Below are 69,813 nucleotides of genomic sequence, written 5' to 3'. Positions count from 1 at the left end.
GAATGGAGGCATTTGGGGTCTCAGGGCTGAGGCTGAGACAGACAGCCAGGCAGAGCAGCTCCTCCTGGCTGATGCAAACATTAGCCCTGTGCTGGCCAGGCCAGTGATCCATAGCTATGGGTCCACAGTGATGGTGGTGCTGGGTATTCACTGGGAGAAGAGGAGGTGTAAAATGAAGCTTCTGAAGCTGCTTGGGATCCTGGAAGCTGCTCAGACCCCACTTGACCACAGTGGTTGTTTGGCCAGCTGAAGTGATGGAATTTATTGGGCTGTGCAGGGACAGTTTTCTGTGCAAACATGAAGGACTTTCAGGGGGGATGTAATATGGCCTCATAGTAGAAACAGCTGGGCTGAACACTCTTTATTCCAGCTATGAATCTTTGCTCTTAAGAGCAACAGATTCCACCTTTCATTAAACCAGAACTTCTTGTTCTTGTTGTTGTTGTTGTTGTTATTTTGAGGAATAAAAATGACCTTTCTTGTTTATTTTATTAGCATTTTAAAATCTTTCTAGTTTATTTCATTAGCATTTTAAATCATCTGGTCACCCACTGGATGCATGAAACATGAGATGTTACCAAAGTGTAGCTCACTTCAGACAGGGAGTGCTGATAGTTGGCAGATCTGTACAGGTGTCCTCATCCTGGGTGCATTGGATGTTATCCCATCCAAGCAGGCAGTTTAACACAAGCAGCTATTTCACTGAGCTTAATTAACAACAGAAATAAAAACTATATCTTTAGAACAAAGTTGCTTTGACATCTACCATCACTCAGCGAGAGGTTTATTGTTATGGACACATAATATTGGCTTTTTGCAGAGATTAAAATGGATTTTCTATCTGTGGTGTTAAAGTAACTTTGTTATTGTCTTGGTTTGAAAAGCCAGGTGTCTGCTAAGGAAGGCAGGAGCCTCCCCTGGAATGGAAAATGTAAACCCCCTCCCTCTGAATTGTTATAATTTTGAAATTAAGGAGCTTTCAGGCTAAGATATGGGAATAGGAATAACAGTTCTTTTTTAGGAAAAATTAAAAATATAAATGCAGTAGTACAAATGAAAAAAACCCCACTGACAGAATCAGAACAGGACCTGACACCCTGTGGGTCAGGGTGCTGGCAGCAGTCCCATTCAGTGGTGGCTGCAGCCCTCCTGCAGTGCCAGGTGTGGCTCTGTTGGAGCAGGGATCCTGGAGAAGGGTGGAGTTTTCCTCTGAAGGTCCAGGGCTGTTGTAGATGGGCCTGGGAATCTTCCTTCCTCTGGGAATCCAGTTGGAAAAGGCTGATCCTCTGGGAATGCAGTGGAGAAGAAAGACAGCTGCTCCTCTGGGAATCCAGGAGGAAAAGGCTGATCCTCTGGGAATCCAGGAGGAAAAGGCTGATCCTCTGGGAATCCCGTGGAGAAGAAAGACAGCTGCTCCTCTGGGAATCCAGGAGGAAAAGGCTGCCTACAGTGTTCCAAATCTCAGATTCTGTCCAGGTAGGAATGCTTGGCTCCTCCCCCTGGGCGGAGCATCTCCCAATGGGATGATGTCATTTAATCAGCCATGCAGTGACACTCAGTGGCACATTACCAGAAGATTAATAATTAATAATTAATGGCCTACTAATGGAACACACCTCCCCACAGGGAGGATTGGTTGTGGAAGAGAGAAACTGCCCAATGAACAGAAGATAACTGCCCCACCACTGACAGATGGCAAACAGAACACACACTTATCTTGCAGTCCAGGACCCGTCCCCACTGGCTGCCCCCATTCTCCAGAGTTCATGGTGTCCAGGGAGGCTGCAGCTGCCGGTGCCGGGAACAAATGAGACGGGTCTGGGTTTCAGAAAGCTCCAGAATCCATTTCTGACCCCCGAAAGACAGTGCAAAGGGAGGGCCATGGGGCTTTTATAGGGTATCCCAGGGCTGGAGTTTGGGTTTGTGTTGGATCGGCGGGAGAAATGTGGCATGCAATATGACTGATCAGCAAGTCTCGAACTTTACTGAGAGTCACACATATTTATATTGGTGTTAATAAAGCTCATACATATTGCAAAGAAGAGCTCATTATTGGTTAGTTACTTATCGGCCAACTACGCCTCCTTCTGCATTCTTGTGGTTATTCTGTTGAAACTATTCTTCATATTTTTGGCAAAAGAGCCTCTCCCCTGTCCTGTTGTTGCATCAAGGGCACAATGTCCTTGCCTTATATGGACACTGACTGCTGACTCCTAGACTTCTCTCCTTCTTGCTTAACCAGGGGTATTATGTCGACGTGACCTTTCTCAGCCAGCCAACTGTCTACAAAGCTCAGCGGGACAAGGCTCCTGTCCATGCTCTCCCACATTCCACAGTGCCCAGGCCACACCAGGAGTGCTCAGAGCTGCAGCCAAAAGCTTCCTATCGATCCTCTCTTGCAGAGGACACCAGCACAGAGGCACAGGTGCCACCTCCTCCAGCTAAGCCCAGGAGATCCACCTCCTCACCAGCTGCAAGAGCAGGACGCTTATGTGCCAGCCGCCCCTCCCAACCCCGTTCTTCCCCTCGTGCCTTGAAGGCGCATCCCCACCTTGAGACACCCGGGGCAGGAAAAAGAGCTGGCCCCGGACAATGTCCTCGTTGCTGTGGAAAGGAAGGTGCCCACAGAGCAGCTCATAGAGCAGGATGCCCAGGGACCAGATGGTGGCTGGCTGGCCATGGTAGCAGCCAAAGAGGATCCACTCCGGTGGGCTGTACTCCAGCGTTCCTATGGGACACGGGCGCAGCTCATCAGGCCCATGCTGCTCCCTCCCTCCCAGCCAGCTCCCGTTCCACAACAGCCAGGCCCTGCCCTGCCACAAAGCAACTTGGCTGCAGCTGGCTGAAGGATTCCCCCTCCTTCCTTGCCTCCTTCCTTCCCTCCCTCTTCCCCCTCTGCCAGCCAAGGGGGGAACTCCACTGCCCGGCTGGGCCCCAGTTTTGGGCTCACCTGACATCCAGGTGTAGAACGTGTCCTGGAGGATCGTGCCGCAGCCGAAGTCGATGAGCTTCGCCTCACCCGTGGCCAGGTCGACGAGGAGGTTCTCGGCCTTGATGTGGCGGTGCAGGACGCCGCGGCTGCTGCAGTGCCCCATGGCCTCCAGCACCTGGCGGAACAGCCCCCGCGCCACGGGCTCCGTCAGGAACCGCCGCTCGTGCAGGAAGTACCAGAGGTGCTGACAGCGCTGCGGACGCTCCATGAGCAGCGCGAAGCCCTCGGGCACCTCGAACCAGTCCAGGAGCCGCACGAAGCCAGGCCGCGACACCATCCACAGCAGCGCCAGCTCCAGGGGCACAAGGGCGCCCTTGCGCTGCGGGGGGACCGCGATGCCGTCAGCGGGGCTGATGCTGCGCCGCGCCTCGGGCAGCCCCTGCCCGGCCCCGCCGCGGCTCGCCATGGCCCGGCCCGGGGCGCTGCGCGGCCCCCGCTCACTCCACGCTCGCTGCCCTCGCAGCGTTCCTGCTGCCGCCCTGCCGGGCCTCACCTCAGCCCCGCCCGGCACGCCCCGCTGGCTCCTCCCGCTGGCCCCTCTCACTCCCCAGCTGCCCCCACTCCGAGATGCGCTCCCGGGACACTCGCTTGATGGCCGCCTGCGAGCCAAGGCCAGCGGCGGGCTGAGCTCATCGCCCGCCGCCGCCCTCCGAGCCAGCCCCGTCTCTTCCCGGGGCGCCGTCGGCGCGGCAGGGACCGGAGTAAACGCTGCCGCAGCTGCCGCTGCCCAGCAGCGGGCCCTGCCGCTAGAGCTGCTCCAGGGGAGGCCTCTCCGCCCGTGCAGGCGGCACCGCGCTGCCGCTCTTCTGCCCGGAGCACCCGCCCGCCCGGCGCGCTGCTGCTTGCCGAGCCGCCCCGGGCTGCGGTGGCTCGGGGCCGGCAGCCGAGCTGGCGAGCGGCGGAGCTCGGAGCGGGGCAGCTGCCGGCCACGCTGTCGGCCACGGGGCGAGAGCCGGGCGGCAGCGGGGCGGCTGCGGGCGGAACCGCGGCAGGGGCTTCGTTCGGGGCCGGGGCCTCGGCCGGGGCTGGGCCAGAGCCCGCGCCAGGCGCAGCCAAAAGCCCGCACTGCTCCGCCAGCACCAGAGCGAGCGGCTCTTCCAGCGGCGCCACAGCCAGGACGGAGAGAGCCCGGCCGAGGCGGAACCACGGCGGGCCGGGCAGGGGCGGGCACGGGGCGGCCCCGCCGAGGGGCGCCTTGCGGGACGCAGCATCAGCCGGGCTGGGAGAGGTGGAACACGGACGGCACAGCAAGGGACCGGAATAGAGTGAGTGTGAGAGGTAGAAGGGGATGTCGAGCGAGTGGGAAGTCGAGTGTAAAACCAATCAAGAGAAGCGCTGCTGCTGGTGCTGCTGCTGCTGCGGAGCCGCCGGAGCTCGCGGCCGTTCCTCCGTTGCCCCCGCGAACCCAACGGAGGAGCCGCCGCACGCCCCAAGGAACGAAAGAGAGAAACAAACAAATCACACCCCAAAGTCATTCCTATTAGAGAAGTAACCAAAGAAAACAATGTAGCAATAACGAAGACTGTTGGCTTCTGGCTTCTTTCTTCTTTGCATGAGACCAAGCATTTCATGGGGAACAATTGCCTCTTCTGACAATTTTGCCAGAGTGGACTGGAGCAGAGCATTTACTTTTCAAGTAGAAAAGGGAAATCATGTCAGTAATGTCATCTCTTTTCATCCTCTGTTGACACAGTTGCAGGCTGTCAAAAGACATGGTCTGCAGTGTGGAACTTGGGGCCAAGTTTCTTTTTCTGCCAGAGGATGAGGAGGGGAAGTATCCCAGAATCATGGAGTCGTGGCATGGTTTGGCTTGGAAGGGATCTGGAAAATCCCATGGCTGCAACTCTCCTGCTGTGGCTGGGGATCCCTTGCACTGGACCGGCTTGTCTAGAGCTCCATGCAGCCTGGCCTTGAACACTGTCAGGGACGGGACATGCCCACCTTCTCTGGGCAACCTGTTCCAGGAGAGTCTTTTTTCTGAATCCCTTACCTAAACCTAATCTCTCTCCATTTGAATCCATGCTCCCTTGTCCTGTCCTTGCCTGCCCTCGTACAAAGTCCCTGTCCAGCTTTCTTGTGTGTTGCCCTCAGGTACTGGAAGGCCACAGCTGGATCAAGGCTGGGTCTCTTTGCCAGGCTGAAGAAGCCGAGCTGTGTCAGCCTTTCCTTGCAGGAGAGGAGCTGCAGCCCTGGCACCATCTGGGTGTCCCTGCTGGGCCCCTGCTGCAGCGTGTCCACGTCCTTGCCGTCCGTGCCGGGGAGCCCGGCAGAGGCGGAGGCAGCGCTGCAGGTGCAGGGTCAGCGGCGGGGAGGAGACCCGGCCCTGGCAGCGGCTCCGGGAGCAGCGATGGGCGCTGGGCCGCCCGCACTGCAGAGAGCCGGGGCCCTTGTGCCTGCCCTTGTGCCCAGGGCGCCTTTCCCCGCCGCCCGCCCACCCGCCCGCTCGGGGGAAATGCCCCCTGTGCCGCCCCTCAGGGCCGCCCCTCGCCGCTGCCCCGGGCGCTCCCGGCGCCGCCTGGAGGGGCCCAGGCCTCGGCCTCACCCTGCTCAGCCCGAGGCCTGGAAAAGCAGATTCAAACACCCACCCAGAAAGTGCCCCAGGATGCCAAGGTCAATCTTTTGTCACCAGCACGGCTTTGCTATCAGAGTCTGGACGGGAGTAGAAAATCACCAGGGGAAAAGAGCATGGACAAGTTCTGCCTTGGCACTACCTCAAGCTGTGGGGTACCAGTTGTTGGTTTCACTGGCTCTGGATTGAAGGCACTTGAGACAGTAATTCATGTTCAGACTCAAGTGTTTATTATTTCTTATCAGTAAAACAGCCTCATTACTGGGAGTTCAGCAGCTTTTCATTAGAAGGCACAAAATGGCCAACAATCTCTTGTTCCAAGGTCTTTTAAGACTAAACTATCCAACTAAGAACTGACACCTAGATTATTTTCCCTTTTAACCCAATACCTGATCTCAAAGAGCCTGCAATGTGGAATTTCTGCCCAATTACAAAAAGCCACCCAAACCCATGAAGAAGAAGGAAGAAGCATGAAGAAGAAACCCAGGACGAAACACTGTGCCCTCCATTTTGCTTCCATCCACAACATACTAAAAATCCCACAACCTCAATTTCTCAGAGTCAGAGTGGAGCAAAGCCCAAAAACTGGAGGTGATAAGAATGGACTAAAGCCACAACCAAGGAATCTGCATCGCCCTGAAATACCTTTCCCCTTACATCAGCCTGGTGCATATTCATAGAGCCTCATGCATATCCATCAACTACTTTACATATTCCAGGAATGATTTTACATGGCCCCTCCCTGGGTCTGCCTTTTCAGAGCATGTGTGTTTCTTGGCTGTGGTTTTAGTCCATTCTCTTTATCGCCTCCAGTTTTTGGGCCTTGGTGCACTCTGCCTTCAGACGGGGAGTGCTGATAGTTGGCAGATCTGTACAGGTGTCCTCATCCTGGGTGCATTGGATGTTATCCCACCCAAGCAGGCAGTTTAACAGAAGCAGCCTTTTCACTGAGCTTAATTAACAACAGAAATAAAAACTATAGAACAAAGTTCCTTTAAAAAACAGTCCCAGCCCATATTTGATCCCAGTCCAGTTGATCCCAGTCTGTGTGGTCGTGATCCATATGGTCCCAGCCTGTGCAGCCCCAATCCAAAGGATCCCAGCCCATATTTGATCCCAGTCAATATTTGATCCCAGCCCATATTTGATCCCAGCCCATATTTGATCCCAGTCTGTGGGGTCCTGCACACACTCCCAGGGTCTGGAATTCCAGTTCCCAGCCAGGAAAAAATGTTCCTGCCCTTGAACTTCCTTCCTATCCCCTCAACAAATTGCAATAAAATTATAAACAAAGAAATAATAATTGAAATTAAATAAATTATAATAAAAAAAATCAACTCTTCTTTACAATACTCCAGCAGTGATTTAACTCAAACCAACAATAACTATTACTATAATATTACCAATGCATATAAATAAACAAATTATATATCAAGAAATACCTTTTGAAAATTTTAACTCGATGACTAATTTTTTTAGATAAAAAAATCTAAAGAAACTACCATGAAATCTAACACCTCTTAGTTAAACAATTCATATTACAAATATACTAAACACAAAACCAAACACCACTATAATTTCTCAGACATTTCAACTAAACAATTAAACTTTAATAACATCCTTAAGTACTCTTGAAAAATTAAAATTATTATTAAAAAATTAATTGCGTGGGGGTGGTTTTATTTCAATATTGGTTTTTGGATTGTTTGGGTTAGATGATTTAAAAAATGGGACTTTTATAGGAATTGAATCAGCTGAAAAGGTGGCACTCTGCAAACAGAACTGACTGAAAATGAACGAGGCAGAAATCAGTAACTCGGAAAGTTTTATTTGCTATCAAATACATCCCACACACCCAGGCACACACAATCCCCATCCCACTGCTCCACATTGGGATCCCACTTCTCCAAGTCCCCTTCCAACCCCATCTCACCCTGGTGGCTGTGGAATGGATTGAGTTTGGCATGGGATTGAGTTTTTTTGAGGAGGGAACAAGGAATTTAAGGTAGGATTGAGCCTTTTTGGGTTAAAGTTCAGCTATTTTCAGTGGAATTTGAGTGGTTTTGAGGTGACAGATAGATCCCTCTTGGCTTTTGGAGTAGAGAGAGATGGAGAAGAGAAAAAAATTCAGGCCAAACCAAAGGACAAGCAGCTAGGAGTGTTCCCAACATGGATCACAGGGAATGTGAGTGACCAGGGCTGTGCCCAAAGTGCCTCCTCCAGTGGGGGATGGAGCTGCAGCAGCGCACGAAGCTCTTCCCGCACTCGGGGCACTCACAGGGCTTCCCTTACCGGTGCCTCTGTTGGTGTCGGGTCAAGTGAGAGCTCCTGGAGAAGCTCTTCCCACACTGGGGACACTCGTAGGGCCTCTCCCCTGTGTGGATGCGCCGATGGGTGACGAGGGTGCAGTTGCGCTGGAATCCCTTCCCGCAGTCGGGGCATTGGAAGGGCCTCTCCTCTGTGTGAATCCAATAGTGCTGGAGGAGATTGGTGCTGGTCTGAAACCTCTTCCTGCATTTATCACACTTGTAGGGCCTCTCCCCTGTGTGGATGCGCCGATGGGAGACGAGGGTGGAGTTGCGCTGGAATCCCTTCCCGCAGTCGGGGCATTGGAAGGGCCTCTCCTCTGTGTGAATCCAATAGTGCTGGAGGAGATTGGTGCTGGTCTGAAACCTCTTCCTGCATTTATCACACTTGTAGGGCCTCTCCCCACTGTGGATGCGCCGATGGGTGATGAGGGTGGAGTTGCGCTTGAATCCCTTCCCGCAGTCGGGGCATTGGAAGGGCCTCTCCTCTGTGTGACTCTGATAGTGCCGGAAGAGACTGGAGCTGGTCTGAAACCTCTTCGCACACTTGGAGCACTCACAGGGTCTCTCCCCAGTGTGGGTCCTCTGGTGCCTGATCAGGCTGGAGCTGCAGCTGAAGCTCTTCCCACACTCCCGACACTCGTAGGGCTTCTCCCCAGTGTGGGTCCTCTGGTGCCTGATCAGGTGGCAGTTCCTCCTGAAGCTCTTCCCACACTCCACGCACAGGTGGGGCTTCTCCCCATCATGGAGCTGCTCATGGAGCACCAGCTCCGAGCTCTGCCTCCATCTCCGGCCGCCTTCCCGGCCCAGGCTGGCTCTTTCCCCCTCGCATCCCCGCCATCTGCGTTTGCAGCCCCTCCTCGTGCGGCATCTCCGGGCCTTTTCCTCCCCGTTGGCTTCCTGCGCCGTGGAGCCGCTCAGAACGGCCTCTGCCACCAGGTTCTGCCGCGGGCATTTGTCCTCCCTGCTCTCCATGCTCAGCTCCTGCTCTGGGTGAGGAAGGACAAGGACAGCATGGGATTTGCCTCCGTGCCACAGGCAAGGGCAACGAGATCCCCCCAGGCCGTCTCTGGGGACGCACTGCCCCCTCTTGGCTCTCCCCATTTCGGGATGCCGGGGCTCTTTGGGCTCCCGGGCTCCCTTCTCCCCTCATTCTCTGCTCTGGGCTGCAGCGGCTCCAAGGAGTCCCCCCTGCCCCTCTCCAGGCTCTTGAGGCTCCCGCCAATGGCGGCGCTCCCCCCTCTCTGGCCTCCCCAATTTTGCCTCCTGGGGGACACAGGGCTCTGCTCCTCCAGGCTGCCTCTGCCCGCAGCCGCCACCGCCACCCCCCGATGTCCCCCCGAGGGGCCTTTTCCGCTCAGCCGTGGACTTCTTCATTCTCCAAACATCCCCCCAAAAACCCAACCCAGGGACCCCCCGGGACATCCAGGCCTGGCTCCCCCTCCCCGCTCACCTGCGCCATGGGGGGGGCGATGATCCCACAGGTGGGGGCTGCGAATTCAGGCAGGGATCGAGACCGCGTGGTTCCCTCAGCTCAGCCTTGATCCGCCTTTGTCCCTCCTCTTCCTCTTCCTCCCGCTCCTCCTCTGTCCTATCTCCACCTCCCTCTCCTCCTCCCCCCTAACCCCGCCTCCTTCCCTGCTCTTTCTCCTCCCGCTCCTCCTCTTCCATCCCCCCTCCTCCTCCTCCCCTGTCTTATCCCCACCTCCTGCTCCTCTTCCATCCCGCCCCTTCCATTCCTTCTCCCCCTCCTCCCCCCTTACCCCGCCTCCTCCTCCCCCTCCATCCCTGCCCTTCCCTCCCTCCTCCTCCTCCCCCAGCAGCAGCCACACCCTCGGTGCCCCGTTCCCGCAGCCCTCGCAGCCCGCGGCAGCAGCGGCCATGGAGCCGGGCCAGGTCGGCATGGGCAGCGCGGGGCTCTCGGCTGCTCCCAGCCGCTGCGGGCGGGGGGAACCCGGCCCGGGCCAAAGGAGAGGCAAACTGGGCAAACTGGGGGCAGATCACAAAGCTAAGGATGCAGCAGAAAATGGAGCTGAAAGAGTTAGTTTAATATTAACTCCAAACGAGGAAAAACTGGAAATTCCAAAGTTTAGGGAAGCCGAGAAAAAAGAATTAAACAAGATAGGAAATGAACAAGATAAATCAGGGAAATAGAAACTTCTACATGGAAGACAATTACTTAATAAAATGTGCTTACTAGGAAAAGATTAGAAGACGTGCATCAGAAACCCCACTGGCGTACTCAAGCTTTGTGTGATCATTTTTTAAGGAATTTTGGGTGCACTGGGATTTTTGGTGTAGCAAAGCAAGTCACTGAAAGATGCTTAATTTGCCAAAGGATAAATAAAAAGGTGATGAGAAAAACAACATTAGGAGGTCATGAGTTAGCTCGTCGACCATTTCAAAATATCCAAGCAGAAGTTTAGATTTGTTAGGTTCTGGATTTATTTGGAAAAAAACCCATTTAATCTAGAAGAAAGAGAATATGCCATATGTTAGACAGGAGGTTTTAGGAGAATAAAAATCTTTGAAGTATCAGAAACACCCGAGGAAAAAAACAAGAAAATAAAAAGGGGAATGAAAGGGAGGGGAACAAGAGGAAAAGTCAGAAAGAGAGTGGGATCCTCTGCAGCTCTTGCCCCCTCCGTTGGCGGCCGAGGCGCCTGTCCCGGGTCCCGGCTCGCTGCCCGCCTCAGCTCCGCCTGCCCCGGTTTCCATCCCAGGTGCGGGCTCACTGCCCAGGGCAGCTCCACCTGCCCCGGCGCTGGCGGTGAATTTGTGTGCCCTGGCCCCACTGCCCGGCCCGCGGCCGCTCTGCCGGCCATGCTGGGCAAGATGGGGTTGCTCTGTCCTGCCGCGTGGGCCGAGGTCACCGCGCCGACCGCACCGAGGGCGGGTCCCAGCCATCCCATCCCCGGCTGCCCTGCCCGTGCCAGCTGCGCTGGGCAGCGCCGCTGCTGCTGCCGGGGTCTCCCACCTGCCTTTTCTCTGCCGGGAGCTGCCGGATCAGCCGCCAGAAGCCATGTGGGGGCTGCCCACGCTCCGGCTCGGCCTCCACGGGAAGATCCCCCTCTGGCGATTCCGGCAGCAGACCCTGCCCACACTCCGACCGAGCCTCGGCGGGATATCCTCCCCTGACCCCTCCTGCTCTGAGTTACGTCCCCTTGGTAACCACAGCTCCGGCTGTTCAGGGAAAATCCCTCTCTCTACAGGAAGCACCTTATCGAAACACTAGGAACTCAGTTAAACGGCAGCCCTCTCCAAATTCTTTCCCAAAACACGGGAGAAAGGCTACAGAAGGTAAATAGTGAAAGAGTTAGATGAAGGGATTGCTCTATTGCCGTTAAGAGAGGTTCCCATGGCAGGGATGCGCTGCCCCGCCCCGCGGGAGCCACCGGCGCCCCTGCCGGCCGTGCCCGGAACTGCACCCAAGGGGAAAGCGCCGCAGCCGAAAGGCCGGGACCGGCTCCGGGCTCTGTTTGTTGGCACTGCCGGAGCTGTTGATACACACTACTATTATTATATTATACACACTAGTAAAGAACCGTTATTCCTAATCCCATATCTTTGCCTGAGAGCCCCTTGATTTCACTATCCTAAAAATTAAGAGGGAGGGGGTTTGCATTCTCCATTCCAAGAGAGGCTTTTTCTGCCTTCCCAAGCAGACACCTGTCTTGTAAAGCAAGACAAGCACCCACAGGCACTGAGGGGGGCTGCAGGAGGGGCAGAAGAAGGCCCTGCAGCACTTGGGCACAAAGGCCCAGCAGGTGAATGCAAGAAGGGAGCAGCAAAAGGCCAAGCTGAAGGCAAAGGCCAGGGCAGAGCTCCTACAGCCCCTGAGGGATCAGCCCCAGGGCCCAAGGGGGCCCCAGCACCCAGGGCACGGCTCGGCCACAAGCACCCGGCAGAGGCATTGCCCTCCTCGGCAGGGCACAGCCCACCCAAACAGCCCCTGGCAAGGAATCAGGGCTCCGGCTGCAGGGCACAAGGACACTGCAAGCAGAGACAGCAGCACCCTCAGGACCAGCAAGTCCAGCCCGTGATGGACATGGATTGGCAGGGCTGTCACAGCTCCCATCACACCAGGGACCCTCCACACTGGAGCCCTTGAGAACATTCAGGTGGGTCTGCATTGAGAGGAGGCATTTCCTGATGGACACAGGGGCCTCTCAATCTGCTCTGAATCTTAGACCTAAAGGGGAAAATAGTACAGGAATATTTTAATTTTTAAGGGAATGAGTGGGAAAGATGAGCAGGTATGATTTGTTCAACCACTATTAGAAGCTGTGGGGGATAGGTTTGAAATAAATTTCTTTTTCTTCCTCCTGTGATTGTAATTAACTAGGAAGGAGTTTGAGAGCTGGATTTTAATACTGTAAAAAGGGATACAGAGGCTAGTTCTGTTGTACCTCTGTGTCAAAAGTCTGACAAGGCCTATGCTGAAGTGAACCCAGAAGTGTGGGCAGCCCCAGGGAAATACAGAAAATTAGATATGGAGCCTCTACAAATTAAAGCAACCAGGACAGGCAATACCCTGTTCCAAGAGAGGGAAGGAAGGGCTCACAGCCTGGTATTGAGTCCCTGTTAAAGGCAGGGCTTTTGAAGCCAAGGGTGTCTCCCTACAACACTCCTATCTTGCCAGTCAACAAACTGGATGGATGGACACAAGGGGGAAGCACAGAATTTTCAAGTGTTAAAATTAAGATTAACTGAGGCGAGTGGCCTGGGCCTTCCAGACAGGGAAAAAGAATTTGAATTATAGGTGGACGTTAAACAGGGTCTTGCCAAAGGAATTCTTGTGCTAAAATGTTTAACCCAGTGGCCAGAGAGCAGCCTCATTGTCTGCAGAATTGTGCAGCCACAGCTTCCGTGGGAGCAGAGGCTGAAAACTGATGACAACAGGAGGATCTCCTAGAGTTCAAGTCTGGCATCAAGTTAAAGCTTTGACAACCAAAAGAGCCTCTAAATGGATGAGCAGGGCTCGGTTATTACAGTATGAAACTTGTTCAATGGCACAGGAGGATTCAGAACTGAGGACAGGGCAAGGGTTTAACCCAGCCTCCTGTTTGAACAGCCTGGAGAGGGGCTGGCAAGGAACCCAGGACTGCACTCAAGGGACAGAGCTCCCGAGCCAGGCTGGGAGAGATTGATGGGACATTCCCTGGCCTGAGGGAGACAATGTGTTTGTGGATGGCTCTGCAAGGGCAGCAGAAGGGAAAAGAGCTACAAGACAGGCTGTTATTAAGGAAGGGGAATCAGACAAAGCGCAGGTCACCGGCCCATGCTCAGCTCAACCCGCGGAGCTGTGGGTGCTTGTAAGAGCCTGGCACTGAAATGCCCTGAGCAGGAAGGCTTCAAAATCTTCTGCTGACACCATGGCACCTAACAGGGGGGCAAAAGCAATTCTGACTGCTTCAGCAAGCACTGGATCACTTATTAACCTATTGCTAAAAGAAATAATTCAAAGATAATGGATTGTGGAAGCCACAGATTCAGATGGGGAACTCATTTTACAGGAAAGACCCTTCAGGGGGTTATGGCAGCTTTAGGAATACAATGGGACTTCCATAACCCCTGGCAAGCCCAGAGCTCGGGTTGGGTAGAAAGAAAGAATGGGGAAATAAAGAAACACCTTTGGAAGCCGGAGATAGAAACCAAGATGCCATGGGTACAGCTTTTGCCATTGGCTTTGGCAAGAAAAAGAGCCAGACCCAAGGCAGATATTCAATTATCTCCCTTGGAATTCATGTCTGGAATTCCTTACCTGGGCAATTCTCCACCTAGTGCAGGGTGGAAATAAGGGATGTAAATTTAAGGCAGGCTGTAGCCAGGATCCTGTCTCCTGTGGAATCTCTCCCCCAGGAAGCTGGGCTGGCACAGAGCCTGCCCTGGGACTTTGTTGTTGCCAACACCCAGCCAGGCCATCGGCTCCTGCCTAAGGAGTGCAAAGCAGCACCACTGGTGGCCAAGGGGCCCATGCCAAGTGTCCCTGAGGCCAGAAACAGCCGCCAGCACAGCTGAGCACGGGGGGACCCCTCAGCCTGGCCTCAGGGGCTCTGAATTGGTTTGGGTTCCCAGGGGCTGGTCCATGGTGTTGTAGGATTTGTTCTGCTGGCCGTTCATCTTCTCCCCATTTTTGGCCGCTCTCTCCAGCCAGGGCTGCATCAATTGACCATTTGTCTCTAATTAAATCATCAAATACTTGGATTCCCAACTGATTTCCCGGAACTTGTGGTAGCAAGAACATCTCAGTGCTCTAATCCACCCCATATAACATAGACAGTGACAGCACACGTTGGAGTGGGCAGAGGGATGATCCCCCCCCATTTATTTATAGTGAAGTTTTCCCAACATTCTCCACTTGCTGTTTCCCTGTGCAGCCTCACCCGTTTCTGTCGCAGGGTCAGATATCCTCACCCCGGGCTCTGCCTTGAGCTGTGCAAATTCCATCAGGGCAAGCAGGCAGAGCTCGGGGTGAGGGGCAGGGGGAATCAGCCCAATTCCTGCCCCAGGCAAGAGACCCAGGTACATTGGCCAGGCTTTGCCCAGCAGGGTTCATTTGCATTCCTAAAGCTCCTCTCCTGGCTGACTAGAACCAAAGCTTCTCTTCCAGGGCTGCCATCTGGTGAGTCACATGTGGCCCCCCGGAATCTGCTTTTTTAAAAAAAAGTATTAACTATTTAAGAGTTAAAAGTATCACGGTTAAAGCTCTTCAATTTTGCAAAATGCAACATAAAGGCGAACATGGAAAAACCCAGACCAAAAATTGATTCTCACCCTTCTGTCCCAAACCTACCTGACAATATAAAGTAGGATTATTATAAAAAATGTTTCTCATGTTGTAATCTTATCACTGAAACTGTAGGGAAAACAAAAACTCTCCAAGAATCTCTTTCGTGTGAGAGAGTCAAGGCATTGCTTGGTTCTGGCCAGGATGTGCAACAGAAATACTTTCATCCACACATAGCCCGGCTGTGCAGAAAACATCATTCCATGACATGTCAGTTTTACCCGATTTTTCCTAAACTTTACGTAGTCTGAACCAATCTAAATCCACTGCTTTAATGTTCATTGCTTCCAAGTCGTGTAAGTTTTTAGTATTTGGTTTCCTATTAGACTCGGATTTCTTCCCCTCTGCTGTGAATTCGGTCCACACTCCTGGATTTCCTTCTCAGCCTTTTCCAGACCAGGTGTCTCCAGCTGTGCGGGGGCAGTGTCTGGGGTAGCTGTTGGTTGCTGTTTGCTGCGGGGCGTTGATGTTTTGTTGCTGGTCGTTATCTCTGTGGGTGTCTTTTGGGCTATTCCCAGTCTGTTCGGATGTTAAACTCGTCTCCATTGAGTGGTGGAGATGAGTTTAACATCGGAACAGACTGGGAACCCCTTAAATAAAACCTTTAAAATTTCTTTCCCAAAGGCAAACCTTTGAGTAGAGAAACCTTTCTGAGCAGAGAAAGAAGATTTAAAAGAACCAGGATGGGTACATTTTGCAGCAATGCAGTCGCAGGCAGCCCAGAGTGTGGGTGTGAGTGAGCCCCAGGGTGGAATTGTGCCGCGGTGCTCCCCAGCAGCTGTGGCAGTGCAGGCCCAGCCAGCGCTGGAGCTGCAGCAGCGGCAGCGAGGCTTGGCCGCAGTGGCTGGAGGTGCCAGGGGAGGGTGGCCAGGATTCCCGAGGGTTTGAGCAGAGGATCTGTGGGCAGGCCCAGGGGCTTGGCCCGCTCTGGAGCCCTGGCTGCTGCTGCGTTGCCTTCAGGGCAGGCTCAGGGCGGCTCCCATGGTCCTGCTGCAGGCGGGAAGTGGAAATCTCCGGGGCTTCAGAGCCCCTGAGGCCAGGCTGAGGGGTCCCCCCGTGCTCAGCTGTGCTGGCGGCTGTTTCTGGCCTCAGGGACACTTGGCGTGGGCCCCTTGGCCACCAGTGGTGCTGCTTTGCACTCCTTAGGCAGGAGCCGATGGCCTGGCTGGGTGTTGGCAACAGCAAAGTGCCAGGGCAGGCTCTGTGCCAGCCCAGCTTCCTGGGGGAGAGATTCCACAGGAGACAGGATCCTGGCTACAGCCTGCCTTAAATTTACATCCCTTATTTCCACCCTGCACTAGGTGGAGAATTGCCCAGGTAAGGAATTCCAGACATGAATTCCAAGGGAGATAATTGAATATCTGCCTTGGGTCTGGCTCTTTTTCTTGCCAAGGCCAATGGCAAAAGCTGTACCCATGGCATCTTGGTTTCTATCTCCGGCTTCCAAAGGTGTTTCTTTATTTCCCCATTCATTCTTTCTACCCAACCCAAGCTCTGGGCTTGCCAGGGGTTATGGAGGTCCCATTGTATTCCTAAAGCTGCCATAACCCCCTGAAGGGTCTTTCCTGTAAAATGAGTTCCCCATCTGAATCTATTGCTTCCACAATCCATTATCTTTGAATTATTTGTTTTAGCAACAGGTTAATAAGTGATCCAGTGCTTGCTGAAGCAGTCAGAATTGCTTTTGCCCCCCTGTTAGGTGCCATGGTGTCACCAGAAGATATTGAAGCCTTCCTGCTCAGGGCATTTCAGTGCCAGGCTCTTACAAGCACCCACAGCTCCGCGGGTTGAGCTGAGCATGGGGCGGTGACCTGCGCTTTGTCTGATTCCCCTTCCTTAATAACAGCCTGTCTTGTAGCTCTTTTCCCTTCTGCTGCCCTTGCAGAGCCATCCACAAACACATTGTCTCCCTCAGGCCAGGGAATGTCCCATCAATCTCTCCCAGCCTGGCTCGGGAGCTCTGTCCCTTGAGTGTAGTCCTGGGTTCCTTGCCAGCCCCTCTCCAGGCTGTTCAAACAGGAGGCTGGGTTAAACCCTTGCCCTGTCCTCAGTTCTGAATCCTCCTGTGCCACTGAACAAGTTTCATACTGTAATAACCGAGCCCTGCTCATCCATTTAGAGGCTCTTTTGGTTGTCAAAGCTTTAACTTGATGCCAGACTTGAACTCTAGGAGATCCTCCTGTTGTCATCAGTTTTCAGGCCTCTGCTCCCACGGAAGCTGTGGCTGCACAATTCTGCAGACAATGAGGCTGCTCTCTGGCCACTGGGTTAAACATTTTAGCACAAGAATTCCTTTGGCAAGACCCTGTTTAATGTCCACCTATAATTCAAATTCTTTTTCCCTGTCTGGAAGGCCCAGGCCACTCGCCTCAGTTAATCTTAATTTTAACACTTGAAAATTCTGTGTTTCCTCCTTGTGTCCATCCATCCAGTTTGTTGACTGGCAAGATAGGAGTGTTGTAGGGAGACACCCTTGGCTTCAAAAGCCCTGCCTTCTACAGGGACTCAATACCAGGCTGTAAGCCCTTCCTTCCCTCTCTTGGAACAGGGTAGTGCTTGTCCTGGTTGCTTTAATTTGTAGAGGCTCCATATCTAATTTTCTGTATTTCCCTGGGGCTGCCCACACTTCTGGGTTCACTTCAGCATAGGCCTTGTCAGACTTTTGACACAGAGGTACAACAGAACTAGCCTCTGTATCTCTTTTTACAGTATTAAAATCCAGCTCTCAAACTCCTTCCTAGTTAATTACAATCACAGGAGGAAGAAAAAGAAATTCATTTATTTCAAACCTATCCCCCACAGCTTCTAATAGTGGTTGAACAAATCATACCTGCTCATCTTTCCCACTCATTCCCTTAAAAATTAAAATATTCCTTTACTATTTTCCCCTTTAGGTCTAAGATTCAGAGCAGATTGAGAGGCCCCTGTGTCCATCAGAAAATGCCTCCTCTCAATGCAGACCCACCTGAATGTTCTCAAGGGCTCCAGTGTGGAGGGTCCCTGGTGTGATGGGAGCTGTGACAGCCCTGCCAATCCATGTCCATCACGGGCTGGACTTGCTGGTCCTGAGGGTGCTGCTGTCTCTGCTTGCAGTGTCCTTGTGCCCTGCAGCCGGAGCCCTGATTCCTTGCCAGGGGCTGTTTGGGTGGGCTGTGCCCTGCCGAGGAGGGCAATGCCTCTGCCGGGTGCTTGTGGCCGAGCCGTGCCCTGGGTGCTGGAGCCCCCTTGGGCCCTGGGGCTGATCCCTCAGGGGCTGTAGGAGCTCTGCCCTGGCCTTTGCCTTCAGCTTGGCCTTTTGCTGCTCCCTTCTTGCATTCACCTGCTGGGCCTTTGTGCCCAAGTGCTGCAGGGCCTTCTTCTGCCCCTCCTGCAGCCCCCCTCAGTGCCTGTGGGTGCTTGTCTTGCTTTACAAGACAGGTGTCTGCTTGGGAAGGCAGAAAAAGCCCCTCTTGGAATGGAGAATGCAAACCCCCTCCCTCTTAATTTTTAGGATAGTGAAATCAAGGGGCTCTCAGGCAAAGATATGGGATTAGGAATAACAGTTCTTTACTAGTGTGTATAATATAATAATAGTAGTGTGTATCAACAGCTCCGGCAGTGCCAACAAACAGAGCCCGGAGCCGGTCCCGGCCTTTCGGCCGCGGCGCTTTCCCCTTGGGTGCAGTTCCGGGCACGGCCGGCAGGGGCGCCGGTGGCTCCCGCGGGGCGGGGCAGCGCATCCCTGCCATGGGAACCTCTCTTAACGGCAATAGAGCAATCCCTTCATCTAACTCTTTCACTTTTTTACCTTCTATAGCCTTTCTCCCGTGTTTTGAGAAAGAATTTGGAGAGGGCTGCCTTTTAACTGAGCTCCTAGTGTTTCGATAAGATGCTTCCTGTAGAGAGAGGGATTTTCCCTGAACAGCAGGAGCTGTGGTTACCAAGGGGACGTAACTCAGAGCAGGAGGGGTCAGGGGAGGATATCCCGCCGAGGCTCGGTCGGAGTGTGGGCAGGGTCTGCTGCCGGAATCGCCAGAGGGGGATCTTCCCGTGGAGGCCGAGCCGGAGCGTGGGCAGCCCCCACATGGCTTCTGGCGGCTGATCCGGCAGCTCCCGGCAGAGAAAAGGCAGGTGGGAGACCCCGGCAGCAGCAGCGGCGCTGCCCAGCGCAGCTGGCACGGGCAGGGCAGCCGGGGATGGGATGGCTGGGACCCGCCCTCGGTGCGGTCGGCGCGGTGACCTCGGCCCACGCGGCAGGACAGAGCAACCCCATCTTGCCCAGCATGGCCGGCAGAGCGGCCGCGGGCCGGGCAGTGGGGCCAGGGCACACAAATTCACCGCCAGCGCCGGGGCAGGTGGAGCTGCCCTGGGCAGTGAGCCCGCACCTGGGATGGAAACCGGGGCAGGCGGAGCTGAGGCGGGCAGCGAGCCGGGACCCGGGACAGGCGCCTCGGCCGCCAACGGAGGGGGCAAGAGCTGCAGAGGATCCCACTCTCTTTCTGACTTTTCCTCTTGTTCCCCTCCCTTTCATTTCCCCTTTTTATTTTCTTGTTTTTTTCCTCGGGTGTTTCTGATACTTCAAAGATTTTTATTCTCCTAAAATCTCCTGTCTAACATATGGCATATTCTCTTTCTTCTAGATTAAATGGGTTTTTTTCCAAATAAATCCAGAACCTAACAAATCTAAACTTCTGCTTGGATATTTTGAAATGGTCGACGAGCTAACTCATGACCTCCTAATGTTGTTTTTCTCATCACCTTTTTATTTATCCTTTGGCAAATTAAGCATCTTTCAGTGACTTGCTTTGCTACACCAAAAATCCCAGTGCACCCAAAATTCCTTAAAAAATGATCACACAAAGCTTGAGTACGCCAGTGGGGTTTCTGATGCACGTCTTCTAATCTTTTCCTAGTAAGCACATTTTATTAAGTCATGTAGAAGTTTCTATTTCCCTGATTTATCTTGTTCATTTCCTGTCTTGTTTAATTCTTTTTTCTCGGCTTCCCTAAACTTTGGAATTTCCAGCTTGTCCTCGTTTGGAGTTAATATTAACATAACTCTTTCAGCTCCATTTTCTGCTGCATCCTTAGCTTTGTGATCTGCCCCCAGTTTGCCCAGTTTGCCTCTCCTTTGGCCCGGGCCGGGTTCCCCCCGCCCGCAGCGGCTGGGAGCAGCCGAGAGCCCCGCGCTGCCCGTGCCGACCTGGCCCGGCTCCATGGCCGCTGCTGCCGCGGGCTGCGAGGGCTGCGGGAACGGGGCACCGAGGGTGTGGCTGCTGCTGGGGGAGGAGGAGGAGGGAGGGAAGGGCAGGGATGGAGGGGGAGGAGGAGGCGGGGTAAGGGGGGAGGAGGGGGAGAAGGAATGGAAGGGGCGGGATGGAAGAGGAGACGGAGGTGGGGATAAGACAGGGGAGGAGGAGGAGGGGGGATGGAAGAGGAGGAGCGGGAGGAGAAAGGGCAGTGAAGGAGGCGGGGTTAGGGGGGAGGAGGAGAAGGAGGTGGAGATAGGACAGAGGAGGAGCGGGAGGAAGAGGAAGAGGAGGGACAAGGGCGGATCAAGGCTGAGCTTAGGGAACCACGCAGTCTCGAGCCCTGCCTGAATTCGCAGCCCCCACCTGTGGGATCATCGCCCCCCCCATGGCGCAGGTGAGCGGGGAGGGGGAGCCCGGCCCGGATATCCCGGGGGGTCCCTGGGTTGGGTTTTTGGGGGGATGTTTGGAGAATGAAGAAGTCCAAGGCTGAGCGGAAAAGGCCCCTCGGGGGGACATCGGGGGGTGGCGGTGGCGGCTGCGGGCAGAGGCAGCCTGGAGGAGCAGAGCCCTGTGTCCCCCAGGAGGCCAAAGTGGGGAGGCCAGAGAGGGGGGAGTGCCGCCATTGGCGGGAGCCTCAAGAGCCTGGAGAGGGGCAGGGGGGACTCCTTGGAGCCGCTGCAGCGCAGAGCAGAGAATGAGGGGAGAAGGGAGCCCGGGAGCCCAAAGAGCCCCGGCATCCCAAAATGGGGAGAGCCAAGAGGGGGCAGTGCGTCCCCAGAGACGGCCTGGGGGGATCTCGTTGCCCTTGCCTGTGGCACGGAGGCAAATCCCATGCTGTCCTTGTCCTTCCTCGCCAAGAGCAGGAGCTGAGCATGGAGAGCAGGGAGGACAAATGCCCGCGGCAGAACCTGGTGGCAGAGGCCGTTTTGAGCGGCTCCACGGCGCAGGAAGCCAACGGGGAGGAAAAGGCCCGGAGATGCCGCACGAGGAGGGGCTGCAAACGCAGATGGCGGGGATGTGAGGGGGAAAGAGGCAGCCTGGGCCGGGAAGGCGGCCGGAGATGGAGCCAGAGCTCGGAGCTGGTGCTCCATGAGCAGCTCCATGATGGGGAGAAGCCCCACACGTGTGAGGAGTGTGGGAAGAGCTTCAGGTGGAACTCCGAGCTGATCAAGCACCAGAGGATCCACACTGGGGAGAGGCCCTACGAGTGTGGGGAGTGTGGGAAGAGCTTCAGAGAGAGCTCCAGCCTGATCAGGCACCAGAGGTCCCACACGGGGGAGAAGCCCTATGAGTGTGGGGAATGTAGGAAGAGCTTCAGCCAGAGCTCCCACCTGATCGGCCACCAGAGGATCCACACTGGGGAGAGGCCCTATGAGTGCTCCAAGTGTGGGAAGAGCTTTCAGACCAGCTCCAGTCTCCTCCAGCACTATTGGATTCACACAGAGGAGAGGCCCTTCCAATGCCCCGACTGCGGGAAGGGATTCAAGCGTAACTCCACCCTCATCACCCATCAGCGCATCCACACTGGGGAGAGGCCCTACGAGTGTGATAAATGCAGGAAGAGGTTTCTGACCAGCTCCAGGCTCCTCCAGCACTATTGGATTCACACAGATGAGAGGCCATTCCAATGCCCCGACTGTGGGAAGGGATTCAAGCACAACTCCGACCTTGTCAAGCACCGGCGCATCCACAGTGGGGAGAGGCCCTACGAGTGTCCCCAGTGTGGGAAGAGCTTCTCCAGGAGCTCTCACTTGACCCGACACCAACGGAGGCACCGGTAGGGGAAGCCCTGCGAGTGCCCCGAGTGCGGGAAGAGCTTCGTGCGCTGCTGCAGCTCCATCCCCCACTGGAGGAGGCACTTTGGGCACAGCCCTGGTCACTCACATTCCCTGTGATCCATGTTGGGAACACTCCTGGCTGCTTCTCCTTTGGTTTGGCCTGAATTTTTTTCTCTTCTCCATCTCTCTCTGCTCCAAAAGTCTGGGGGGATGGAACAGTCACCTCAAAACCACTCATATTCTACTGAAAATAACTGAATTTTAACCCCAAAGGGCTCAATTCCACCTCAGATTGCTTGTTCCCTCCTCAAAAAACTCAATCCCATGCCAAACTCACTCCATTCCACAACTGTCAAGTTGAGATGGAGTTGGAAGGAGATTGGGAGAAGTGGGATCTCAATTTGGAGCAGTGGGATGGGGATTGTGTGGGGCTGGGTGTGTGGGATGTATTTGATAGCAAATAAAACTTTCAGAGTTACTGATTTCTATCCCGTTCATTTTCAGTCATTTCTGTTTGCAGAGTGCCACCTTTTCAGCTGATTCAATTCCTATAAAATTCCCATTTTTTAAATCATCTAACCCAAACAATCCAAAAACCAATATCAAAATAAAACCACCTGCACACAATTAATCTTTTGAAAATAATTTTAATTTTTCAAGAGTACTTAAGGATGTTATTAAAGTTTAATTGTTTGGTTGAAATGTCTGAGAAATTGTACTGGTGTCTGGTTTTGTGTTTAGTATATTTGTAATATGAATTGTTTAACTAAGATGTGTTAGATTGCATGGTAGTTTCTTTAGATATTTTTATCTAAAGTACATTAGTCATCGAGTTAAAATTTTCAAAAGGTATTTCTTGATATATAATTTGTTTATTTATAAGCATTGGTAATATTATAGTAATAGTTATTGTTGGTTTGAGTTGAATCATTGTTGGAGTTGAATCATTGTAAAGAAGAGTTGAGATTTTTATATTTTATTTTTATTATAATTTATTTAATTTCAATTATTATCTGTTTGTTTATAATTTTATTCCAATTTGTTGAGGGGATAGGAAGGAAGTTCAAGGGCAGGAACATTTTTTCCTGGCTGGGAACTGGAATTCCAGACCCAGGGAGTGTGTGCAGGACCCCACAGACTGGGATCAAAGATGGGCTGGGATCAAATATGGACTGGGATCACCTGGGCTGGGATCACATGGATGGGGATCGTGTGGATCAGAACCCTCCAGACCAGGATAGCCTGGAGTGGGATCAAATATGGACTGGGACTGTATGGACTGGGATCCCAGGGACTGGGACCATATGGATCAGGACCACACAGACTGGGATCAAATATGGGCTGGGACTGTTTTTTAAAGGAACTTTGTTCTATAGTTTTTATTTCTGTCGTTAATTAAGCTTGTGAAAAAGCTGCTTCTGTTAAACTGCCTGCTTGGATGGGATAACATCCAATGCACCCAGGATGAGGACACCTGTACAGATCTGCCAACTATCAGCACTCCCCGTCTGAAGGCAGAGTGCACCAAGGCCCAAAAACTGGAGGTGATAAAGAGAAGGAGCCAAAACCACAGCCAAGAAACACACATGCTCTGAAAAGGCAGACCCAAGGAGGGGCCATGTAAAATCATTCCTGGAATATGTAAAGTAGTTTATGGATATGCATGAGGCTCTATGAATATGCACCAGGCTGATGTAAGGGGAAAGGTATTTCAGGGAATCCCCGAAGGTAACAGGGTGCTCCTGGCTGAGTGCCAAGATGCACCAGGCCGTAATAACCTTTGCTCCATGGTCCTGCTCTCCCATTGTCCTTTATTAAACTTTGTACATTTTCACAGGAGAGTGAACGTGTTTTTCACAGATGGAATCTCAAGGAAACAAGGGTCAGTTGTTAAGCCAAGGCTCTGCTTTGACCAAGTGGGGCCCCATGGGACACAGATGCCACTGGGACATTGCCAGGTCTGGTAGGAACAAGGCTCCATTATTGCACAGTGTTACAGATGAGTAATGTCATAGTTGGGTCTCACAGTGAGGAGATAGATCCTATGTGTGTGTTAAGATGTGTAGTGATGTTATTGTCATCTGTCCCCCATAGTCCTCTTTCCCCTCCCCTTGTAATGGCCTTGGTGGTTGGGGCATTTGGGGAGGGCAGGTTTGTCACTGGAAGGCAGGCATGGCAACACCTGCTCTCCAGTCAGGTTGCAAGAAAGCATTCTCCACCAATGGACGGCCACAAAGAGTTACCTGACAGACTTTGGGTGGGGCTAGGATTACCTGGTGCAACACCAAAAGCCTAAAAGGAGGAGCAGCCAATTTGTGAAGGAGCCATGTGGCTGATAGGCACGGGGTGGGGAAGGGCTCCCAGTGCTGTGATTTCTCCTGTTTCAGTCCTTTGTTGTCATTTTTTTCAAGGTTGAATCAACCTTAAAATTTTAAAAGTAGCAGTCATTTCTCACACAGAGCAAGGCCTCAGGGCGTCCAGGAGAGCGGTGTGACAATGACATCTTGGGGAACCAAGTGTCACCTGCAAACACAACGGGGCCTCATGGAAGCCAGGGGCCACTTGGATATTGCCAGGGCAGGTGGAACTCAGTGTCCATTGTGACACAGCACAGCCTCGTGGAACTCAGCAGAGCATTGGGACAGCCTGGAATCTCATGGAGCCAAGGCTCTGCTTTGGCAAAGTGGGGCCCACAGGACACAGGTGCCACTGGGACATTGCCAGCTCTTGTGGAACCCAGTGTCCACTGTGACCCAGCAGAACCTCATGGAAACATGGGGGCCACTGTGACGCAATGGAATCCCATGGAAGCAAGTGTCAGTTGTGAACGCAGCAGGGCCTCACAGAACCCAGGGGCAACGGGGACCGTGCTGTGGCTCGTGGGAGCAAGGGGCCATTGTGACCCAGCGGGGCCTCCTGGAACCCAGGAGAACATTGTGGGCCCATGGATCCTCATAGAAGCACGGCCCCGTTGTGACAAAGTGCAGCATCACAATGGTCTCCTGGGTTCCATGAGTCCTCGCTGTGTTTAGAATTGACACTTGGTTCCCCAAGATTCCATGGCAGCCCTCTGCTCTCCTGTGATTTGAGGCTGTGCTGTGTCACAATGGACACTTGCTTCCTCCAAGGCTGGAGATGTCCCAGTGGCACTGGGCTTCCATGAGGCCACGCTTTGTCACAATGGGGCCTTGGTTCCATGAGATTCCATTGTCCCACAATGGTCTCCTGGGTGCCACAAGGCCTGCCTTTGTCACAGTGGAACCTTGCTTGCACCAGCCCTGGCAATGTCCCAGTGGCACAGGGGTTCCATGAGACCCTGCCGTGTCACAATGGGCCTTTGGTTCCATCAGGTTCCATTGTGTCCCAGGGCTCTCCAGGGTCCCATGAGGCCTTGGTCTGCCACAGTGGTGTCTTGTTCCTACCAGGCCTGACAATGTCCCAGTGGCACCTGTGTCCCATGAGGCCCCACTTGATCAAAGCAGAGCCTTGCTCCCATGAGATTCCACTGTGTCACAATGTTCTGCTTGGTTTCATGGGAACCTGATGGGTTGACAATTGATCCTTGGATCCTAGAGATTCCATTGCATCACGGCTGTGTCCTTGGTTCCATGAGGCCCAGCGTTGTCGCAACTGGACCTTGGTTCCATGAGATTCCATTGTATCACAGCGGTGTCCTTGGTTTCATAAAGCCCAGGTTTGTCACAAGGGAGCCGTGGTTTCAGGATATTCCATGGTGACACAAGGGTCTCACCACTCTCTGAGGCTGCACAGTGAAACAGTGGACACCTGGTTCCATGAGATTCCATGGGGTAACAGTCAATTCTTTTCCTTCTTTTCTGCCAAGGTCGGGATGAAATCCCAAGACAGTATTTCTTGTTTGGACTCAGGTGTTCATTAGCTCTTGTCTCTAGAACAGTCTCACAAGCTGTGAGTTCTGCAGCACTTCGCTAACAAGGTAAAAATGGAGCCCCATCTGTCTCTCTGCAAGGTCTTCTGAGGATAAACTGTCCAATTAAGAAATGGCACCTAAATTATTTTTACTTTTAACCCAATAACCAAGCACCCGTGCCCAACATAAGGGACTTTTTTATCCAATTACACAGTACCACCCAAACCTGAGGAGGAGGAGAAGAAGAAGAAGTAGAAGAAGGAGAAGGAGAAGGAGAAGAAGAAGAAGAAGAAGGATCAGCCTCCACCCTAAAACCTCCATCTTGCTTTATCTATATTACTATATTCTAAAACCTTAAACTCCAAGTTGTCCACCATGTGATATTACACCCTTCTATTCAAACTCCACACCCATAATCCCAGTTCCATCATTCCATTTTGGAAGCCTTCTCCACAGCCTCAGGTCAAATGCAGTGTTCTCTTGGGGGTCAGTGTCTTTCAGCTCAGAAAGTCCAAAATTCTCAGCAGCCCGGGTTCCAACAGGTAACAGTGTTCTCCTGTGTTCCAGTAGGTTCCATTAGGCCCGGCTCTGTCACCATGGACACCTGGTTCCATGGATTCCATGGGGTGACAATGTTCTCCAGTGTCACCATGGACACCTGGTTCCATGGATTTCATGGGGTGACAATGTTCTCCAGTGTCACCATGGACACCTGGTTCCATGGATTCCATGGGGTGACAATGTTCTCCAGTGTCACCATGGACACCTGGTTCCATGGATTTCATGGGGTGACAATGTTCTCCAGTGTCACCATGGACACCTGGTTCCATGGGATTCCATGGGGTGACAATGTTCTCCAGTGTCACCATGGACACCTGGTTCCATGGATTCCATTGGGTGACAATGTTCTCCAGTGTCACCATGGACACCTGGTTCCATGGGATTCCATGGGGTGACAATGTTCTCCAGTGTCACCATGGACACCTGGTTCCATGGGATTCCATGGGGTGACAATGTTCTCCAGTGTTCCATCAGGCCCGGCTCTGTCCCCATGGACACTCGGTTCCATGGGCAGCATTCATGTCCCAGTGGCACCTGTGTTCCATGGCACCCCTGTCTGACCAGGGACAGTTTGTTCCAGGACATTCCATGGAGTCCCAGTGGTCACTTGGGTTCCATGCAGGTGCCTGGGCAGCGGGAGCTCAGCCCAAATATCCTGGGGGTCCCTGGGCTGGTGTTTGTTGGGGGGAACCTTTGGATCTTGCAGGGCTCCAAAGCTGAGCCGTGGATGCCCCTTGGGACAGAGTGGAGCATCATGGAAGCCAGGAAACCCTGATGGAGCCAGGAGAGCCTGATGGAGCCAGGAGACCCTGATGGGAGCCAGGAGAGCCTGATGGAGACCAGGAGACCCTGATGGAGCCAGGAGAGCCTGATGGAGCCAGGAGACCCTGATGGAGCCAGGAGAGCCTGATGGAGCCAGGAGAGCCTGATGGAGACCAGGAGACCCTGATGGAGCCAGGAGACCCTGATGGAGCCAAGGCTGTAGCGGGACACAGAGGGACCTCATGGGAGCCAGGAGAGCGTTGTGAGGCTGTGGAACAATGTGGCACCGAGGTTTCACTGGGGCTTGGCAGAAGCTCCTGGAGACGAGGAAGCGCTGGGAGCGCCCTGCGCTCTGATTGGCCAGGATCTGTTTCGGGCTGGGGACGGGAGGAACTGGGCACCCCCAGGAGCCCCTCGGGTTTGGGGCTTTCGATCCCCCCTCGGCCCTCGGGGCGGCCCTGGGGCCACCCCAACACCCCCAAAATGGGGAGGGTCCGCGGGGCCCTTTGGAACCCCCAGAAATGGCCGGGGAGCGGCAGGAGCCGCCCCAGAAAGGGATGGAAGGGTCCGGGCCGGGAATGGGGGAGGCTCTGGGGATGGCTCCGGCCCGGATCGGGGCGGGCTGGGATTGAGGGAGGCTCCGTTCAGCGGCCGGGGAGGGGCTGGGCCTGGGGAGGGCTCCGGGATTGTGGGGATGGGGCCATTCCGGGACTGCGGCGGGGCCTCTCCCTGGGGTTGGGGTCCGGCATTGGCTCAGGGACCCTCCCCGTTCCTGTTCCGCTTCCCGATCCCGTTCCCGATCCCGATCCCGCCGCTGGCTCCAGGGAATGTCCCTGATCTCAACCCCGACCCCAAACCCGAGGTGAGGTCAAACATTGGGGTCAAACACCCCAAATCCTGGGGTCAACTCCCCCGGACCCCAAATCCTGGGGGTTCAAACACTGGGGGGGGCCAAACACCCCCAGACCCAAACTCTGGGATCTCAACCTCCCCCCTGCCCCCCAGCCCGAACCCCAAATTTTAGGCCTTAAACCCCCCAAATCCCAGATCCTGGGGTGTCAAACACTCTGCAATTTGCAAATGTTGGGGTTAAATCTCCCTGACCCCAAATCCTGGGGTTTGAAACATTTGGGGTGTCCAACACCCCCCATTCCCACAGTCTGGGGTCAAACACCCCCAAATCCCAAATCCTGAGGTGTCAAACACCCCAACCCCCAAAGTTTGGGGTCTAAACCCCCTGACCCCAAATCCTGGGGTTTGAAACATCTGGGGTGTCCAACCCTCCTCATCCCCAAAGTTTGGGGCTCAAACCCCCTGATCCCCAAATCCTGGGGAAAAAAAAACTCCCAAACCCCAAATCCTGGGAACAAAAACCCCCAAATCCCAAACCCAGGGGTGTCAAACATCCCCAGTTTCCAAAGTTTGGGGTCAAAAATCCCCAAAGCCTGAGGTGTCAAAATCCCCTAAACCCCAAATTTTAGGATCAACTCCACCCAACCCCCAAATTTTAGGATCAAACCCCCCAATTCCCAAAGTTTGGGGTCAAACACCCCAAACCCCCGAACTTTAGTATCACTCCCCCCCCCCCCCCCTTCAGTCCCAAAATTTGGGGTTATTTGGGGTTTGTTTGGGGCAGCTCCAGGTGCAATGTCTGCAGAGAGACCCTGGGTACAATGCTGGGAAAAACCCCAATAACCCCTCTGGAACCCCAAAATCCCTGGGGGCTGGGAAAGGGGATTTGGGGTGAAAGAAGAAGGATTTGGAATGCACAAAGAAGGATTTGGGATGGAGAGAGGGGATTTGGGTGGGAAACTGGGTCCCTTTTTGGCGCAGGAGATCTTCCTGGCGCTGCTCTGGGTGATGCTGAAGCCCTGCAGGGCCTCGCGGGCGGCGCCCGCCTGCACCTCGGGCTCCAAGTGCACCCAGGCGATGTCGCGGGGCCCGGGCACCAGGGCAGCTCCTGAACCCCGGGAACCTGGGCTGGGAACGGGGCCAGGAGAGCCCCAGACACCCGGGAGTGTTCCCCAGAAACCCGGGAGTGTTCCCCAGACACCCGGGAATGTTCCACAGACACCCGGGAGTGTTCCCCAGACACCCGGGAATGTTCCAGAGACACCCGGGAGTGTTCCCCAGGCACCCGGGAATGTTCCCCAGAAACCCGGGAATGTTCCCCAGGAACCCGGGAATGTTCCACAGACACCCGGGAATGTGCCCCAGAAACCTGGGAATATTCCCCGCCAAAAATCCAGAAATGTTCCCCCCCAAATGGAGAAATGTTCCCCAAAAAATCCGGAAATGTTCTCAAAAGAACGCCTGAAACATTCCCCCAAAAATCCAGAAACATTCCCAAAGAAATCCAGAAATGTTCCTCCAAAAATCCTGGAACATTCCCAAAAAATGAGGAACTTTCCCCAGAAAATCCAGAAACATTCCTCCCCAAACTATACAAAACCAACCCCATTCTCTATGCAGAAACATTCCCAAAAATTCCAGAAACATTCCCAGAAATCCCTCCCCAAAAAATCCAGAAGACCCCTGCAAAAAATTCAGAAAATTCTCCCTAAAAAATCCAGAAATTTCCACCAAAATTCAAGAAATTTCCTCCCTAAAATATCCAGAATTTCCTCCCCCATAAACCCTGGTCTTTCCCAAAACTCCATACATTCCCCCAAAATCCCGATCCTTTCCCCAGACAATCCAGCCCCAAGCCCCCCTCACCCCTCTCGCCCCCCAAGCCCCAGAATCCCCCAATGCCCAAAGGGCCCGGAATGCCCGGGATGCCGGGATTGCCCCAGATCTCCCTGGGTGCAGAGCGTGGGGAGCAGCAGCTCCTTGGGCTCCTCAGGGAGCGGGGCAGGAACAGGATGTGCTTCGGGGCTCTGCCCACAGCTGGGGAAACGGGAGAAAAACCCCAACAGCAGCAACAAATCTGCCCCAAACCTGCCCCAAGCAGGCCCCAAATCTGCCCAAAGTCACTCTGGATACACACCAAACCATCTGCCCAAAATCCCACCAAAATCCTCCATGCTTTGACCCAGGGCTGTCTCATCAGTTTTAAGTCTTTTTCACAGTTCCAAGAAATGATATCTCAGCTTGGTGGGAAGCCTCCTCTAAACTGATGGCATTGTGACATCTACTCTCAGTAATCAGATGCAGCCCCAATGATTATTACAGAACCACTCCAACAGTTTGCTGGGTTTAAAGCATCTCTGTGCTGAGGGGATTTTGGAGGAGACAGCTCTTGCATGGTTCATTAGTCTGTCACCCCCAGACCTTTACTCCTCAGCGCTGTTCCCAAGAGCCTTGTTTTAAATGACGTTCAGGGAATTCTCTCCCACTTAGAGCTTGGGTGGGGGCCCAGCCTTGGCTCTGCCTGGACGGGAATTTGCCAACAGACCCAGATGTTTTCTGCATCAAAACTGGATTTGAGTTGCTTTGACTTGGCCATCTGACCCTCTAGACATGACAGTTGAACTCTTTTTAAAGGCAGCTTGGGAATTATTATCTGGAAATAATGATCCAAGTCCCCCCTGAATCGAGGTTTGTCAGCTGTTTGCAGACTCTAGGATGATGGTACATTATTGCAGAGATTGCTATTTACCTCATTCCACCTACGTTGTTAGCTTTGTCTGCTATTTGAAATGTTCCTGATTGTTGTATCTAAATTATTCCTAATTGCTGTAAGTTTCTTGTCCACTGCATGTATTATTTTACTGTGATGGTGCTTCATGCTCATAACAAAAGACATGCATCTCATTCTTAAAAAACAAAAAAAGAAGAGGAATGAACGCCTTAAGAACGTTCAAATAATGCAATATGAACATGAGACATTTGGACAAGGAATCATTTTGAACAATGCAATATTTACATTAGGAATTTGGAAACAAGATCATCCCATCTAAATCCCAATGGAGTGTTCCACAGTGCAGCCTGATTGATTCATTCCCTTCAGGAGAAGATGTGCCTGTGTTTCATCAGCAGCAGCTCAAAGCAGTCACCTGTTCATTCCATCAGATCCTGATCAGCTCTGAAGAAATGAGGCCCAGTGCAGAGAGAAATAACCTCATCCCCTTGCAGCCTTTGTGGCCAGAGCAGGAGCAGGAGGAGGCCTGGCCAGACACGGCTGTGTCTGGGCACTGACAGAGGCAATTTGCCAGCAAAAGCCTCCTGGCATCCTCATGGTACAGAGCTCCTACGAACCTTCTCCAGTTATTCCCTGTTCCAGCTGCCAGGGGACATTCAGTGGTGTCAAAGATCAACATTTCCAGCTCAAAGACTTTCTCACACTTCTCAACTCATTGGAAACAATGGTCATTTCTTTCCATTTCCCCAAGAGACATTGGACATTATTCTTTTGTCTTCTCATGCTGCAAAACCCTGTGTCAATGACTTGATGGAATTTGGTAAGTTTTGTTGATTGTAAGTGGTCTTTTATCTCTCTTATCCCATATCTAACAGATAACCAGTGATAACCTTGATGAGATAATGCCCTGACAAGAGTGAGCTGTTTCAGCATCAGAACATAGGAGCCTTTTTTTAAATGAACGAGAAGGGGGAGATGTCACAGGCAGGTGGGATAATGATAAAAGAAAGGCCTTATGAAATCAGGCCTTGTTCTGCCACATTAACAGCTGGCCTGCCGTCTCTTCTGAGTGCAGCTAAGCAGTTACAAGTTCCCATGGGAAGCTCTTGTGAGAATGAGACTTTGTGAACAATCTGTTCTGAGAGTGAAAAACAAATGCACCTGCAACAACAAGGGATTTGTCCGTGAGAATCAGTGAAGAGAACAGGTAAACAATACAACAGAGAGATTTGATGCACAAGTAAAATCTATTTTATTAACCAGTAATAGAATAACCTGCAAGAAATCTATGAACTAACTAAAGCTGCACACGGGGTCTGTCAAACTGTGTAAAATGAGTTGTGTGAATAAAGAGTAAAGAGTTCTTCTCCAGCTCAGCTGTGTCCTCTGGGATTTGAGTTCCCCCCTTCTTTGGGGCTTTGGGTTCCTGCTTCTTTGAGGCTTTGGTTTTCTTCTTCTCTGGGATTTTGGTTTCCTTATTTGGGATTTTGGTTTCCTTCTTCTCTGGGACCTTGGCTTCCTTCTTCTGTGGTTGTTTGCTTTTCCCCTTCTCTGGTTTTGGGGGTTGCTTCCCCACAGAGACACCCTTCTTTTCCTTCTTCTGCCTCTCTTCCTCCTTCCCCCTCTCTCCCTCCTCTAAGGCTTTTGCCTCCTCCTCAAGCTTTTGAGCCGGCTGCTTCAGCTCCCTTGTGCAGACAAAACAGAAGCCATGGCTGAGAGTCCCCACCAGAAACTTGGGCTCCCCAGTCCTGGCTGGCCCTGCACTTCATTCCTTGACCCTGAGGCCATTCCCGTGAATTCTCCTCAAGCCACAGGACTTGGGAACATCCCAAGGGAGGGCATTGGTGGAAGGGGACCTCCAGGCCCAGCCAAACCTCAGCTTTGCCATCAGAGGCTCTTGACTGTGCCAGCTCCCTCTGAAGGCACAGCCAGACCCCTCCAGGCCCTGCCCAAGGCTGATCCAGCAGCTCTCTGTGCTGCTGCCTGAAAACGCCCTTTGTCTCTTGGCTTCCCAGTTTAGAGCAGAGCACAGATTGCTGACAGCTGCTCATCTCCCCTACAATTCTTACTCAGCTCATTCAGCCCCCTTCCCCCTGGGCATGGCTGAAGCATGATTGTAAAGAGTTCAGATTTCAGCTGAGGCTTAGAAGCAATTCCCATTGATCAGGATGTAAGTTAGACAGGCAGACCATAGGTTAATGATTGTGAGATGCTTAAGCTGGAGCTGATTGTTCTATTGTTTACCATTAGGAGCTTCTTTCTAGAAGGAAGTGGAGTCAGTGAACTGTTATAAGAACATCTTGAAACCAGGAGAACAATGGTTTAGCACCTGGGCTTGATGTCAATCAGTCACTAAGCAGGGGACCTTGGATGGTGCCAGAGGGTCACAGAGACCTGATGAAGACATTCCTGACTTCATCCCTTAAGACCACGGACCCAATTTGAGACCATGGACCCAATTCAAGGGAGGAATTGCACAGGTGTGAAGGACCAATGAGCTCATTTGAATACAGAGCGGGGATGGGAGGTGCTGGGCTTGTGCAGATGTATTGTATGTAAGATCTTGGGCAATAAAGAGAGGGCAAAGAACCTTGGGCAGCGTGGTCTTGCCTTTTAGGGACGGCTCTGGTGCCGCCCGCCGGTGTTAATAAACACACCACTGTCTAACTCTAATTAGTTAGAGAGTCTCTGCCTGTGATCTTGGGCTTTAACGACCCATAGCCTGCTCCTTCACGAGAACAATGCTATCAGTCAGAAAGCAGAGGCTGCAGGAACTCCTCTCCTGCAAGGCAGGCTCTTGTCAGGCAGATTTCCTGCTGGAGCCCAGCTGGGACCAAGCAAACCAGTGCTGGCTGCCACGGAAACCATTGGAAGCAGCCTGGTCCCTCTCCTCCCCATGAAACCAACTCCAGCCTGGCCTGAAGAAGTCCTGATGCACAGGCTGGCTTGGAGCACCTCCACTCCCAGCTCCAGCCTGGGCCTGTGTGTCCTGAGCTGGGCTGCCTTGCTGGAGCTGAGCTTCTCCTGTGCTTGCCCACGGCTGCAGCTGCAGGGGAGCCTAAAGGACAGGAGCTTTTCTGGCTGCTGTCCCAGCATAAGGAGAGCCCTGGAAGATCAGCAGTGCAAGGGCTTCATCTGGGGCAGGAGCAGGGCCCAAAGCAAGGTTTGCTCTGTGCCCCACGCCTGCCCATAGCACAATCCCAGTGCTTTGGTGAAGAAGGGAGATGATGGAGAAGATGCCACTCAACACCATGGACTTCCAGACCCCTCTAGAGGCAGTGCCAAGGCAAGCCCAGAGCCCAGCTCCCTGCAGGCAGCAGCTGAGCCAGGAGGGCTCAGCACTCAGATAGAGAAGAAGATGTTGTGTCTCAACAGGAGAAGGTCCTTCCTCTCTTGGCAGCCAGGGAGCTCAGAGTGGCCATGCCTGTGTTGCTGCTGCCTTTGCTGTGCAGCACCTCTGAGCTCAGAGTCCTTGGAGCAGGGGAGCCCTGCAGGGACAATAACCCATGGCAGAGCAGGAGCCCATGGAAGGCTGACTCACCTGTCCCTGAGAGGGGCCTGGGAGCCACAGTTGATCTCGGGGGGCTCAGGGAGGAGCTGACACGTGAGGCCTCCCCGGGCACCAGCCCCTCGTAGCTGGGGCCTCCCTCCACGTGGCACAGCTCCGGGACACTGCAGGTGCTGCTGAGGTGGCCAGAGAAGGTGGAGGAGACCTGCTGGCTCTCTCCTGGCTGCAGCACACCTGTCAGGGGCAGGATACTGAAAGCCTGGGGGGAAGACAGGAGAGATTGAGGTGCTGAGCATGGAAATGGATGCAGAAGAGCATCTTGGAGCAAAGGGCAGCTGTAGCCAGAGGGGCCTATTCCCCAAACACTGCCAGAATCACCCTCACCTCATCCTGCATCCATGCCACTGACCAGGGCAGGGACCATGAGCAAAATCTTCTCCCACACTCACGGGCCAATGCATTAATTAGTACATAACATGAAAGGGAGCTGGGATGTCTCCTGGCAGTAGAAATTCTCTCTGATGCACAACTTGCCTTTAAAAAGTTTAAAAGCTTCCTGCTTTTAGAAAAGGAGGAGACTCAGAGTGAGAGCTCCTGGAGCTGAGGGAAGGAGTCCAGCCCAGCTCATCTGACTCCTGAGGCTCTTGCCCTCTCTCTCTGATTTAAATGCTGCTTTCTCAAGGTGCTGCAGCAAAAGCTCCTGCCAAAATTTCCTGTGGAGCACCTGAGGAGTTCCAGGGGGAGCAGTGCCCTGCACAGGTGCTGCACAGCGTCCTTGGGCAGCCCTGCAACGTGTCCTGCACGGCCTCTCCAACAAGCAGCTGCTCCAGCAGCCCTTTGTGATGGGCCTGCAGGGATGGGAGGCCCCTCTGTGGCCAGTGCTGAGGGCCCCCAGCGGCACTGGCAGCTCCAGCCCTGCTGGCCACGCTGACAATGGGCAGGGAGACAGATTCCCTCCTGCCTTCTCCGCTCCCAGGGGAGCGTGCGCCACGTCCAGGGAGCACCTGAACCCCTCCGAGCCTCGTGGCAGGTGAGGGTGCTCAGGAGTTGGTGCTGGCACCTGGAAAACAAGCCATTTTCTGTGCTGGGAGGCAGAGACAGCCACTTTGCAAAGTCTCCCTTTGTCAGACAGCTCCAGGGCCAGCAGGGCAGCAGCAGCTCTGGGGGAAAGCAGAGCCCTGCAAACAGGGAGTCTGGCTGCCTTGGGAAGAGGCTCCATGGAGATCAGGATCATCCCAGCTGGCTCTGGGAGGGAAGCTGGAGATCTGACCAGGATGATGCAGGGAAAAGCCTCATCTTACACTGGGAAGGAAACAAGGCACAAAATCCCACACTCAGCACAGGCCTGTAGGATCTGAGTCAGCTTCTCCAAGGAAAACTCTCCTGTTTCTCCCTCCCCCTCAGCCCATGTCCAGCCACTGGCCCTGCTGCCCAGCCCACTGTCAGGGCACAGCCCAGCAGGGCAGCAAAAAGGGAGCTCAGCATGAGCAGGACTTGGTGCTGGCAGGCTGGGGAGGAACACAAGCACGGGATGGACAAGAAAATCCACCTCTGCTCCTGAAGAGTGGGGAAAATCCTGCACTTCTTTCAGGGCTGCGACTGGCTCCTCCACATTTCTGACCTTGAAATGCCTCCATTGAGATGCCAAGGAACCCAAACTGCTTCTTTTCCCCTTTGGTGGGTGGGGTTTGACTTTAGGAGGGTAAAGCTCATCTCTGGAAAATAAGATAACCATGAACAGGGACCTGCAGTGGGAGGGAGGGACACCTGCACCAGCAGGAGCTGTTTGTGCCTCCCATCCCTCCTGTCCTTCTCCCCAGCAGCCTGGGCCTGTTTTCCCCGGCAGAATCCCTGTCCCTGTGCACCCTGCCAGGAGCAGCTGCACACAAAAACCAGGGGGGTCTGAGTGGGATTTTTTGGGATTTTTGGGGGGGATCTCACCTGTTTTCTGTTTTATTTTTGGGGGTTTCTCCTGGATTTTTTGGGGTAGGTTTGGGATTTATTTGGGTTTTTTTGGGGGGAGGGTCTCACCTGGACTTTTTGGCATTTTTGGAGGACCTCACCTAGATTTTTGAGGAATTTTTTGACGTCTCTCACCTGGATTTTTTTGGGGGGTCTCACTTGTTTTCTGGGCTTTTGGGGGGGTCTCACTGGGATTTTCGGGGGGGGGGGTCTCACCTGTTTTTTTAAAAAATTTTTTGGGGAGGTGTCTCACCTGGACTTTGGGGTTTTTGGGGGATTTTTTGGGGAGGATCTCACTTGGTTTTTTGGGGATTTTTTGGGGAGGATCTCACTCGGATTTTTTGGCATTTTTGGGGGAATCTCACCCAGATGGTTTGAGATTTTTCAGGGGGGTCTGACTGGGATTTTTTGGGATTTCGAGGGGTCTCCCCTGGATTTTTTGGGATATTTTTGGGGTGTCTCACCTGTTTTTTGGGGATATTTTGGGGTCTCAGCAGCCGCAGCTCTGCCGGGCGGGGGCCGGAGCCCTCCGGGGCTGCCGGGGCTGCCGGAGCGACGCGTCCCCGTATTGGATCCCCGAGCCACCCGCTCGGGACCCAGCTCATCCCCGAACACGCCGATGACAGCGCCGGGGCCGTGAGTGCCCAGGGCCTGCACTGCCACCACAGCTGGGATCTCTGCTGAGCTCTGGGGCTGCACAATCCCACAGGGCTTGGGGCTGGGGTCAAGCACAGCAGAGTCCTCCTTGCGTTTCTGGCAGGGACAGAATGAAATGCAGCTTCAGAGGCACCTCTGGAGAAACTTTAGACTCCTTAACATGCACCGCAACAGCAACTTACACACACGTTTACAACTGCCCAGGACAAAGGTAAAAGGCACAAACAAGATGCAAGAATTGTAGGCTTAGCACTCCCAGGGGATCCTGCAAGGAGGCTGCCAGCACAGGCACTGGTGTCTGTGGATGCAGCAGCTTTTCACAACCCTCTCAGATCTCCCACAAGAAAAGCCCCTGAAGACCAGAACCTCAACTGTTTCCTCAGGAGCTTCAACTGCCTCCTAAAGTTTACATTCGGGTAGGATCCTGTTCTCAGCAGATCTTTAAGGCTGAATAGAAACCAGCAAGGTCTTATCCAAACCCTTTTTTCCCTTAATAATCTCCTCAGTAATATTTGACAGGAGGAGGTGGATGTGATGCCAAACCTGGGGAATGAGCCCGTAGCAGCCAGGAAGGTGGCTGGGATTCCTCATGAGGATCTTCCTCTCCTAGGGCACCTTCAGGTGGCACTCATCGTACAGCAGCACCTGGGGGGACACTTGGAGCTCAGGAACGAGACATCTGGGCAGAGAGATGACCCCAGGGCAATCAGAGATCCTGAGAGAATGGAGAACGTTTCCCCCCAGAGATTGTGCAATGGAGCAGAACACATTGGTCACTGTCCAATGCACATTGAACAGCCCTACAGGGATAAATTGCCTTCTACCTCTGCCCACTCCAACACGTCTTGTCAAGGAGGCCCAAACCCTGAGAGGCAGCACCCAGAGGCTGCCCAGTGCCCCAGGCAGAGCCCTTTGCCCCACAGCTGCCTCAGCCCCTCCTGTACCCCAGAAGGCTTGCAAGGACTCCTGGAACAGTCCCAGTGAGCCACGAGCTCTGGGGGAGCCTTCCCAACAAGGATCAGGGCTCCCCAAGGCCCAAGGAACACACAACCCCAGTGTCTCAGTACAAATGACTCCCTTCTCTGCCATGGTGCTGCTGCCCTGCCTGAGAACTCAGCTCTTTGCCCCAGCCCTGGAGGGCATGAGACAGCAGCTGCCCCACAGAGGGGCTGATCAGCCCCTGCCAGGCCCTGCAGCTCCCTGGCTCCTCCACTGCCCAGCTCCAGGCCCTGCCTGGCCCCAGCTCCACCTGCTTTACAGAATGGCAGCCCAGGCACTGCCTGCATGGCTCTGCCTGCGACAGGGAACAGCCCCAGGGAGCTGCATCCCTCCTGGGCATCACACTGACACCCACAGCAGCACAGCAGCATGGAATTCTGCTGCAGCAACCACGACTTTTGGGCTCAGCTCTGACAACATTAAAGCTCAAAATGGGAAGCAGAGGGAAGGAGAAAATCTGGAGCTGACCTGCCACATCAAGGGCTGCTTTCCCCTCGTCAGACCTTGCCCTCCCCACTCTTGCTGGGAGCCACTTCCCCCCTGCCATGGGCCCTCATGGACAGAGCCAGACCCTGACTCTCAGCAGCTGCTTGGTGTGGCCCAAACCTGTGCACGGTGCTCACCACCAGCACAACTCCACCTCTTGCAGGAAGAAGGAGAGGAGGCCCTCGGGAAATTTGTTCCCCCTCACGCACCAAAGCCCAGGCCAATCAATGATATCATTGCTGGTGCCTTTAGAAGAGGGCCCAGGCCCGTGCTGGCTGTGAGCAGGGGTGCTTTTCACCACAGGCTGCTGCCCAAGCACTGCTGTTCCCATGTCCAGCTGGCACAACATGAGGGCATCCAGCAGCACTTCTCCTTGGCAGCTGCAGCCAGCAAAGCCTGGGCAAGGCAGTGCCTGGGGGAGCCAGGCAAGGGCTGGGACCTGGCTGTGATGATCAGGGTTGCCCCTCCCTTGCCAACACCCTCCAGGCCCACCAGCATTCTCTGGTAGAACTCCATCACCGTGTTGGAGCACGGGGTCACCTGGTGGAAGAGAAGACCAGTCAATTCTCCCTTACAAAAGCTCCTTACCCACGTGTGATATCCTCCAGATCCTGAGGGAGGATTTGGCCTTAATTCTTCTGCTGCTCCATGTGCAGAGCACAGTCTGAGAGTAACAAAAGCCTTCTGGCAATACCAGATTTGTTAAACACCCCTTGCTATCAGGACACAGGTCAGCTACATTAAAACATTAGACTACAGCTCTATGCACCACTGCATTCAAATTAAGGGGCCAATTTCTCATCTGACTACAATGACATCCGTGCAGAGGAAATCTGACTTGAACACAATGAGTTCAGCTTCACAGCAGGAACCAGCTCACCTTGCTGTTCATTCAAATCAGCCTGGCCATTTTCTTCTTGATCATCTTCATGGTCCTTCACATCTCCTTCAAGTCTTTGCATGTCCTCTTGAAGCGAAGCCTTCTCTGCTCCATTTCCATCCTGCGCCTTCTGGCCTCTTCTTCAGCTCTCCGGGCCGCTGCTCTCTGCTTCATGGCCGCCCTTCTGGGCCTGAGGCAGAGGAAGAAAGGCAAGAAGAGCAGCTCAGCAGCAGCCCAGTAGGGCCCCTGCTGCACGGCTGCCCAGAGCAGGGGTCCCCAGGCAGGCTCGGGTGCCTCTGGGGTAGCCTGCTCCAGGCCCTCTTTGCCCAGCTCTGCATCCTCATCCAAACTGATCACCATGGGCCGTGGGAAGTGGAAGAGGAGCAGCACCAGCAGGGCGGGGACTGATTTGGACACCATGGTCTGCAGGAGGAGAGAGACAATTTGTGTTGCTTTGCACAAGAGTTGCAAACCCGTGTGTTATTAGGGAATGGCTGCTCCTGCTGTGCCAGAGCGCTCGAGCAGGGCTGAGAATCTGGTGTCAAAGTGCATTCATGTGCTCCATGTTGCATGGGGCACCCGTGTGCAGGAATAGAGAACAACATCCCTCAGATGGGATCTGCTGTGGCAAGGCCCCTCTGGTTTTCTCCTCCACGCAGCAGTTTGCATGCAGAATGTGGGCAGATGTAACTTGGAGGTCCTCCTGCTCACCCTTGGGTTCCCCTTGCAGAGCCTCAGCCCCTGCGTTCTGTCAGGGCCCCTGGGCAGGTGGGATATTCCCAGAGGAGAGGGGCCGGCTGTGTCCCCATTGCCCCTGTCCCTTATGTGCCTGTGTTCAGGAGGGCACAGAGAGGATGGGGACTCCTGCCTGCCCCATGTCCTGTCTGCCTGCCGGGCCTGTCCCAGGGCAGCCGGGCTGTGATTGCTGTGCTGTGTCCCCCTGTCCCTGCTGTCCCTGCTGTCCCTGCTGTCCCTGCTGTCCCTGCTGTCATGGCCCACTGCAGGTTCCACACCTACACAGCCATGGTGGCTCCTGAGCTCTGCAGGGACCCGAGTGACAGTCTGAGTGGTGGCACTCCTGGTTTTCTTGCATTTGGCATCGCGCAGAGCAGAGGCTGGATCACAGCACCAAAGGAGCAGCTGCTGCAGGGGAGGAAAGGAGCCTCTGCATGGCCAAGGGCTGCTGTGGTGCCCCTGTGTCAGGAATTCCCCACAGCTGACACCTGAGTCCAGCATGGCCACTCACAGACACAGCGTTTGTTCAGGCATTGCCTTTATTGCATCTTGACAGGGACTGCAGCTGCCTGAGGGAAGTCACCCTCCCGAGACAGGAGGGCAGAGAGTGTAATTTAAATTAACCAATTGTGATTATAGGCATTCGTAGCGACAGTCTATATACTGTATATATGAATATTAAACAAGACACAAAATAATTATTGGATCATGAAGATTAAGCAACATTTGCTGGTTTAGATAAAAAGAAAGTATACTTCAGTTTTGGTTAACTGCAATAATTCTTGGTAATTTTGATGAATTATAAGTTCTATGTAATATAAGGAAAAGTGCATTTATTTAATTCCTACTTATTATTAAAATATTTATGATCTCTTACAAGAGTATTAATCTACATTATAGTAATAAAAAGTTTGGAAAATGTTTCTAAAGACAACTATTTTTAAATAAGATATTTTAAATATTTCAAAACTATTTAAGAACTTGAATCAATCTCCAAACATTGGCCCAATGCCTTCAGATGGTGCTTTCCTCCGAGCAGATGCAAAGGCTCTGTATGGGAAAGGGTTAAAATAGATGCAGTTCCTACAGATCCCGTGAGGAGAGAGAGGGCAGAGGGGCAGGGTGTGTCAGGAGCCCGGAGCCTGTGCCCCGGCGCAGGGCTGTGCTGGGCAGCAAGCGCAGCTCTGTGCGCCGGCTGCTCACAAAGATGTGCGGCTCGCCTTGGCCGGCCCAGAGAGCATCTCCAGCAGGAAGCTTTTCTTCACACAGCCACTGCCTGTGCTCCTCCAAAAGCCTGCCCTGCCTACCTTCAGCATCCTGTTTGTATCCCTATTCATTCCAATCAGCCTGGCCATTTGCTTTTCTATTTCTTTCGTGGCCCGGCGCATTTGCACCATGTCTTTGAATCTCTTCCTAAGGAGCCGCCTTCTCCGCTCGCTTTCCACCTTCCTCCTTCTGGCCTTTTCCTCAGCTCTCTGGGCCGCTGCTCTCTGCCTCGTGGCTGCCCTTCTGCGCCTGAGCCACCAGCCCAAAAGCAGGAGCAGCGGCTGAGCAATTTGCCAGAGCTGGTGCAGGTAGCGCAAGGCATCCAGGAGCCAGGGTCCCCAGCCAGGCTCAGCTGGCTCTGGGGGGGCCGCTTTCATCTCCTCTGCACGGGGCTGCCCATCCCCGTGAAATCTGTCCACCACGGAAAGTGGGAACAGGAAGAGGAGCAGCACAAGCCCAGCCAGGACTGCTCTGTGCGCCATGGTCTGCAGGAGGAGAGAGACAAGGCTTTCAATGGGGCTGCCAAGGGAGCTTGTGGGGGCTGAAGTGAGGCCCGGAGGCGCAGGGATGTGAGGGCAGAAGCAGAGGGCCCCGGGCAGCTGGCAGGCAGCAGGGCCTGTGCCAGTGGGCCAGCAGCAGCAGCCCCGTGCCCCGGCCAAGGCGCCGGCCCCAGGGGCTGGCCCTGGGTGCAGGGGGACAATGCAGGCCCGGGTGCGGCGCTTGTGGCCCGGCCCAGCCCCGCCACGTGCGCACTCACCGCTTGCTCAGGCTGTGCTGGGCCAGCGTTACCTGCGGGGGCCTTTTCCAGCTGCCCCCATTGTGACACGCTGCCCCTGATGTCACAGGGGCCAGAGGCATCACAGCCGGGCCAGCCCCGCCCTTGGTGCCCAGCCCAGCTCAGGGGCTCCCAGTGGGCCCAGCAATGAAAGCCCCGGCAGGCAGCAAGTGCAGCCCCTCTGGGAGGGAATGGGCCCCAGGGGCTCCCTTCACAAAGCAGGCAGAAGTCCCCACTGATAAGGTTCCAAAGGGAAAAGATTATAATCCATAATGTTGAGTAGGATACATATTATCAACTATGAAAACAGCTGAGGTGTTTTTCCTAATGGGACTTGTTCTTCTGTCAGTGGGGTTGGGTGATGGTTGCTCAGTTTTTCTTGCTTGACTATTCCCTGATCCAGTCCATCCAAGACTTCTGTGAAACCTTCCTATTGTCAGACATCAGAAATAAAGAACTGCAGTGAAACCACTTCTAGTCCCCTTCAGATCAAGAAGGTGCAGGGGGATGGTTCTGGCAGAGAGTTTGAGCTGCTCTGGACAGAGTCGCACTGCTGTGTTAGCAGGGACTGGCTGCTTGTGTTTTTCTTTGGATGAACAGAATCTTCCTTGTGTCCCCAGTGAACACATGGAGCTCACACCAGCAGTGCCTCTTGCCTGTTCCCTGCCCAGCCAGACCTTCCAGCCCAGCTGAAATGCCCAGCGTGGCCTTTGAGCACAAAGGGATTGTGAGCCAAAAGCATCTGTGTAGCCACCATGGTGTTCAGCGGCTGCTGCTCGGGGAAGGGCACTGAGAGGAGGCCACTGCTGCTCTTGTCAGAGCGCTGCTGTGCAGGGATGTCCCTCACCCTGCTCAGTCCCACATCTGCCCATCTTTTGGCCTGCTCTGAGCTCAGGTGGATGCCATCTGCTCCCAGCAGACCCAGCTGCTCCACGGTAGATGCACAGGCATGGAATCCAAAACCTTGAGTATGCCCTGAGTAGCCAGGCATTCAGCTGTTCAGTTTGTCACGGCCCACATCAGGGGTTAGAACAAGATGGTTTTTCAGATTCCTTGTGACCCAAACCATTCCAGGCTTCTAGGATTTCTCCATGACTGACTTTGGTCCCCTCAAAAGACCTCCTCTCTCCTCTCTTCCCTCCACCTGTGGAGAACGCATTCTGATGCTGCTGCTGCTGTTGGGACAGGTTGGTGGATACTCTTCCTGCCATCCCATGGGAGTAAGCATGACTCCTCTCTGAAGTCTTTGTCCCTGAATCAGTGCCTTCAAAGAACAGTTATCTCCCCTCCTTCCTTTTCCATTCAGCACTTGAGCACACACAGCATTTCTCATCGTTTTCCACAGAACAGTACAGGTGCCAGTTCCCATCTTGTGGAGCCCTCTGCCATAAATCAGCCTGACAGGTTTATTCTCTACGTAATGGGAAATGATGACAAATGCAGCTGCATAATCTAGTTAGTAACTCTCCATAATGACTGCCTCTGGGGTGATTTATGGGTTTTGTCATATGTGAGCTTTCAGAACTTTAGAGGTTACATTTTTCACACTTTTTTGTTGGAATCTCAGTTTATCAGACTTTACTGCAGCATTAATCACTTGCAGTACAACCCTGGACTTCACAAATGTATCACATCAGCGTGAAAAAAGGCAGAGAAAACAAGAACTGTTGTGAATTAATGAGCCGGGTAACACATGTCTCACAACAGCGATGAAACAACCTGTGTTCTTCTTCAAGCCACAACAGAAAGTCCCAAAGTCTGGTTATTGTTTTTTTTTTTTTTTTTTTTCACAAAACACAAGCAGCAGCAAAGAACTGAAACAACACAGCCAGGCTTGAAACCTGAAAGATCTGCAAGGCTGAGTCTATCCTAGTTAATGGTGAAATGATGTGTGAATCTGTCCTAGATGTTCAAATGAAGAAGATTGATTCAGTTATAATATGGCTTCTAAGCAAAACACTGGGATTATATAGGAGAAATGCACGTGTCATGAAACAACCAAGAAATCAGAGAGACAGTTCCAAGCTCTGCTGTGAAGGTCTGGGAAATGTTCAGATTTACCATCTGTGGAGTTTGGTGCAGGATAAACTGGAACAAAAGGCCATCATTACCCAAATTGATTTCGTTTGGGCTGGTTTGTTGGTTTTTGGTTTGCTTTTTCTTTTTTTTTTTTTTTTTTTGTTTGTTTGCTTTTTGTCAGATAATGTTTTATAATACTCCAAGAAATATGTTGAAAAGGTCAGCATGATCCATCAGACACAAGCAGCGGGGCTGGGGTAGATGCAACATGTTCCTTGCACTGGAGGGTAGACAGAGGCAAGATCTGGTTTGGGGTCAATCCCACATGGATCAGGGAGGTGGCTGAAACCTGGGCTGGCCAAAGCCTTAGAATCACAAAATATCCTGGGCTGGAAAGGACCCCCAAGGATCACCAAGTCCAACTCCTGGCCCTGCAGAGGACACCTCCCCAAGAACCCCACGCTGTGCCTTGGCATGTGCTGGTGGGCAGGAGCACACAGCTGGCTGTGGCTTTGGGTGCATGGGTAAGATGAGATGGTGAGGAGCATCCCTGCTCCCTGAGCTCCTGGAGAGCTGCAGACACTGATCACTGGTAAGGACAGCACCAGGGCCATGGCCTGGGGCTGGTGATCTGGTGTCTCCTTTCTGCTGCTGCTTTCTGCTACAGATAACAGCCTGGTGCCAAGGTCTTGTTGCTGAAGTGATAAACGGCTGGGGAGATTCCCTCCCTGCTCTTGTCTGCACGAGTTCTTATGCTCAGCACCAGGAAGGATTGGGCCAGAATGGAGGCATTTGGGGTCTCAGGGCTGAGGCTGAGACAGACAGCCAGGCAGAGCAGCTCCTCCTGGCTGATGCAAACATTAGCCCTGTGCTGGCCAGGCCAGTGATCCATAGCTATGGGTCCACAGTTATGGTGGTGCTGGGTATTCACTAGGAGAAGAGGAGGTGTAAAATGAAGCTTCTGAAGCTGCTTGGGATCCTGGAAGCTGCTCAGCCCCCACTTGACCACAGTGGTTGTTTGGCCAGCTGAAGTGATGGAATTCATTGGGCTGTGCAGGGACAGTTTTCTGTGCAAACATGAAGGACTTTCAGGGGGGATGAAATATGGCCTCACAGTAGAAACAGCTGGGCTGAACACTCTTTATTCCAGCTATGAATCTTTGCTCTTAAGAGCAACAGATTCCACCTTTCATTAAACCAGAACTTGTTGTTGTTGTTGTTATTGTTGTTGTTATTTTGAGGAACATAAATGACCTTTCTTGTTTATTTTATTAGCATTTTAAAATCTTTCTTGTTTATTTTATTAGCATTTTAAATCATCTGGTCACCCACTGCATGCATGAAACATGAGATGTTACCAAAGTGTAGCTCACTTCAGACAGGGAGTGCTGATAGTTGGCAGATCTGTACAGGTGTCCTCATCCTGGGTGCATTGGATGTTATCCCATCAAAGCAGGCAGTTTAACACAAGCAGCTATTTCACTAAGCTTAATTAACAACAGAAATAAAAACTGTATCTTTATAGCAAAGTTACTTTGACATCTACCATCACTCAGCGAGAGGTTTATTGTTATGGACACATAATATTGGCTTTTTGCAGAGATTAAAATGGATTTTCTATCTGTGGTGTTCAAGTAACTTTGTTATTGTCTTGGTTTGAAAAGCCAGGTGTCTGCTAAGGAAGGCAGGAGCCTCCCCTGGAATGGAAAATGTAAACCCCTCCCTCTGAATTGTTATAATTTTGAAATTAAGGAGCTTTCAGGCAAAGATATGGGAATAGGAATAACAGTTCTTTTTTAGGAAAAATTAACAATATAAATGCAGTAGTACAGACGAAAAAAAACCCACTGACAGAGTCAGAACAGGGCCTGACACCCTGTGGGTCAGGGTGCTGGCAGCAGTCCCATTCAGCGGTGGCTGCAGCCCTCCTGCAGTGCCAGGTGTGGCTCTGTTGGAGCAGGGATCCTGGAGAAGGGTGGAGTTTCCCTCTGAAGGTCCAGGGCTGCTGTAGATGGGCCTGGGAATCTTCCTTCCTCTGGGAATCCAGTGGGAAAAGGCTGATCCTCTGGGAATCCAGTGGAGAAGAAAGACAGCTGCTCCTCTGGGAATCCAGGAGGAAAAGGCTGCCTACCGTGTTCCAAATCTCAGATTCTATCCAGGTAGGAATGCTTGGCTCCTCCCCCTGGGCGGAGCATCTCCCAATGCGATGATGTCATTTCATCAGCCATGCAGTGACACTCAGTGGCCCAATACCAGAAGATAATTAATAATTAATGGCCTATTAATGGAACACACCTCCCCACAGGGAGGATTGGTTGTGGAAGAGAGAAACTGCCCAATGAACAGAAGATAACTGCCCCACCACTGACAGATGGCAAACAGAACACACACTTATCTTGCACTCCAGGACCTGTCCCCACTGGCTGCCCCCATTCTCCAGAGTTCATGGTGTCCAGGGAGGCTGCAGCTGCCGGTGCCGGGAACAAACGAGACGGGTCTGGGTTTCAGAAAGCTCCAGAGTCCATTTCTGACCCCTGAAAGACAGGGCAGAGGCAGGGCCGTGGGGTTTTTATAGGGTATCCCAGGGCTGGAGTGTGGGTTTGGGTCAGGGGAGGAGTTCTTAGCAACACAAGAAGGGTGAGATCAAATTCCTGCCTCTTAGCAACAGGGGCACCCCACACAGAATGTGTCCCCAAATCCTGAATTCCCCCTCAAACACCTCTGAAATGGTGGGACTTTAGACATCTTTGATCACTTTCATTCTCTAATAACACTGATGCTGTTAGTTCCAGAGTGCCCAGGATCCGCCTGGCAAGTCAGCTCTGGCAGGAAGAAGGCGGCTGCCAGCGGGCTGCTTGTGGCCTCTGACAGCCCCATTGCTCAGGGCTTGCCAGCGCCCCAGCCCCTCAGGCCCTGCCCCAGCGCGGCCAAGCTGCCCGGCAGCAGCGCCGCAGCCCCACAGCAGCTCCAGAGCAGCCCCAGGCAGAGGCACCTGGGAGCCCTCAGCAAGGCAGGCAGCAGCAGACGGGCAGGAGGGCACGGATGGCGCTTCCTGCCTGGCACAGGGCTTGTGGCCATCTCCAGGCAGCGCTCGGGCAGGGATCCCCGCAGCTCCGGCCCCTGCCCAGCCGCTCTGTGGGCAGCACAAAGGCTTCAGCAGAACCACCAAAGGCCAAGGGCCTTCTGGCCATTTCCCCTTGCCCACTGCACGCCTGGGCAGCTGGCTGAGCACAAGCACCCTTTATCCCCTCTTCCCCTAGGCCCTGCGGAGCCTGGGCAGAAAAAGAAAGATCCTGGCAGTCTGTGTATTAGAACACAGTCTATATTTACATAGTAAAGGGGGAAAAAAAAAAAAAAAAGAAAAGAACATTCTTGAAGTAAAAGAAAATTCCTCCTGACTCAGGTGGCCCCAGCAAAAAGAGCTTCTGGGATCAGCTCTCCACAGAGCTGCAGCAGGGCAGGCAGCCGAGCCGTGACACACGAGGCCGTGTCTTCCATGCCCTGCGCAGGTGATTTCGGAGCCACTGGAAGCTGGAGATGGGAGCCCGCTCTCCTGACTTGAGGATGCAGAGCGTTTGAATTGCCAGGCTTCCGACGGCGAGGCTGATGTCATTTGTTTTGTCTTCAAGGGCTGCAAGAGAGAGCAACAGAGCCACGGTCAGAGGCAGATCTGCGGGGAGCCGAGGAGAGCCCCCAGCAAGGGCCATGCCAGGCGGCTCTTGCCATGGCCAGGAGGGAGCAGGGAGCAAGGCGATCAGGCCGAAGCTGCGGGCCACCAATGGCCCCCGTGGCCCTGAAAGCTCAGTGTGCTCTGGCCACGGGAGCAGAGCCCTCCGCAGCCGGGGCAGGGCTTGCAGCTCCCCCCCGGCAGCCCCCGCTGCCAGCCCGCTGCCCTCACTCACCAGTGCAGATCAGCTGCAGCTCTCGCTGCTGCCCCCTCAGGCGCCGCCCGGCCATGCCTGTGAACACAGAGCCTGTCACGGCGGCAGCGGCACAGCTCCCTGCCAGCGGCGCTGCCGGCGCTGTGGCCGCACGGGCTGCTGGCCCGGCAGGGCTCAGCCCGGCCCTTGGCGCACGCTGCCGCCCCAGGGCACGGCTGCCAGAGGGCGGCAGCAGCAATGCCCAGCCCAGGCGGGGCTCCACGGCGCCGGGCCCGGCTGGCGCTGCCGGGGCAGCAGGCGGGGCCGGGGCCGAGCTGCGGCGGGCCGGGCCGGGGAGGGAGCGCGGGCTCGTGGCTCACCCATGAAGCTGATGGCCGCCTCTCGCAGGGGCTCCTGTGGGCTCTGCAGGTAGCGCAGGGCCCGGCGCAGGTGCTCGGCCGCTCGGCTCCTGTCCTCTGCCAGCTGCAGAGAACGGCGGGAGGGAAGGCTTGGCGCGGGCTCAGCCCCTGGGCCGGGCGCTGCCTGCGCCCAGCCCCGGCCTCCCCTGCCCGCACAGCCCTGAGGCGCGGCCAGCAGCCGCCGGCCAAGGGCTCCCGAGGGGAGGGGGCAGCGGGCCGGCTGCTGCCCGGGGAGCCGCGGTGCCGGCCCGCAGCCCCGCCGGGCCGGGGCTCCACGGGCACCTGGCTCGGGCCCTCGGGAGCCTGGAGAGGAGCCCGTGCGGCCTCTGGCTGCCGCAGCGGGCAGGGGCACAGCTGCCCGGCCCGCACACTGAGCGCCGCCCTCAGGGGCCTTCTCCAGCCTGAGGCTGGGCCTTGCAGGCCCTCCTTACCAGGCACTCGCTGAACTTGCACAGTTTCTGCTCCTTCACCAGCTTCTTGAGATCCCTCCTCTTCATCAACTTGAGCGCACAAAGCAGCGCTTCCCGAGAAGCCTGGAGAGCAGCAGGGACGCGGAGATGGCCCCACAGCCCAGGGCACGGCACCCGCGTCCCCGTGCCATGGCCTGCAGGAGGCTGCGATCCAGCAGGCGCAGGGCAGGAGGCAGCCGAGCCCCCTGCCAGGGGGACAGCAGCAGCCCACGAGTCCTCACCTCTGCCACACGCTGATTCTCATCATGGCAGTGGAAGAAGAGTGCAAGCAAGCTCTGTTGCACAGGGCTTTCCAAAGGCTTTTCGCTCTCTTCCAAATACTCCATCATGTCTCGGAAGAGTTTGATGGAGAGCAGCTGGACCTGGCTATTATCCTGTAGGAAAAAAAAAAGAAAAACTACCTCAGCATTGGCTCCTGCAGGCCCCCCTGGGCACAGGGCTGGAAATGCACAGGGCACACAGTTTCCAGGTAGCAGCCAGCGGCTGTGGGTGGGGGCACAGAGCCTTACGTGGTCAAAGAGTGGCAGGAGCGCCTCAGCCAGCTGCAGGGCAATGGGGGTTGACATCATAATATGTGATTTGTGCAGGAATAGAATGCTGAGTGTGATGAGGGTCATGCCAGCTATCTCTGCATCACTGTCGCACAGTAGGTCCATGAGGCTTTGGGTCAGGCTCCACATTCTTTGGGCCTGTGCGGAACACAAGTCTGTGAAAGGCCATCCTGCTGCCGCAGGGCCCAGAGGCCAAAGGCCTGTCCCGAAGAACGTGGGCAGCTGAAGCAGGAGGCAGGAGGGCTGGGAGCAGCTGCCCCAGCGCCCCAAGGCCAGGCCAGGCCAAGTGACTGCGTTCCCAGTGCAGCTTCAGCCACCGCCCCCTTCTCACCATTGAGGGATCATCAATGAGCTCCAGCAGGGCCCTGAGCGCCAGGCGACGCCTCTCCCTGCACTCGCTCTGCAGGTACCTTGAAGAGACCTTCACAACACTGGCACCACATTCACTCGGGTCCAGGCACTGGAGGAGCTGAAAGGCACAGGCCAGTGATGGGGGAGCCAGCCGGCAGGAGCCTGGAGCAGCACAGGGCTGGGCCCAGGCAGCAGCAGCAGCAGCAGCAGCAGCACAGGGCGCGGGCAGCGTCCCAGGCGGCTGCGGCTCCCAGAGGGCAGAGAGCTGGGAGGCAGCTCAGCCAGGCAGCGCTGCACACCCGGCTCACCTCCACAAGGAACGCCAGGGCGGGCAGATCCCAGTGTGGCTCCTGTGTGCTGAGCAGCCAGAGCAGGTGGAGTGCAATACTGGAAGCCAACCCAAGACAAGCATGGCGCATCTCCCTAGGAGGGCGAAAAAGGGTCCAGGAACCTGAGCAAATCTCTCCAAGGACAGGCTGGCAGAGCCTGCTGGTCTTTCACCACCATCCTGCAAGGGGACCTGGGCCCTTTAGGAGGTGTCTCCTCCCGTGCTCTCTCCCCTCCCAGCCTTTTCCAGTCTGCTTGGCCATCCCTCGGTGACAAGGCCCTGTGTCCCAGGGCCACAGGGACTGTGTGGGACAGCCCGGGCACAGGGCACAAATGCCGGGAGCAATGGGGAGAAGGGGAGTCTCACCTGGCCAGCAGACCCACGGCATAGTGGCGGGTGTCAGCACAGAGCAGTGTGTCCCAGCCACGCTTGCGTTCCACTGACACCACCACCTCCTTGTACTGCTTTCGGCAGAGCAGGGACTTCAGGCTCTGCACTGCAAACCTGTGTGCACAGCAAAGGCCAGGTCACCCTGGCAGCACTGGCTCCTTGGCAGGCCACGTGGCAGGGACAGGAGGACTGGCATGGAGCACCTGTTGGGGCTGGTGGCAAGGCCGTGCTCTTGCAGGCATTCCTTCCAGAAGGCATCGACCTCCTCTGGCATCTCTTCTGTGCTGAAGAACACTTGGAAGAGCAGATGCACAAATAGCTGGGGGAAATACGACGTCACTACACGTGGCACATGGGGCTCCTGGAGCATCTTCCACATCACCACGGTTGCCTGCAAGGGACAAAGCCCCCCGAGACAGCGCTCAGTGCCCAGGTGTCCCTGGGGCAGAGCCCGAGCAGGGCAGGGAGAGGCCCGCAGAGACCTTGGCAGGGGGAGCACGGGGCCTGGTGGGCCTGAGGCTGCCCCTGGGCCAGGTTTCAGGCCAGTGCCTGAGGCAGGGAGATGCAGTGGGGGAAGGAGGATGGAGAGCTGCTGGAGAGGCGGCCTTGGGGCCAGCAAAGGCCACTTGCAGAAACTCACAGCCAGGCCAAAGACACCCGTTTTGTCCCCATCGGAGGTGCACGTGCTGCGCTCTGGCCAGCTGCCCAGCACATCCAGGAGGATCAGCAGCACTGGCTCTGCCGTCCTGGACGAGCACATGATGGTCTTCCACATGGAGATGGCAGCTCTGAGGGGTTAGAGCTCAGTCTCAGGGGGGTCTCAGACACAGCACCGTGGCCTGGGCATCCCTAGGGGCCCGGGCTGACCGCCGGCTCTGCCTCTGCCCACTGGGCCTGGCCAGCAGCAGCCAGGCAGCCCAGCCCTGTGGGGACAGGCCCCTGAGGGGTGGCAAGGGAGCATGGCAGCAGGCTCGGGGGCTGACGTGCCAGGGCTGGGAAAGGCAGCAGCCAGAGGGCCCTGGAACTCTCTGTTGCTCAGACACCTGGGCCAGGCGGTACAGGGTGATGGGCTGGGGAGGCCTGAGCCCTCTGGGCAGGTGGGCCCCATACCTGTCACAGGACGGGGCCACACGCAGGAGCGTCACCACTGCCTCACCCGGGTGTGCTCTGGTGAGACTCAGAAGGGCCTTGTCCAGCCGGTGCTGGGCAGAATCATTGGCCAGGAGCCATCGGTGAATGGACCTCACCAGGGCGGGCACCTGGAGAAGGCACGGGGAGACTTGGAAAGCTGCCAGAGGGAGCCATGTCCCCAGGGTCCCCAGAGAAGTGCTTCCCTTGCCAGCGCACTGCCATGGCCTCAAAGGCTCCCAGGGACCAGCAGACGTGGCTGGGGAAGCCATGGGACTCATGGGGGAATTGAAGCCTGGCCCCAGGCTGCTCACTTGTTCTGGCCTGGCAACAGCCTTCTCCAGGAGCAAATGCAGCAGGGCGGCACTGGTCTCATGACTGAGGAGCTCTGAGTGAGCTCTGAGCCCTGTGCCCATGGTGCTGGTCTCTTCCTGCCCAATGCTCCGGATAAAGTCGCAGACGAGCTGTAGGAGAAGGGCAAGAGGCCGGGGATGTTGCATGGAGTGCTGCACACACGGTGCTGGGCGGAGCAGGGACAGCAGGCCCAGCCCAGGTGGGGGTGGCTGCAGGTACCTGCGCTGTTCTGCGGAAGCGGCCACGGCTGGATTCCTGCTCTTGTGTGCGCTCCAGGGCTGCATCTGGCAAAGAGCGAGCGCAGCCAGAGCTGAGGGGCTGCGGGAGAGGCCGGAGAACAGAGCCCAGCCCTGCGCTGCCCAGGCAGGGAGAGCCCCGGGATGCCCCAGGGGATGGAGCACGGCCACTGCGGGGTGTCTGCCCGGCCCCTCTTCCCTCCTGTCCATGGGCATTTCCCCAGGGGATGGCATGGCATGGCATGGCATGGCATGGCATGGCATGGCATGGCATGGCATGGCATGGCATGGCATGGGGCCAATTGGCTGCAGGCTCCAGCCCTGCAGCCCAGCTCTGCCACTCACCCTCCTGCGGTGGATGGAACGGCACCACCTCTTCTGTCTCCTGTGCTGGGGCCGCTCCAGGGCCTTCTTCCTCCTCCTCCTCCTCCACCCAGGCCAGCTTGGGCACTCTCGGGGCTCTCTGCTCCATGGCTGTGCCTGGAGCTACTTGCAGGAGAGATGCCTTGGGAAAGCTCCGGGGCACCAAGTCCTACGCTCTGCCCTTGAGGGCAGCTGCAGAATAGAAGCCTCAGGAAGGCCACGGGTCAGCGAGTGCTGTGCTCTGGCCTCGAGCTCAGCTGCAGGAACAGCGCCGCGGAGAAGCTCCGGGTCAGACGGGAGCGAGTGCGCTGTGCGGGGGCTCCTCACGGCACCGCTCTGTCCCGTTGTGCCCCGTTGCGTGTTGCCAGCAGCCGGGCAAGCTTCTATTTCCCACGTGTCACAAAGGGGCCTTGGACACCGGCTTCCGTTCCATGGCACGGTGACCGTGCTGCAGCGTGCCACCCAGGGCCCTTGCACACACTGCCTTCTGCCCCGGGGCCGCCCCCGGCCCAGCCAAAGTGGCCCAGCTTGGAAGGAATCCCTGGCCCCAGGTGTCTGAGACAGCCCGCACAGGATCTTTAGCAAGGGCTCAGAGCATCAGCAAACGCTGCCCGGCTCTGCGGGCTCAGTCCTATCCCCATATCTTTCCCTGAGAGCATTTGAATTTCTAAATGAGAATCATTTGAAGGGAGGGGATTGACATTTTCCATTTCACAGAAGGCTTCTGCCTTCCTTAGCAGACACCTCTCTTTTCAAAGCAAGACAATTGTTTATCATCTTGCAGATCCGCACTTGCTGGGCAGCCCCGTTTTACACTCGGGGCCTGGAGAACCATTCCCAGCAACTGGGAAAATCCTAGCTGCTCCATCCACCCAGAGATGAGGTCTCCAAATTTGCCCCGAAAGTGGGTCCAGCTTTTAGAGGCCAAAAATAGCAAGTCCCAGTGACTTGATGATAGTTTTAGCCCAGAAAGCCCTGCAGCTGATGGCACACTTCACAATCAGCAGGGGACACAGCTAGGCCAAAGCCCAGAGCTCTGCCGGGAGCCTTTCTCCTCAAATACCCTTCAAACAAACCTCCATGCAAGTCAGTTGGGAAAGTTTCTTCAAATGATCCATTTCTGGCACCACAGAACTGCACAGGGCTCTGTGGAAGATTCTAAAGCAGCTGCTCTGGAGTCCAAGAGCCAGCACAAAGAGTCTTTGACACCTATTTGTAGCTAAATTGCACTTTGGGTGATTTGAAGGAGTTTGGAAGGAGCTAGAGAGCGGACCTCTGAGTTTTTCAGATGATGCCATTGCTTTTTCTTCTCTTCTACATAGACAGGAAGGGTGAGTTTGGCTCCCATCTGCACCGCATGGCTCACAGGGCCGCAAGACTTGTAGTTACAAGAGCTTTGAAGGATTTCTTGGTCAAGAAGACACGACCAACAAGGATATTTATGTTTTGGAGCCAATCCTTCAGTATTTCGTCTTACGGACTCATGCTCTCGGGGTCTCTGGCTGGTCAGAGTGAGCCCAAGATAAGTTCCAAAGTCTCTTTTCCCAGCCTGGTGCTCAAAGAAGGAGTCAGAGCTCTTCATTTCTGGCTCTCAAGGTTGTTTCTTGTATCTTATCTATAAAATTCTTTCTCCTGTCCTGCCAAGGTCTGCTCAGCAAGACATTCTATGGCATTCTGCCTGCCCCAGGGTGGTGTTATCTTTTTATCCTAAAAACTACCTGTACAATATTTACAATGACTTTCCAATACCCATCACCTATGTTAGACAGTGTGCTTCTACTCTAAACCAAACTGAAAGTGCCACCATCACAGCAGAAGATGGAGGCCAAGAAGAAGGAGAAAGGCTGGACATGCCCAGATTCCTCCATCTTGCCCCCTGAAGCCCCATTCTAGAAACCCCAAAAATCTATATTTCACCCTGTGATAAATTCACTATCATTCTACTTAAACTTTCATGGCTCGCAATTCTTCATATAAGGTTGTTTTTTCCAAGGGCTAAATCAAAAGCACAGGGGTCTTGGGCTCTGTGCCAGGGTCTCTGAGCTACCTGGGCAGGGGCTCGAGTCCTCCAGGGCAGCCAGAGGAATTTCCTGGGTTCTGACAAGTAGCCCTGTGTTAGTCCCTGCGTACAAGAGTTTCCTTGATCCCTTTGATGCCAGAGAGCACGAAGAACTTGAAACTTGCTGGAGTCCAGCCCTGCCTGCCTATCATGGAGAAGAGGGAAAAGATGAAGAACCTGGGCGGTGGTTGAGCCAAATTGACATTTTTCCATTTCTGATTTCCTCCCATCTTTTGCAGCAGGGCAACAACCCTATCACTGCAAAGCACTTCCTTTTGCAAGGCACACACTGACCTTGGTGGAAGCTCAGGGCTCTTGAAGGGGCTGCTGCAGTTGGCAACGGGAGCTGTTGTTGAATTTTTCACATTGCTTAACCCCCCCTGCCAAATGCCATCAAGCGGTTGAGGAAGGAGAAAAAAGATTACCCTGGAGGAAGGGAGGCCAAGAGCTTGGAAAAGGAGGAAAGAAACGCTCTGATGATGACAATGACAAAAAACCCCAATTTATTTTTGACAGCAAATGAACACCGGCCGCCCTCCAGCCCTCCCAGCCTGGCAGGCCGAGCGGTGCCGTTCCCATGGCATGAGGTGCTGGCAGCCTGCAGAGAGAAACCAGAGAGCCACGGTCAGTGGCAGCAGGCTCCTGTCCCCCTGTCCCGCCATGGCCTGTGCCCGGGCCAGGCTGCTGGCTGTGCTCAGAGCCCAAACCTCCCGACCCATTCTCTGTTTTTAGAGAAGGGCAGCGGGGCAGGCCACGTTCCACCTCCTCTGCTTAATCACAGTGTGGAAGGGGCTAACAGCGGGCCTGTTAGCTAAAGGAGTGAGAAGAAGCTGAGAAGTAAGAAGAAACTGATAAGGAGCTCTCTCCAAGGCTGTAACCAAGGAGACCGAGAGAAGAAAGATAGAAGAACTTTGCAGCTGGATGAAACATTTTTAGAAAGTTAATTAAGTCACCATAACTTCTCACCAATAGTATTATGTTGATTTATTGTGGCCAATAGTAAAGATAGAAGAAGGATAAACAATTGGAAAGTGTATAAAAATCAGCCATATTCAATAATAAAGTGTTGCCAACTGAGACTGCTTGTGGTCTCTGCTTTATGTCGTGACCGCCTCGACAGCGACGTTTGGTGACCCCGACGTGATAAGAAGTCGGTGGGGGCCCATACGAGGTCCTAGCAACTGGCAACCGTGACCCACTGGGACGTAGTGGGGGAGGCGGCGTTGGTGCAGCTGAGAGGGGCAGGTGGAAGCCACAGGGAGGTCCGGACCTGATTTTCTCCTATCAAGACACCTGGAAGAAGGTGAGCCACGAACTAGTAATAATGGGACATAACTTAACTAAAGAGGAAGAAAATGTTCTGGCTACATGGAAAGTTTTGTTAAGAAATAAGGGAATTAATACGTCAGACTATGCCCTTCGAAATATACTGCTGTGGGCTAAATCACAGAATTTTGGCACTGATCCCCACACAGCTTTTAGTGTTAAGGCATGGAAAAAAGTCGGGGACAGACTGTGGGAAGTCATCCGAAAGGGAGATAAAATGGTTGTCGATCTAGCAGTTACTTGGGAATCGCTCTTTGAGGCATTAAAGGAATGGAAAACAGAGGGAGAACAAGCAGAGCGGGATGCGGACGAAGAGTTGGGGCTGATAACAGAACCTGATGGGGGGGATGAGGCAGAGGGTGCCTCTGATGGGGAACTTGAAGAAAGTCCGGGTGCCATACAAGTTACCTGGCAAGCTGCCAAAGCTGCCGGGAAAGCTGCCAGAGCTTCTGGGAAAGCTGCCAAGGCTTCTGGGAAAGCTGCCAAAACTTCTGGGCAACCTGCCGTAGCATCCTCTTATCAGACCCCTAAACCTCTCTATCTCACACCTGCACAGCAGCTCGCAAGGGTGCCTGTATATACTACACCGCTACGCCAGTTAGCTGAAATGTCTTTAGCAGAGAGACAAACCCAGCCATCTGCCCCCCCGCTTCCCTCCGCTCTAGTCCAGCCATCCGCCCCCCCGCTCCCGTCTGAGCGGCTTGAACAACCTGCAAGGCCGTATCCTCCGTTACCTGACAGTGACAGCAGCAGCGAAGCAAGTGATGAGTCGCCTGCAGTAACACCTGAGTTGGGGCAAGGAGCTCTGGCCTCTTTACCTCCAAAGAGCTCTAGCCTTGCTGCCCCATGGACTTTGCCTCCATGTCAAGTAACTGTGCTTCCTCGACACCCTCAGGAGTTTTGGGAATTTGTTAGGAGGAAAGCAGTTGAAGAAAAGAATTGGGACACCATAGAAAGGTTAGGTGCTCCAAGAGTACCTCAGGAGAACAGTGCCAATGCAAATGTTGCTTGTGATAACCCTATGGCTTTTCCAGTCTTTAAAGCAGCTCCTGGAGCAGGGCAGGATGAAAGTCATCACATCTTTGCCTGGAGGGTTGTGCAAGACCTCCAATCGAAAGTGGCTCAGTACGGTATTAATTCCTCAGAGGTAATGCAATTAATACGTGTGATTAATGCAGATTTGCTTTCACCTTACGACATTGCGCATCTTGCTACAATTCTATTCCAGCCAGTACAATACGGTGTATTTCAAGAAACTTGGAGGCGAGCGGCTGAACGCACCGCTTTAACAAACATGCAGTTGCCTCAACACGACCCTCGTCATGCTGTGGGTGTTGATGCCCTACTGGGCACTGGGCCTTTTGCCAATCCAGATTTACAGGCAAGGTGGGATCCTTTGATTTTGGCACAAGCTCAACAAATTGGCATGAGTGCCTTAACTAAAACAATGGAAATGGCAGCTCCAAAACAGAAATATGTCACTATACAGCAAGGGACGAGAGAACCATTTTTGCAATTTGCAGAAAAACTTGCTGCAGCTATTGAGAAACAGGTAGAAGATGAAACTTTGCGAGACAAATTGTGCATACAATTGGCTAAAGAAAATGCAAACCCAGATTGCAGAAAGATTATTGATACTTTACGTGGGGAACCCACCTTGTCTAAAATGGTTACTGCTTGCTCAAAAGTTGGTTCAGTCGAGCATAAAATGGCAGCTCTTGCTGCAGTGCTAAAACCTTCAGCAAAATGTTATAATTGTGGACAACAAGGGCATGTAAGATCACAGTGTACCACAGTGTCAAATGCTGTCCGGAAAACAACATTTAAGCCAAGTGCAAGCAGCGATGTTGTGTGCAATCGCTGTGCTAAACTTGGGCACTATGCTAAACAGTGCAGGAGTAAATATCATGCAAATGGTCAGCTATTGCCGGGAAACCCAAAGAGGAGCGCGAAGGGGCACGTGGGGAAACAAATACCGCAACAACAACAACTACCACAACAGCAAATGCGGGCCTTCCCAGCACTGCAAAGCTACCCATTTGCAAGCAATACTCAGGGGCAACAAGCGGGTCCGCAGGGATTGATATACCCACCACTGACACAGTAACCATTCTGACAAAAGAAATATGTAAAGTGCCCCTCAATGCCTATGGTCCGATAGGACAGGGATTGAGTGCATTTTTAATAGGGAGGTCAAGTACTACACTTAGAGGTATTCATGTGCATCTAGGGTTTATTGATGCTGATTATTTAGGACAGATTCATGCCATGGTATCCATCGATGACCCTCCTGTCACTATTCAGAAAGGAACCTGCATTGCTCAAATTGTACCTTTTGTGAGTTTTGTTCCAAATACAGTGGACCGAAGTCGCGGCGCAGGAAGTTTTGGATCAACAGGAGTACCTCAAGTGTTCTGGACTGAGAAAGTAACGGAGAGCCGTCCAGAAAAGACATGCACTCTCACTGCCAGTGGATGTCATCCAGGAACTATATCAGTAACAGGTTTGATTGACACTGGAGCAGATGTCACAATACTCTCGCGACTTTGCTGGCCTCAATCGTGGCCTCTCACTCATGCAAGTTTTGGACTTCTGGGGTTGGGTGGTGCTACAACAGGTGGCCTGTCAGCCATTGTAATTAATGTGAAACATCCTGATGGCCAACAAGCTAACATCAGACCCTATGTTGCCGATGCTCCTCAGAGTTTGTGGGGACGAGATTGCTTATCTCAATGGGGTGTCAAAATTACTACGGATTTTTAATGGGGGCCACTGTGATGCAGGGCAATGAACGTCCAGTCGTAGCCCTGACATGGTTGACAGATAAGCCTGTCTGGGTTCGCCAGTGGCCCCTTACTACTGAAAAGCTTACTGCCCTGCAAGAATTAGTCACAGAACAATTGCAAGCAGGACATATCGAGGAATCATTCAGTCCCTGGAATACCCCTGTTTTTGTAATAAAAAAGAAATCAGGAAAATGGAGACTTTTACATGATTTACGGCAGATAAATGCTGTAATGGCAACAATGGGAGCTTTACAACCAGGCCTTCCTACACCCACAATGATTCCACAGGAATGGCAAATAGTTGTCATTGATCTGAAAGATTGTTTCTTCACTATTCCATTGGCTGAGCAGGACAAAGAAAAATTCGCTTTCACTCATGTCACTCAGTATTATGGTACCAACCCTAGGGGCCTTTCGGCGTTAGAAGAATGGCAAACTGATGTTACTAAAATACCAGAATTTGGTCGCTTTAAGTATGTTCATGTTACAGTTGATACTTTTTCTCATGCAATGGTTGCTTCAGCATTCACAGGAGAAAAAACTTGTGATGCTATTCGTCATTTTTATCACGCCTTTTCTATTCTAGGTGTTCCGTGTCACATAAAAACAGATAACAGCCCAGCATATGCTTCGCAGAAAATGCAAGCATTCTTTCGTGCTTGGGGCATTGAGCATTCTACAGGCATTCCACATGTCCCCACGGGCCAAGCAATTATTGAAAGAGCTCACGGACTTCTTAAACATCAGGTTCAAAAACAAAAAGGGGGAATGCAACAGGAGTCACCTCAAGTGAGATTAGATAAAGCTGTTTATGTGTTAAACTTTTTACGTCCCCTACCTGATTCACAGTTATCTCCAATCTTTTACCATTTTTCCTCTTTGAATTCTAAGCAACCAGATTTCCGTAGAAATGTTAAGATATGGGTTAAGGATTTGATTACTGGTATATGGTCTGGCCCAGTGGAACTGATAACCTGGGGGAGGGGTTATGCTTGTGTTTTGACAGATAATGGTCCTCGATGGGTTCCTGCTCGCTGTGTTAAACCTTACCTAGAACGTGCAGGAAAGGACAGGATGGATGGTTCCGCAGTTGAAGCAGAACATGCGGATGACACCGGCTAAGACCATATATCAGTACTCAAAGATGGATGAAGGACAGGAATGATTGTATTGAGTGGGAATTTTGTTGATGGTTGTGATTGTGGGTTTTGTGTGTCCCCTCTCTGCTGGGATTTTTGCAAAGGGCCCTGCAAAAATCCATAGCAGCTGTATTTACAGTCCAAAAACAAAAAGGGAGAATTGTGGAAGGGGCTAACAGCGGGCCTGTTAGCTAAAGGAGTGAGAAGAAGCTGAGAAGTAAGAAGAAACTGATAAGGAGCTCTCTCCAAGGCTGTAACCAAGGAGACCGAGAGAAGAAAGATAGAAGAACTTTGCAGCTGGATGAAACATTTTTAGAAAGTTAATTAAGTCACCATAACTTCTCACCAATAGTATTATGTTGATTTATTGTGGCCAATAGTAAAGATAGAAGAAGGATAAACAATTGGAAAGTGTATAAAAATCAGCCATATTCAATAATAAAGTGTTGCCAACTGAGACTGCTTGTGGTCTCTGCTTTATGTCGTGACCGCCTCGACAGCGACATCACAGCACAGCAACCTCCTCAGCAGCTGCAAGAGCGGGATGCCCGTGTGCCCGCTGCCGCCTGCCCAGAGCCCTTCTGCCAGCCGAGCTGTGGAGCCGGGTGCCCACCTCTGGAGAGCTGCTGCCAGGAGAGGAGCTGATCCCAAACCAGGTCCTCGTCCTTCTGGAAGGGGCTGTCCCTGCAGACCGTGGCCCCTGGGGCAGCGCTGGCACTGGACGCACTCCATGGACGCTGCAGGCGCTTCCCCGTCCGGTCCGGGCACCAGGTGTAATCCTCCTGGGAAAAACAAAGAACAATTGCACGAAAGTCAATTCAAAACAAGACATGGAAACAAGAAAAAGCACAAAGCCTGTCACCGTTTCATGGGCCTGAGGAGGGTCTGACCACTCCATGAGAGAATTAAACCTGTCCACGGGTGGGGAAAATCCCCACCTTTCCCGCCCATAAACGCACCCCTTCCTCAAGGGTGTGCAGAGCAGACCAGCTGGGGCACGGCTTGGGAACCCGTCCCCCTCTGCCGCCCCCATCCACATGGATGGATGCTTTTGTCAGGCTGGCTGCCCCCGCCTCAGCCCGTGCCAGGCTGGCTGGCAGAAGCTGTCAGCAAGGCCAGGAGCCGGCTCCCCTTCCACAACATCCATCCCCTGTCCTGCCAAAAAGCAGCTCGGCGGCTGGCGGAAAAATTAATATTCCCCAGCGCCGCCGAGCGGGGAACCTCCGGCACGTGGCCAGGCCGAGCCCTGCCGTGCCTGGGAGCACCAGCATCCCCCCGCCCCTGCGCCGGCTGGGGACTCATCTTGATTCCATCGGGGCGCACAGCGTGTCCTCCAGGCAGGGGCCGCAGCCAAAGCCAATCGGCTCTGCCCCGCCAGCGGCCAGCTCCAGGATGGTGTTCCCAGCTCCACGTCGTGCTCCAGAAGAATGCGCCAGCTGTGCCCCGGCTTGCGGGGACATCACGATGCCATTGAGCTGCAGGGGGATGTTTCCCCTGTCCCAGTCCGTGGCACCTTCACCGCACTGCCACCACTTCTCCAATGGGACGGGCAGCACGGAGCCGCTCCCTCCACAGCTCGTGGGGACCAGCAGAAGCAGCATCTCCTCGGCTGCGCTCTCTCCTCCGCGCCGCGGCCGCAGGGAAACGCTCCGGGGTTTTCTTCCAGTGCCACGAGACGCGTGCCGCTGCTGCTTGCTGGGCTCCTGGATCCTCCTGTGCACAGGGAGGCATCTCTGCTGTCTCCTGGGCCAGGCAGGGCTCCTGCAGCCAAGAATGCTCAAAAAGGTCCTCCAGTGCTGGCCTGTCTGTGGGCTCCATGCATAAACACCACCTGATGAGGTGTTGGCACTCTGCGGAGAGAAACCAGAAACCGCTGCTCAGCAGGACAAGGCTCCTGTCCATGCTCTCCCACATTCCACAGTGCCCAGGCCACACCAGGAGTGCTCAGAGCTGCAGCCAAAATCTTCCTATCGATCCTCTCTTGCGGAGGACACCAGCACAGAGGCACAGGTGCCACCTCCTCCAGCTAAGCCCAGGAGATCCACCTCCTCACCAGCTGCAAGAGAAGGACGCTTATGTGCCAGCCGCCCCTCCCAACCCCGTTCTTCCCCTTGTGCCTTGAAGGCGCATCCCCACCTTGAGACACCCGGGGCAGGAAGAAGAGCTGGCCCCGGACGATGTCCTTGTTGGTGTGGAAAGGAAGGTGCCCTCAGAGCAGCTCATAGAGCAGGATGCCCAGGGACCAGATGGTGGCTGGCTGGCCATGGTAGCAGCCAAAGAGGATCCACTCCGGTGGGCTGTACTCCAGCGTTCCTATGGGACACGGGCGCAGCTCATCAGGCCCATGCTGCTCCCTCCCTCCCAGCCAGCTCCTGTTGCACAACAGCCAGGCCCTGCCCTGCCAAAAAGCAACTTGCTTGCAGCTGGCTGAGGAAGGATTCCCCCTCCTTCCTTGCCTCCTTCCTTCCCTCCCTCTTCCCCCTATGCCAGCCAAGGCTGCCTGGCTGTGTCCCGGCTTTGGGCTCACCTGACATCCGGGTGTAGAACGTGTCCTGGAGGATCGTGCCGCAGCCAAAGTCGATGAGCTTCACCTCGCCCGTGGCCAGGTTGACGAGGACGTTCTCGGCCTTGATGTGGGGGTGCAGGACGCCGCGGCTGCTGCAGTGCCCCATGGCCTCCAGCACCTGGCGGAACAGCCCCCGCCCCACGGGCTCCGTCAGGAACCGCCGCTCGTGCAGGAAGTACCAGAGGTGCTGACAGCGCTGCGGATGCTCCATGAGCAGCACGAAGCCCTCGGGCACCTCGAACCAGTCCAGGAGCCTCACGACGCCGGAGAAGCCAGGCCACGACACCTTCCACAGCAACGCCAGCTCCAGGGGCACAAGGGCGCCCTTGCGCTGCGGGGGGACCGCGATGCCGTCAGCGGGGCCGATGCTGCGCTGTGCCTCGGGCAGCCCCTGCCCAGCCCCGCCGCGGCTCGCCATGGCCTGGCCCGGGGCGCTGCGCGGCCCCCGCTCACTCCACGCTCGCTGCCCTCGCAGCGTTCCGGCTGCCGCCCTGCCGGGCCTCGCCTCAGCCCCGCCCGGCCCACCCCGCCGGCTCCTCCCGCTGGCCCCGCTCACTCCCCAGCCGCGCCTACTCCGAGATGTGCTCCCGGGACACTCGCTTGATGGCTGCCTGCGAGCCAAGGCCAGCGGCGGGCTGAGCTCATCGCCCGCCGCCTGCCGCCGCCCTCCGAGCCAGCCCCGTCTCTTCCCGGGGCGCCGTCGGCGAGGCGGGGACCGGAGTAAACGCTGCCGCAGCCGCCGCTGCCCAGCAGCGGGCCCTGCCGCTAGAGCTGCTCCAGGGGAGGCCTCTCCGCCCGTGTGGGCGGCACCGCGCTGCCGCTCTTCTGCCCGGGGCACCCGCCCGCCCGGCACGCTGCTGCTTGCCGAGCTGCCCCGGGCTGCGGCGGCTCGGGACCGGTGGCCGAGCTGGCGAGCGGCGGAGCTCGGAGCGGGGCAGGGGCTTCGTTCGGGGCCGGGGCCTCAGCTGGGGCTGGGCCAGAGCCCGCGCCAGGCGCGGCCAAAAGCCCGCACTGCTCCGCCAGCACCAGAGCGAGCGGCTCTTCCAGCGGCGCCGCAGCCAGGACGGAGAGAGCCCGGCCGAGGCGGAACCACGGCGGGCCGGGCAGGGGCGGGCACGGGGCGGCTCCGCCGAGGGGCGCCTTGCGGGACGCGGCATCAGCCGGGCTGGGAGAGGCGGAACATGGACGGCACGGCCCAACACGGGACGGGAGTAGAGTGAGTGTGAGAGGGAGAAGAGGATGGGGAGCGAGTGGGAAGTCGAGTGGAAAACCAATCAAGAGAAGCGCTGCTGCTGCTGCTGCTGCTGCTGCTGCTGCTGCTGCTGCTGCTGCTGCTGCTGCTGCTGCTGCTGCTGCTGCTGCTGCTGCGGAGCCGCCGGAGATCGCGGCCGTTCCTCCATGGCCCGGGGAACCCAACGGAGGAGCCGCCGCGCGCCCCAAGGAACGAAAGAGAGAAACAAACAAATCACACCCCAAAGTCATTCCTATTAGAGAAGTAACCAAAGAAAACAACGTAGCAATAACGAAGACTGTTGGCTTCTGGCTTCTTTCTTCTTTGCATGAGACCAAGCATTTCGTGGGGAACAATTGCCTCTTGTGACAATTTTGCCAGAGTGGACAGGAGCAGAGCATTTACTTTTCAAGTAGAAAAGGGAAATCGTGTCAGTAATGTCATCTCTTTTCATCCTCTGTTGACACAGTTGCAGGCTGCCAAAAGACATGGTCTGCAGGGTGGAACTTGGGGCCAAGTTTCTTTTTCTGCCAGAGGATGAGGAGGGGAAGTATCCCAGAATCATGGAGTCGTGGCATGGTTTGGCTTGGAAGGGATCTGGAAAATCCCATGGCTGCAACTCTCCTGCTGTGGCTGGGGATCCCTTGCACTGGACCGGCTTGTCTAGAGCTCCATGCAGCCTGGCCTTGAACACTGTCAGGGATGGGACATGCCCACCTTCTCTGGGCAACCTGTTCCAGGAGAGTCTTTTTTCTGAATCCCTTACCTAAACCTAATCTCTCTCCATTTGGATCCATGCTCCCTTGTCCTGTCCTTGTCTGCCCCCGTACAAAGTCCCTGTCCAGCATTCTTGTGTGTTGCCCTCAGGTACTGGAAGGCCACAGCTGGATCAAGGCTGGGTCTCTTTCCCAGGCTGAAGAAGCCGAGCTGTGTCAGCCTTTCCTTGCAGGAGAGGAGCTGCAGCCCCGGCACCATCTGGGTGTCCCTGCTGGGCCCCTGCTGCAGCGTGTCCACGTCCTTGCCGTCCGTGCCGGGGAGCCCGGCAGAGGCGGAGGCAGCGCTGCAGGTGCAGGGTCAGCGGCGGGGAGGAGACCCGGCCCTGGCAGCGGCTCCGGGAGCAGCGATCGGCGCTGGGCCGCCCGCACTGCAGAGAGCCGGGGCCCTTGTGCCTGCCCTTGTGCCCAGGGCGCCTTTCCCCGCCGCCCGCCCGCCCGCCCGCTCGGGGGAAATGCCCCCTGTGCCGCCCCTCAGGGCCGCCCCTCGCCGCTGCCCCGGGCGCTCCCGGCGCCGCCTGGAGGGGCCCAGGCCTCGGCCTCACCCTGCTCAGCCCGAGGCCTGGAAAAGCAGATTCAAACACCCACCCAGAAAGTGCCCCAGGATGCCAAGGTCAGTCTTTTGTCACCAGCACGGCTTTGCTATCAGAGTCTGGACGGGAGTAGAAAATCACCAGGGGAAAAGAGCATGAACAAGTTCTGCCGTGGCACTACCTCAAGCTGTGGGGTACCAGTTGTTGGTTTCACTGGCTCTGGATTGAAGGCACTTGAGACAGTAATTCATGTTCAGACTCAAGTGTTTATTATTTCTTATCAGTAAAACAGCCTCATTACTGGGAGTTCAGCAGCTTTTCATTAGAAGGCACAAAATGGCCAACAATCTCTTGTTCCAAGGTCTTTTAAGACTAAACTATCCAATTAGGAACTGACACCTAGATTATTTTCCCTTTTAACCTAATAACTGATCCCAAAGAGCCTGCAATGTGGAATTTCTGCCCAAATACAAAAAGCCACCCAAACCCATGAAGAAGAAGGAAGAAGCATGAAGAAAAAACCCAGGACGAAGCACTGTGCCCTCCATTTTGCTTCCATCCACAACATACTAAAAATCCCAAAACCTCAATTTCTCAGAGTCAGAGTGAACCAAAGCCCAAAAACTGGAGGTGATAAGAATGGACTAAAACCACAACCAAGGAATCTGCATTGCCCTGAAATACCTTTCCCCTTACATCAGCCTGGTGCATATTCATAGACCCTCATGCATACCCATAAACTACTTTACATATTCCAGGAATGATTTTACATGGCCCCTCCCTGGGTCTGCCTTTTCAGAGCATGTGTGTTTCTTGGCTGTGGTTTTGGCTCCTTCTCTTTATTACCTCCAGGTTTTGGGCCTTGGTGCACTCTGCCTTCAGACGGGGAGTGCTGATAGTTGGCAGATCTGTACAGGTGTCCTCATCCTGGGTGCATTGGATGTTATCCCATCCAAGCAGGCAGTTTAACACAAGCAGCTATTTCACTGAGCTTAATTAACAACAGAAATAAAAACTTATAACAAAGTTACTTTAAAAAACAGTCCCAGCCCATATTTGATCCCAGTCCAATTGATCCCAGTCTGTGTGGTCCTGATCCATATGGTCCCAGCCTGTGCAGCCCCAATCCAAAGGATCCAAGCCCATATTTGATCCCAGCCCATATTTGATCCCAGTCCATATTTGATCCCAGTCCGTATTTGATCCCAGTCCATATTTGATCCCAGCCCATCTTTGATCCCAGTCTGTGGGGTCCTGCACACACTCCCAGGGTCTGGAATTCCAGTTCCCAGCCAGGAAAAAATGTTCCTGCCCTTGAACTTCCTTCCTATCCCCTCAACAAATTGCAATAAAATTATAAACAAAGAAATAATAATTGAAATTAAATAAATTATAATTAAAAAAATCTCAACTCTTCTTTACAATGCTCCAACTATGATTCAACTCAAACCAACAATAACTATTACTATAATATTACCAATGCATATAAATAAACAAATTATATATCAAGAAATACGTTTTGAAAATTTTAACTCGATGACTAATGTACTTTAGATAAAAAAATCTAAAGAAACAAACAAGCAATCTAACACCTCTTAGTTAAACAATTCATATTACAAATATACTAAACACAAAACCAAACACCACTATAATTTCTCAGACATTTCAACCAAACAATTAAACTTTAATAACATCCTTAAGTACTCTTGAAAAATTAAAATTATTTTTAAAAAATTAATTATGTGTGGGTGGTTTTATTTCAATATTGGTTTTTGGATTGTTTGGGATAGATGATTTAAAAAATGGGATTTTTATAGGAATTGAATCAGCTGAGAAGGTGGCACTCTGCAAACAGAACTGACTGAAAATGAACGGGACAGAAATCAGTAACTCTGAAAGTTTTATTTGCTATCAAATACATCCCGCACACCCAGGCCCACACAATCCCCATCCCATTGCTTCAAATTGGGATCCCACTTCTCCCAATCTCCTTCCAACTCCATCTCAACTTGACAGCTGTGGAATGGAGTGAGTTTGGCATGGGATTGAGTTTTTTTGAGGAGGGAACAAGGAATTTGAGGTAGGATTGAGCCTTTTGGGGTTAAGATTCAGTTATTTTCAGAGGGATTTGAGTGGTTTTGAGGTGACAGATCCATCCCTCTTGGATTTTGGAGTAGAGAGAGAGGTAGAAGAGAAAAAAATTCAGGCCAAACCAAAGGACAAGCAGCCAGGTGTGTTCCCAACATGGATCACAGGGAATGTGAGTGACCAGGGCTGTGCCCAAAGTGCCTCCTCCAGTGGGGGATGGAGCTGCAGCAGCGCACGAAGCTCTTCCCGCACTCGGGGCACTCGCAGGGCTTCCCTTACCGGTGCCTACGTTGGTGTCGGGTCAAGTGAGAGCTCCTGGAGAAGCTCTTCCCATACTGGGGACACTCGTAGGGCCTCTCCCCAGTGTGGATGCGCCGGTGCCTGACGAGGTGGCAGTTGCGCTTGAATCCCTTCCCACAGTCGGGGCATTGGAAGGGCCTCTCCTCTGTGTGACTCTGATAGTGCTGGAGGAGACTGGAGCTGGTCTGAAATCTCTTCCCACACTTGGAACATTCATAGTGTCTCTCCCCAGTGTGGGTCCTCTGGTGGCTGATCAGGCTGGAGCTCTGGCTGAAGCCCTTCCCACACTCCCCACACTCGTAGGGCCGTTCCCCAGTGTGGGTCCTCTGGTGCCTGATCAGCTCCGAGTTCCACCTGAAGCTCTTCCCACACTCCACGCACGTGTGGGGCTTCTCCCCATCATGGAGCTGCTCATGGAGCACCAGCTCCGAGCTCTGCCTCCATCTCCGGCCGCCTTCCCGGCCCAGGCTGCCTCTTTCCCCCTCACATCCCCGCCATCTGCGTTTGCAGCCCCTCCTCGTGCGGCATCTCCGGGCCTTTTCCTCCCCGTTGGCTTCCTGCGCCGTGGAGCCGCTCAAAACGGCCTCTGCCACCAGGTTCTGCCGCGGGCATTTGTCCTCCCTGCTCTCCATGCTCAGCTCCTGCTCTGGGCGAGGAAGGACAAGGACAGCATGGGATTTGCCTCCGTGCCACAGGCAAGGGCAACGAGATCCCCCCAGGCCGTCTCTGGGGACGCACTGCCCCCTCTTGGCTCTCCCCATTTCGGGATGCCGGGGCTCTTTGGGCTCCCGGGCTCCCTTCTCCCCTCATTCTCTGCTCTGCGCTGCAGCGGCTCCAAGGAGTCCCCCCTGCCCCTCTCCAGGCTCTTGAGGCTCCCGCCAATGGCGGCGCTCCCCCCTCTCTGGCCTCCCCACTTTGGCCTCCTGGGGCACACAGGGCTCTGCTCCTCCAGGCTGCCTCTGCCGGCAGCCGCCACCGCCACCCCCCGATGTCCCCCCGAGGGGCCTTTTCCGCTCAGCCTTGGACTTCTTCATTCTCCAAACATCCCCCCAAAAACCCAACCCAGGGACCCCCCGGGATATCCGGGCCGGGCCCCCCCTCCCCACTCACCAGAGCCATGGGGGGGGGGGGCGATGATCCCACAGGTGGGGGCTGCGAATTCAGGCAGGGATCGAGACCCCGTGGCTCCCGCAGCTCAGCCTTGATCCACCTTTGTCCCTCCTCTTCCTCCCGCTCCTCCTCTGTCCTATCTCCACCTCCCTGTCCTCCTCCCTCCTAACCCCGCCTCCTCCACTGCTCTTTCTCCTCCCGCTCCTCCTCTTCCATCCCCCTCCTCCTCCTCCTCCTCTGTCTTATCCACACCTCCTGCTCCTCTTCCATCCCCCCCCTTCCATTCCTCCCCCTCCTTCTCCCCCCTAACCCCGCCTCCTCCTCGCCCTCCATCCCTGCCCTTCCCTCCCTCCTCCTCCTCCCCCAGCAGCAGCCACACCCTCGGTGCCCCGTTCCCGCAGCCCTCGCAGCCCGCGGCAGCAGCGGCGATGGAGCCGGGCCAGGTCGGCATGGGCAGCGCGGGGCTCTCGGCTGCTCCCAGCCGCTGCGGGCGGGGGGAACCCGGCCCGGGCCAAAGGAGAGGCAAACTGGGCAAACTGGGGGCAGATCACAAAGCTAAGGATGCAGCAGAAAATGGAGCTGAAAGAGTTAGTTTAATATTAACTCCAAACGAGGAAAAACTGGAAATTCCAAAGTTTAGGGAAGCCGAGAAAAAAGAATTAAACAAGATAGGAAATGAACAAGGTAAATCACGGAAATAGAAACTTCTACATGGAAGACAATTACTTAATAAAATGTGCTTACTAGGAAAAGATTAGAAGACGTGCATCAGAAACCCCACTGGCGTACTCAAGCTTTGTGTGATCATTTTTTAAGGAATTTTGGGTGCACTGGGATTTTTGGTGTAGCAAAGCAAGTCACTGAAAGATGCTTAATTTGCCAAAGGATAAATAAAAAGGCGATGAGAAAAACAACATTAGGAGGTCATGAGTTAGCTCGTCGACCATTTCAAAATATCCAAGCAGAAGTTTAGATTTGTTAGGTTCTGGATTTATTTGTAAAAAAAACCCATTTAATCTAGAAGAAAGAGAATATGCCATATGTTAGACAGGAGATTTTAGGAGAATAAAAATCTTTGAAGTATCAGAAACACCCGAGGAAAAAACCAAGAAAAGAAAAAGGGGAAATGAAAGGGAGGGGAACAAGAGGAAAAGTCAGAAAGAGAGTGGGATCCTCTGCAGCTCTTGCCCCCTCCGTTGGCGGCCGAGGCGCCTGTCCCGGGTCCCGGCTCGCTGCCCGCCTCAGCTCCGCCTGCCCCGGTTTCCATCCCAGGTGCCGGCTCACTGCCCAGGGCAGCTCCACCTGCCCCGGCGCTGGCGGTGAATTTGTGTGCCCTGGCCCCACTGCCCGGCCCGCGGCCGCTCTGCCGGCCATGCTGGGCAAGATGGGGTTGCTCTGTCCTGCCGCGTGGGCCGAGGTCACCGCGCCGACCGCACCGAGGGCGGGTCCCAGCCATCCCATCCCCGGCTGCCCTGCCCGTGCCAGCTGCGCTGGGCAGCGCCGCTGCTGCTGCCGGGGTCTCCCACCTGCCTTTTCTCTGCCGGGAGCTGCCGGATCAGCCGCCATAAGCCATGTGGGGGCTGCCCACGCTCCGGCTCGGCCTCCACGGGAAGATCCCCCTCTGGCGATTCCGGCAGCAGACCCTGCCCACACTCCGACCGAGCCTCGGCGGGATATCCTCCCCTAACCCCTCCTGCTCTGAGT

General features: G+C 54.3%; 1 protein-coding gene and 4 pseudogenes across 3 annotated transcripts; 1 reads left to right on the top strand and 4 right to left on the bottom strand.

Annotated features, from left to right (window-relative positions):
• LOC143695319 (uncharacterized) overlaps positions 1 to 4,203 on the bottom strand; it is a 16,664-nt pseudogene extending 12,461 nt beyond the window's left edge.
• A 3,208-nt stretch (positions 4,204 to 7,411) lies between these two features.
• LOC129126572 (uncharacterized) lies at positions 7,412 to 9,374 on the bottom strand (annotated as a pseudogene). Its single transcript, XR_013184358.1, has 2 exons — positions 9,321 to 9,374; positions 7,412 to 8,851 (listed from the first exon to the last, which is right to left on the bottom strand). The product of XR_013184358.1 is annotated as an uncharacterized LOC129126572 (transcript).
• A 10,853-nt stretch (positions 9,375 to 20,227) lies between these two features.
• On the top strand, positions 20,228 to 21,669 carry LOC143695318 (uncharacterized). The gene is made up of 2 exons (XM_077186609.1): positions 20,228 to 20,282; positions 20,752 to 21,669. The coding sequence occupies exons 1-2, from the start codon at positions 20,274 to 20,276 to the stop codon at positions 21,667 to 21,669; spliced, it is 927 nt and encodes a 308-aa protein (XP_077042724.1). The 5' UTR covers positions 20,228 to 20,273.
• A 15,525-nt stretch (positions 21,670 to 37,194) lies between these two features.
• Positions 37,195 to 62,492, bottom strand: LOC143695317 (serine/threonine-protein kinase pim-1-like; annotated as a pseudogene).
• A 3,646-nt stretch (positions 62,493 to 66,138) lies between these two features.
• On the bottom strand, positions 66,139 to 68,218 carry LOC129126576 (uncharacterized; annotated as a pseudogene). The gene is made up of 2 exons (XR_013184359.1): positions 68,110 to 68,218; positions 66,139 to 67,645 (listed from the first exon to the last, which is right to left on the bottom strand). The product of XR_013184359.1 is annotated as an uncharacterized LOC129126576 (transcript).
• Positions 68,219 to 69,813: the final 1,595 nt, after the last annotated feature.

Source organism: Agelaius phoeniceus, chromosome 15 (assembly GCF_051311805.1).
Source record: "Agelaius phoeniceus isolate bAgePho1 chromosome 15, bAgePho1.hap1, whole genome shotgun sequence".
Classification (NCBI taxonomy): domain Eukaryota; kingdom Metazoa; phylum Chordata; class Aves; order Passeriformes; family Icteridae; genus Agelaius; species Agelaius phoeniceus.
The sequence above is the reverse complement of the archived record's forward strand: the minus strand, read 5'-3'. Positions and strand labels throughout refer to the sequence as shown.